This window comes from Humulus lupulus, chromosome 1, assembly GCF_963169125.1.
Source record: "Humulus lupulus chromosome 1, drHumLupu1.1, whole genome shotgun sequence".
Lineage (NCBI taxonomy): Eukaryota > Viridiplantae > Streptophyta > Magnoliopsida > Rosales > Cannabaceae > Humulus > Humulus lupulus.
In genome coordinates, this window is record NC_084793.1 from 69,447,196 (window position 1) to 69,519,284 (window position 72,089).

At 39.5% G+C, this 72,089-nt stretch overlaps 1 protein-coding gene and 1 long non-coding RNA gene across 5 annotated transcripts; one reads left to right on the plus strand and one right to left on the minus strand.

Annotated features, from left to right (window-relative positions):
• Nucleotides 1-23,563: 23,563 nt before the first annotated feature.
• LOC133794134 (tubby-like F-box protein 3) lies at nucleotides 23,564-26,619 on the plus strand. The gene is made up of 5 exons (XM_062231338.1): nucleotides 23,564-24,654; nucleotides 25,115-25,202; nucleotides 25,359-25,488; nucleotides 25,574-25,753; nucleotides 25,869-26,619. The coding sequence occupies exons 1-5, from the start codon at nucleotides 24,316-24,318 to the stop codon at nucleotides 26,338-26,340; spliced, it is 1,209 nt and encodes a 402-aa protein (XP_062087322.1). The 5' UTR covers nucleotides 23,564-24,315; the 3' UTR covers nucleotides 26,341-26,619.
• A 6,223-nt stretch (nucleotides 26,620-32,842) lies between these two features.
• LOC133794146 (uncharacterized) lies at nucleotides 32,843-35,832 on the minus strand. Of its 4 annotated transcripts, none has more exons than XR_009875127.1 (3): nucleotides 33,788-34,198; nucleotides 33,116-33,594; nucleotides 32,843-33,033 (listed from the first exon to the last, which is right to left on the minus strand). It is a non-coding gene; the product is annotated as an uncharacterized LOC133794146 (long non-coding RNA). The 4 variants fall into 4 exon arrangements; XR_009875128.1 differs by lacking the exon at nucleotides 32,843-33,033 and adding an exon at nucleotides 35,743-35,757 and having other exon boundaries at nucleotides 33,335-33,594; nucleotides 33,788-34,263; XR_009875129.1 differs by lacking the exon at nucleotides 32,843-33,033 and adding an exon at nucleotides 35,430-35,444 and having other exon boundaries at nucleotides 33,335-33,594; nucleotides 33,788-34,263.
• Nucleotides 35,833-72,089: the final 36,257 nt, after the last annotated feature.

The following is a 72,089-nucleotide window of genomic DNA, read 5'->3' on the forward strand; positions in this document are numbered from 1 at the left end:
TTTGATTGGGTTGTTTCTCATCAAATCCTTTGGTCAAGAAGCTTCTAATCTTTCCTAGGATCGCTATGCCTCAATTCTCGCTTGATTCCGACTCCTAGAACTCGAGATTTCTTCGAAAATGCTTCGAACGGTAAAATGAACTAACGGGAAAGAACGAGAGGTTTTCTAACGTACGGTTCTATCTCACAAGCTACTTCAAGCTTAAGTAACCTCAAATAAAACCTAGTGCTCAGGGTCCTAAAAACACCCCTGGGGACATTATAGTCAAAACTTCCAGAATTTCCTCCTGATCTCAATAACTCCCAATTTATCATCAAATAACATTCTCATAACTCACTATCCCAATAAAAGACCCCGTTATGACAAAACCACTAATTTATAATATAAGACCGTCTCATGCCGAATAGCTCGAATATATCTCCATAATAATGTGATCTCATTCACAACTCACAATTTGCACCCAAATACACAAATATGCCCTCAACGGGCCAAATTACCAAAACACCCTAATAATCAAATGTGGACCCACATACATGCATATAACATCATATTATAATATAATTCACATAAACATGCATATTATCAGTTAATGGCATAATTAAACAGTTATGGCCCTCCCGGCCTACTAATCCAGCCATTAAACCGCATTAGGGATTTCGGGGCATTACAATAGTAAAGTTCAAGTTGAAAAACACTTTGCTTTATGCACTAATGCAATGACTCCTATAAGAGAGAGTTCTTATTTAATCAAGTCGGGGATATGTTATATTTTAAAATATAATGATTGATTAAATAAGTGTTACAATAGATAACTATTTAATCTAATGGGTGAATGTTATATTATTTTATAATATAATGTAATATTATATTATAATATAATGTTTTAGATTAAATAAATGTGACAAAGAGTATCGCATATTGTAACATATAATAGAGAGTTACAATATTTAGATATATGAGATATATCCAAATAATGTAACATATCTAGTGTTACAAATTTGTAACTTCCAAATATTACCCTTTATTGTGTAAATTTTGTGTTACACAATATTGAGATGAATTTCATAAAGTCATATGTGAAATGGCTGTTAGAGATATGATTTTTACCCCAATAATGTGTTTGGGAGTTACAAAATCATTTGGGAGGGTTTGAAACCGTTTGGAAAAATAGCACATTTTTAAGCCACTGAATGTTGGTGGTTGTGGCCAGTGGGACAGAGAATAGTGGCCGCGGCCACAGGCCAAAACTGACCATTTTTTTCAGTTTTTTCAATCTTTGTTGAACGGCTCAAAAAACACAAATAACTCCCAAATCTCATTTTTAATTCAATATTAATCCAATTAAACATTAGTAACAGCCATGGGGTTGGTGGAATTTGAAATTCAAAGGGTGTCTCTAAACTCTATAAATAGGAGCCTATAGCTCACTTGAAAGACACAATATTTATATCCATTAGAGCACTTGGCTAGAAACACCTTGAGGCTTGATAATTCGAGAAAGCACTTCCAATATCTGAGAGAGATCCCTTAGTGCTTGAGTTAGGGGGAAATAAGCTTTTGGACAAAGGTTTTAAAATTTGTTCAAGTTGGTGATCCCCAACCCTCTTCACTTAGGTAGTGTAAGTGAGAGTTTACTTGTGTTTCTGTTCTTCAAATTATTTTATTGTTTATCTTCTTATTCTCTTGTTCTATTTACTTGTATATTTCGTTTAAGAGGTTTAATCTTTTCTTTTGGTCCAAACACTATATTTCACTTGTAATCTTTTGCTTAGAGTTGTATTCTCACTATTCTCTTCTTCTTCATCATTTTCTTATTTTTCTTTGTTTATTTGTAAATTTTAGTTATAGAGTTGTAACCTTATTTAATCAATCTATATTTATTTGTAATATTATTGCATAGAGTTGTAATATTCTTACCTATTTCCATTGAGGCAAATACATATTTTCCCAACAGTCCTCACTGGTAAGAAGTGAGCTGACTTGGTATAGCAATCCACTATAACCCATACTGAATCATGTTGACCAACAATCCTGGGTAACCCCACCACGAAATCCATCATGATGTCTTCCCATTTCCACTATGGGATGTCTAGAGGCTGCAATAACCCTGCTGGCCTCTGATGCTCAGCCTTGACCTGTTGACATGTCAAGCACTTAGCCACATACTCTACTACATCCCTCTTCATCCCAGGCCACCAATACAATGATCTCACATCCTGGTACATCTTCGTGGTGCCTGGATGCAAAGAGTAAGGTGTAGTATGAGATTCATCCAGAATCTCCCACCTCATAGCAGTGTCTAACGGAACACATATCTGACCCTTGTATCTCAACAAGCCCAAATCAGACACTGTATAATCTCTAGATATTCCAGCCAAACTATCTTCTCTAATCTTGATCAGCTGTGGATCCCCCAACTGACCCTCCTTGATTCTTTCCAACAATGTAGACTGTAGCGTAATATTGGCCAACTGGCCCACCAACAACTCTATACTAGCTCTGGTCATATCCTCTGCTAACTCTCTTGCTATCAGCCTCGCACTATAAATCTGTCCCAGACCCTTCTGGCTTAAAGCATCAGCTACCACATTGGCCTTTCCTTGATGATACAGAATCTCACAATCATAATCTTTTACTAACTCCAGCCAACGCCTTTGTCTCATGTTCAGATCTTTTTGTGTAAAGAAGTATTTCAGGCTCTTGTGGTCAGTATAGATCTCACACTTCTCCCCATAAAGGTAATGCCTCCACACCTTTAAAGTAAAGACCACAGCCGCCACCTCCAAATCATGAGTGGGATATCTCTATTCATACTCCTTCAGCTAACGTGAAGCATAAGCAATCACCTTCCCTGACTGCATTAAAACACAACCCAAACCCTGATGTAAGGCATCACAGTATATCACAAACTTCTCCTGATCTATTGGAAGACTCAGAACTAGAGCTGTAATCAACCTTTGTTTAAGTTCCTGGAAGTTGTTCTCACACCTTTCTGACCACACAAACTTCTTATTCTTGCGTGTCAGCTCAGTCAATGAAGTAGTAATCTTTGAGAACCTTTCCACGAAATGTCTGTAATAACCTGCCAATCCAAGGAAACTTCTCACCTTGGAAGCATTCTTTGGCCTTGGCCAATCTCCGACTGCCTCAATCTTGGTTGGATCTACTTTAATCTCCTCCTTACTGACAATGTGTCCAAGGAAAGATACCTGAGATAACCAGAACTCACATTTCTTGAACTTTGCAAATAATCTGTTCCCCCTCAGTCTCTGTAGAACCAACCTTAGATGTTGCTCATGTTCTGACTCTAACTGAGAATAAACCAAAATATCATCGATGAAGACGATCACAAACTTGTCCAAATAATCCTTGAACACTCTTTCATCAAATCCATAAAAGCAGCTAGGGCATTAGTCAATCCAAAAGACATGACTAAGAACTCATAATGCCCATATCTAGTGCGAAAAGCAGTCTTTGGTATGTCTCCCTCCTTGACCCTCAACTGAGGATAACCAGAACGAAGGTCTATCTTTGAGAATACCCTTTTACCTTGCAACTGATTAAACAGATCATCTATCATTGGCAGGGGATACTTATTCTTAATTGTTAACTTGTTCAGTTCTCTGTAATCAATACACATCCTTAGAGAACCATCTTTCTTCTTCACAAACAGAACTGGCGCACCCCAAGATGAAAAGCTATGTCTGATAAAACCTAAGTCTAACAGCTCTTGCAACTGTACTTTCAATTCTTTTAACTCTGCTGGGGCCATTCTGTAAGGTGCTATAGACACTGGCTCCGTCCCTGGTGCCAGTTCTATCACAAATTCAATCTTTCTATGTGGTGGCAACACTGGTAAATCTTCTGGAAGCACATCCAGAAACTCACAAACTAGTCTGGTCTCTTCTGGTCTCACTGGCATGACCTGAGTGGTGTCAACCACACTGGCTAAGAATCCTATGCAACCTCCTTGCAATGGATCTCTAGCCCTCAAAACAGAAATCATAGGTATGCGGGGTCCATGCACAATACTAACAAACACAAAAGGATCCTCACCTTCAAGCTCAAAGGTGACCATCTTCCTTCTGCAATCTATGGTTGCCCCATACTTCACTAACCAATCCATACCCGGAATCATGTCAAAGTTAGTCATAACTAACTCTATCAAATCCACTGACAACTTTCTCCCTCCACTGTCACTGGCAAAGATCTGACCCATCTCCTGGATACTACTAACTCCCCAGTGGGTAATAAGGCTCCGAACCCCACAACATAATAATCACATGGTCTACACAGTCTATCAATAATTCTACTAGCAGCAAAAGAATGTGTAGCACCAGAATCAATCAAAACAGTATAAGGGGGAGCACTAAGAAGCTGACCTATAACTAATGAGGGTGAAGACTCAGCTTCTGCTTGATTCAATGCGAACACTCGAGATGGGTCCGAGCTATCCGCCTTTCTGGGTTCTTCCTTTCTTGCTTTAAGGCAATCTTTCTTAAAATTTCCCACTGCCCCACATAAAAAGCAGGCCTTTGCCCTACACTCTGCTAAATGGCTTCTCTTGCACCTATGGCACTCATGATAAGTCTTCCAGGCCTCACTGCCACCCTGGCGACCAATTGTAATACCACGTGGTTGCCTATCAGGACCTAGAGCTGGGAAGGTATCAGGAACCTTCCTCTTCTGATCACTGTGGCCTCCACCCCTACCTGAACCCATAAATGGAAGACCTGTCCTTCTCAACTTTCTTCTGGCTACATTGTCCCGCCAGATCTTATTTTCTGTGCTCTCAGCTGTGAGCGCCTTCTCCACCACCTGTGCATAAGTAATAACTCCAGCCACAGTGGTGATACGAACATCCAAGTCTAGTCTAGGTTGTAGCCCCTGGAGAAACCTCTCCCTTCTGGTCCCATCAGTGGGCATCAACTCCATGGAAAACTTTTCCAATCTATCAAACTTCAGAGCATATTCAGTCACTGATAAACTCCCCTGAATTAATCCGATAAACTCTTCAGCTTTTGCAGCCTTGATGGCATCATTATAGTACTTCTCATTAAACAGAGTCTGAAACTCTTCCCAACTCAGGGCATTGACATTTTTTGGTCTGGGATATAACCTCCCACCAAATTTGGGCATCCTCCCGAAACATGTATGTGGCACAAGCCACCCTCTCATTACCAGACACCCTCATGAAGTCAAGGATGGTGGTAATCATGCTCATCCATTGCTCAGCCTTAGCTGGATCTGCACTACCTTCAAAAATTGGAGGTTGATGTTTCCTGAACCTTTCAGAAAGAGGTTCCCATTTGCTTCCAACCTCTGGCAGCTGCTCAATTGTTGGCACCACTACAAGTGGTGTCTCTGGTAAAACGTTCCCTGCAGGAACTTGTTGTTGTCTCAGGAGGCGGATTTCTTCTTCCTGCCTCCTGTAAGTCATTAAACAGCTGCTGCCAGTTTTCAGGAGCTGGCTGTGGAATCTGATTCTGGTCATTCTCTTTACCTTGTCTGTTATTTTGGCCTTGATCATCCTAGCAAGCTAATGAATCTGTCTGTCTTGGAATCATTCAATCAACTTAAACCTTGCTGAAAGAATCAATGCGGCCAGTTAGGCAGTGATAACTAAACCTCTTGCCATCTCACGGTCCAAGATCAACAAATAATCACCCATATTCCACAATTATACAAATATACAAATGGATACATGATCATAGCATTTAACATTTAACATGTATCAATTAATAATTCACAATGAACAATACTAATAAGCATGTTCTAGCAATATCAGTGTTAATAAGCACATTCTTGCTTATGATGCAATAGCCAAGGCCTAGCCTTATTAACGTATCACATGTAGACAGGTAAAGCATTTATATTCTATTTAAGCAGTTAAACATATAATCACATAAAAAGTTACCAAACCATGAGTCGAGCTTGTCTTCAGTGGCGAGTGTACATGCCCAGCCAGTCTACAAAAACCCTAAACCTTAGCGCGCTCTGATACCAATTTGTAATGCCCTGGTTACTCCAAGACCATTATTGTGAACTTTAAACCGTGCTTAACTCGCTAAAAGAGTCATTTGGTTATAAACGTGCATCTAGGTGTTATTAATAGGCTAAGGTGAAAAATCTTGATCAAAAGGAAATTATATATTTTATTGAAAACATAAAACTGTACATGGGCCCATAAAAGCGTTTACAAGTTATTTACAATCCAAAATGGTCATTACAGTGTAAAAATTACAACCCGCCGACCTAAGTAGCAAAATATAGGGTTAGCCCCTAGTTCCTCTGAGAAACACCTTGGACGTGGTGGTCAAGCGACCGCAAATGTATACATCGCCACCTAAGCTCTCCACTCAAGGCTGGGTGAGCTTTTCTTTCCCTTTCCCTGCACCACATAGCACCCATGAGCCAAGGCTCAGCAAGAAAACTCATTACTGCATGTATACAATATCAACGAATGATTATGATAATCATACTGGGCTTGTAGCCCTAATCAGATGATATCGAGATTCTAATAATCATGTTGGGGCGTGTAGCCCTAATTAGATGGTATCGAGATTCTAATAATCATGCTAAGCTTAAAGCCCTAATCAGATAAGTGACTGATGAGTAAGTCATGAACTTAAACCAGATGAGTGACTATGGAGTCACGAACTTGAATCAGATAAGTGACTGATGAGTGAGTCGCAAACTTGGGCTCCGCACCCTTAGCCATGTGACAATGCAGTCACCTGGGCCTTCTGGCCCCGACTCTAAGTAACTAGCCTTTAGACTAGACAAGCGCTTTTTTTTCATCAAACTTAAGGTCGGTCAAGCATTTCATGCTTATAACGATAATGCTTATGTCGATTAGATCTAATCTTTTCAGCTTGAGATAAACACGCTAATACCATTCTTGACTCATAAGCCAATTCCATACGACAGTTCTCAGTACCACTGCCGAACTTGACTAATAAGTCACAGCTTCACAATCAATACTGACACCATTTCCGATCCTGACTCATAGGTCAGTGCCATACACAGATGAGCAAAACTGCTAAGCATTTAATATGCAATCAATGTCCACATATAGAGCACTCAACATGCCTCATTAATAACCATGAATGTCACATACTGGGTGCAGTTTTCTTACCTCTGGTTCGAGCGTGAAATATTAAAAGAACGACCCTTGAGAATGATCGATCCTTTGATCCCTTAGCGGTCACCTAGTCATAACCAAATATGGAACTCCATCAATGAAATCAATGATAAAAGGTTCATGATCTAAACCTCACTCCCGGGACCTCGAATCGTACTCAAACAGTTAGTAGATTCGATCCTGAGCCTTAGGAATTGAAACCCCAAGCCAAAAACCCTCAAAAGTGCCCAAAATAGGACCCTGGAAAAACAGGGTAGCGCTACCCCCTGGCGCCTAGGCACTACAAGAAAAGCTGACTTGCCCTGGACAGCGCTGTAGCGCCCTCCCTTGGGCGATGTAGAGCTAGAACCAGGGTGATTCATCCCTAGTTTGTCCCCTTCGACTTCTCCACTTTTCAAACTTCATGAACTGACTCCAAGCCTCAACCAAACTCACAAATGAACCCGAATACCCATTCTACAAGTCCTAGGCATCAAAACCCAATCAATCTTTGCTAAAATCTTCCTTGAATTCTCAACTATCAAATCCAAGAATCCCAACTGAAAAATCAATGAAAAACAGAGTAAAAACCAGAGTTTTCATGGCTAGAATCTTACCTCAAGCTCAAAATTAAACCCTCTTCAATGGTAGAACACAATCCTAGACCCTCAAGGCTTGATTCCCTAGTTTGAATCCTCAATTGGGGCTTCAAAAATCCAAAGGAAGAAGAAGGAGAAATGATGATTGGGAGAAGAAGGAACAATGCTCTGTTTTTCTTCAGCTTTCTACAACTTTCTTAATTGATATATAACCTTAGGTCAAAAGACAAAAATACCCCTAGGTCATTTAATTCCCTCTTAAGGCTACCAAGGGTAAAATCGTCATTTTCTGCATGTCTCTTTAATCATAATTAACGTCCTCCAATTCCTGTTATTCCCAATATTCTCAAATGCTAATAAATCATATCCCATTGCCCTTTAATTCCCGGTAATGTACTAATTATCAAATTACCCCGAGACTCACCCTGAGCCTCGAAATTAACCCCATTATGACCAAACCGCTAACTAGTATTCAAAGATCGTCTCATGTCGAATAGCTCAAACAAATCCACATGATAATGTGGCCTCATCAATAATCACCAACATGCATGCAAATATACAAATATGCCCTCAACGGGCCAAATTACCAAAATTCCCTTATAATGAAAAGTAGACCTACTTGCATGCATTTATCATCATATAATAATATAATTCACATAATCATGCATATAATCATTTAATGGCATAATAATCAATTATGGCCCTCCTGACCTTCTAATCCGACCATTAAACCTCATTAGGGATTTTTGGGCATTACAATTCCTTTCTTCAACACCCTCTGAGGAGGTCAGAGATTGAAATGGACAAAGAAACGTGAGAAAGCTTTCCAACAGCTCAAGGCGCACATGGAAAATCCTTCGATATTGTCAAAGCTCATAGATGGAGAACCCTTACTCTTCTACATGGCCATCACAGAGAATGCCATCAGTGTAGCCTTAGCATGCGAGGAGGGCCACTCCCAACACCCCATCCACTATGTCCGTAAGAGACTCATCAGAGTGGAGTCCAGGTACCCACTCGTGGAGAAGCTGACTCTTTGCTTGATGATAGCTTCTCGAAAACTCAGGCCCTACTTCCAGGCATTTCCCATCAAAGTGCTCACCAACCAGCCTCTAAGGCAAGTCCTCCCAAAGTTGGAGTCCTCTTGGAAACTCCTTAAATTGGCAGTCGAATTTAGCCAGTTTGATATTACTTACTGTTAGAGAATATATATTATTGCTTCAATGGAAATATGGAAAAACCAAATACAACTCTATGCAAAAATACAATGGACAAGATAATATTGATTAAATAAATATTACAACTCAATTGCTCAAAATACAAGTAAATAGAAAGATGTAGAAGAAGAAGATTACAAACTCAATACAATAATAATACAAGTAAATAAGAAGAACAAAAGAATGAAAACACAAACAAACTCTCACACTCAACCAAAGTGTAGAGTAGTGGGGATCACCAACTTGAACAAGGTTCAAGACCTTTGTCCAAAAGCTTATTTCCCCCTATTCTCTAAGCACTAAGGGATCTCTCAAGGAAATAGCTCTCTGGAATTATCAAGCCTTTTGGTGTATTTTTCAGCCAAGTGCTTTGTGGATGAAAATTGGTGTTGTCTTACAAGTGAGCATTAGGCTCCTATTTATAGAGTTTGAGATACCCCTTTGAATTTCAAATTCCACCAACCCTCATGGCTGTTACCAATGTTTAATTGGATGTTTATGGAATTAAAATGGAGATTTGGGAGTTATTTGGGATGTTAGAACCGTTCAATTTGGAAAAAACTGAAAATTCACATAGGCTGTCAGCCTCACTGGCCGCGGCCACTAGCTTCTGTCCCCCAGGCCGCAGCCACTGAAAGTCAGTGGCCGCGGCCACAGGCCATTTTCAGCACAAAAAAGTCATTTTTCCAAAACGTTCTAAAACGTCCCAAATCCTTTCCCACATGATTTTGTAACCTCCAAACACCTATTGGGAGTTAAAAACATGTCTCCAACAGTCATATATCATCATGACTTTGTGAAATCCAATCTCAAATGTGTAACAAATAATATACACATTATTGGGTAATATTTGGGAGTTACAAATTTGTAACTGATTTTGTAACTCCAAAATATGTCACATTTGGGCACACACATGTGTCTAATTTTGTGACTCTCAATAATATGTTACAAGGTGTGACAAATCACATTTGTGTGACAAATCACATTTTGTCACATTATTTAATATAATATTATATTATATGAAATAATATAACACTTACCACCCGAGGACTGCCATAAAGGGACAAGCACTGGCCGACTTCATTGTAGAGTGCATTGGAATAAATGAAGAGCCTAAGGAGGCCCAACCCATTTGGCCCATATGGAAGCTATACGTGGACGGGTCATCCAACGAGAATGGGGCCAGAGCAGGGCTAATCTTGTTGTCCCCCGAGGGACACAGAGTTCACAATGCCTTGAGATTTGGGTTTGACGTCTCAAACATTGAGGCAGAATATAAGGCCCTCTTATCCATATTACAAGTTTCCCTGGAGCTTAAAGTTGAGGGACTTGAAATCTACAACGATTCTCAGCTGGTTGTGAACCAGGTCATCGGAGAGTATCAAGCTTGAGGAACTAAGATCACTGCCTACCTGGCCAAGACCCAAGAAATGCTACACAACTTCAAGAGATTTACTTTCAGACAAGTTCCACTAGAGCAGAACTCCAACGTTGATGCTCTAGTCAAGCTAGCCACTACCAAGGATGTGGAGATGCTCAATGTGTTACAAATTGACTACTTGGCTCCTCCAAGCATCGTATTTCCATAGGAAGTGGAAACGGTCCAGCTCCAGGATAGTTGGATGACACCTATAACGAAGTACCTTGTCTCTAGAGAACTACCACAGGACAAGAAAGTGGCTCAAAAGCTATTTTATCAAGCTCCTCATTACATGATCATGGACAGTAAATTATATAGGCGAGGATATTCACTGTCGCTACTCCAATGTGTGTCCGAGCAGGAAGTCAAACTCATCCTCCGAGAATTGCATGAAGGTGTCTGCGATGACCATGCTGGGGGGCAAAGCCTCGCCAAAAGGAGTTTGAGACAAAGGTATTTCTGACCCACGATGAATAGAGATTCAATGGATTATGCCAAGAGATGCAAAAAATGCCAGCGATACGCTAACATCCCCCAAGAAATGAGCTCACTCAAATGACAAGCCCTTGGCCCTTTGCAGTCTAGGGCATTGACCTAATAGGTTCCTTGCCCATGAGAAATTTATGAGTAAAGTACGCGATTCTGGCAGTTTACTACTTCATGAAGTGGGTTGAGGCCAAACCTCTCGATACAATCACATCCAAGAAGGCACTGGACTTCTTCGTCAAGAACATCGTTTGCCGCTATAGGCTTCCGAGGAAGATAGTCTCCAACAATGGCCTACAAAAAACATGGAGTCATCAAGAACTTCTCCTCCGTAGTTCATCCTCAGGCAAATGGAAAAGTGGAAGTTGTCAACAAGATGCTTAAGGCCACTTTAAAGAAACGGCTGGAGCAGGAAAAATGTGATTGGCCCAAGGAACTGCCTAGAGTACTATGGAGCTACCGTACCACTGCTATTACGTCCACCAACCATTCACCATTCTCCATGACCTATGGGTATGAAGCTATTCTCCAAGGGTGCTTCAACTTGCTGGGGATCTACTCTACCTCAAATCCTGAGGCCTCGTATCGTACTGTAGGGTGGGGGATGGGAGCAACATTTACCTCATCCTCCATCATAAAGTGGTCGCTTGCCACAGGCCTCTTCGCCACCGGAACGACCTCCCTCACTACCAATGTCCTTGCCTCCTCCGGTTGTCGTCCAACTTCTCAGGCCATCATTGTCAATTCTCTGTCAAAGGCATAGAAACCGTGCTGGTGTAGTTCACGAAGCTCCTCGAACATCTGAAACAAAATCAAACAGTTAGCGCTTTAACCTAAGGAAAATGGCCAAAACACAAGAGTACCCTAAGACAACTACTCGGGAACAAGGGAATGAAGAATTTTCTAAATAATGAGTGTCCCCGAAGCCCCAAAATGGCCCCTCAGAGACACCAGGGAAAGCTCAAGAACATGACCAGAATTGGGGAATTTCCCAAAAACTGATTTGGTATAAAAAAAAAACTCAAAAAAAATGCAAAAAGGCCACTTACAGTTGATTTTGACACCAACAAAGGCCCAAAACAAGGCTAAAAAAAAGGTAAAACAACCTCTAATCCTAACCAATCCAATAGCCTAAATAGAAACCCAGAAATTCACAAGAACAAGCCAAAACAAAAACCAGTGGAGAGAACTTACTCGATATGTAGCGCCTGTAGGTGCTAAGATGGGTGCGAATATGAAAATATCATGTCTGATCACCCAAAAAATACTAGGATCTCCTCCAACCTTCCAAAGTTGACGATGAGAGATTTCTAGTATTGATAAGCAAGTTCTTGACTAAATGGGAGTTTCTTGAGCCCTGGGAATGAGAAATTTCGAATGCAAAAAGTGAAGTGTGTGTGAGGAATTTTTTTTGAATATATATCCCCAGACGTGGGCAAAAAGTAATTCACTCTCAGTCGTTGATCACATAGGGAGTAGGTACTCGAGGTTGATCCAACCGTAACATAAATCAAGGCAAGGATCGTACTCGAAAAGTTGAAAGGACGTCTCGGGTACGAAAAAGACCCTTCATTAAATGACATTGGTTGATGGGCCTGACAATAGGGAGCCGACATGTGGCAACCTCATTTTTGGAAATGTCAGGTTTCGATGACATCCAACAGTCTTGGCCCGAGTATAATCCCCCGATGATACTCTTCTCAATTAAAGTCTCCACTGCTCGAGGATGAGTGAAGACTTGGGGGCAAATGTTGTCTGTGCTTTCTCCGAGTGGCACGTGGCACACTTTAAAATTCCACGTAAGCTTATTAAGTCTCCCAGAGCCTACTTTGGGCTCCACGAGAGATAAGCTCATCCTTCAACCACAGTTCACCACCACCGAATGAGTACATCCTTCTAAAAGAGTCACTTCCCAAGGACCATGTTCTCAGATGGTGCTCCAAGTCTTACTACAAGACCGTCTCCTCCATTCACTTCCTCCAAGTCAGCGAGGACCTTTTTCCAGACCAGGAGGACGATAGCCAAGTGTCAAGCACAATGACCCTGGACCACAGACAACTTTCTGACACCGACTGTCACACAGATTGTGGTGTCGACTCTGTACAAGCGGCAAAATGGCTATCCCACAATGCTGCTTGACATGGGAAAACGTGCAACTACCACTCTGACAATGTCAGAGATGTTTCGCCCAACAAAGTAGTGGGTTGACATTCCTCACATTGAGCTCACCAAGATACCCTGGAGCCCACAAGTTTATTTACTACGAGAATATTCATTTATCTTGTAGTAAATCCCCATTAAGAGAAAATAATTATTATCAACTCTCATTAATGAGCTTAATTGCCCCAACTGTCTATAAATAGGGCTAGGGCACACATTGCAAATTATCCCAATTTTATTTCAGAGTGAGCTTATACGCTGCCTGAAACCCAAGATAACTTGAGCATTGAAAGTTCTTAGCATCTTAATACAAGTGACTCCTGGACTAGGGTTGATTCACAACCTGAACCACGTAAAAAATTCGTGTTTCAATCTTCATTTTTTTAAGTTTTAGTTTAATTAGTTGTTAGAGAAAAAGCTACTCAACATAGTCCAATTCAATGCAAAGAAGAAAAAAAAATGGTTGGGACCAAGAGCAACATACCTTTGTACTCCATATCCCATCTAAGTTTTATGTCAATAGTTTTCAGTAAGATTATTCAAGAAAATATTTTGGTTATCATGTATGGTATGAAAAAATAAATCAATAATCATTGTGATAATATCTTAAGGCATTTTTTTCAAACAAGTCATGGGCACATATCATTCTTCTTCCTATTTTTGTAAACTTTACAAATATGAACAACTCCAAATGTACAATATGGACAGAAGTTGATGGAAAATAATAAAAAACCAGAACAATTTCATAGTGAATCAGGATAGTATTGAAACAATATGTTACATCATAGATGAAGGATTCTACCGTGTCTGTCATTGCAGATCACTATGACTTCCGTGCTTGTCATTGCAAATCTAAGAATCCGTTTTGCAAGTCTTGCTACCCATGACAAACAATTAGAACTCTGAGAGCAATTTCAATGCATTCCAGAGACTTTCTTGGTTCCGAACAAGCTCACATGCTCGAACTCTTTGCGACAACACTGAAAGAACCATATATTTAAAATTACTTTTGTTCACCATGTATATCAAAGAAAATTTTAAATTATCGTGATTTATGAAATTTTTTTGAAGAAGATTATCACAGCCTACACCCGCGTTTGGGGTTGAATTTGATCCAAGTTCAAAATCACTACCAGCCTCAAAAACACCCATTTTATTTCCCGGGAGTGCTAAAAAACCGGGGGTTGCTTTTTTTACATCAAGGTTGCACCCAAGAAACTGCTCAAAGATTTCAAACAAGGCAACATTCCTAATTGACACCATTCTAATGAGTCTTGTCCCATCATATTCATTCCTTTCCTCCTCATCAGAAGATTAATTGACGAAGTAGACATCGGTTACTCCCTAATGATTACTCCGACTATTCTTGCTTGGGACGATCATATATCAATCAATCCATCTATAAATTCTTAATTGCTTATTCCTTTGGTAATGGCAGATTTTGGCTATGGATATTAGCATAGAGAACTACAAATTGAATTTATCTTTGGTCATAAGATCAATTTTAGAGAAGGTCATGCTCCCCTTGTTGTTGTTGATCAAATGATTGAAATTGTAAATTGTATAAATCGCTATTATTGATATTTTCTTTTCATTTTGACATAGAATTAAAATAAATCTTTTCTTGATATATCTCTCTCTGTAATCATGAGGAGTGGATTATTTTTTTTGATCTGATTGAGGAGTGAATTATTGATTGATGGATTAGGTGGTTAACCACAATAAAGTATCTTGGGAACTTTGACTTTATCTTTGATAGGTAGTTTATCTTTCATTATTATTGTTGTTGAATGTATAATTGAAACTATTACTCTTTAGGTGATTGAGGTTATTGAATTTTTTGTTTTTTACTGGTTTTGAAATTGGTTCAGGCTCCAAAGACGCCATGGCTACATGATTTATAATTTTGTTCAGCCGAACACCATGTGTGTTGTGAAAATGGTCATGAGAATAGTGGCAATACAAATAGTAATTATTTAAAAGGAAGATAATACTTGCTAGAAAGTTTTTGTAGATTGGATACGAACAAGAACTTTGAATTTAGAATAGAATGCTAAATTATGAAAAATACAATATAGTAACTACTTACTGATTTCTACAATTTTCATAATATAACTAATTGCTGGTCTGTCAAAATTTGGAAACTTACATAGTAATATATTACTAGTTTTTTTTTTGTCAATATATATATAAATATATATATATATTTCTGGTTTTTTTATTTTTAAGAGTGATAATAACAACTATTAGTCATTAATATATATTCCTCTTAAGTGGTAATAACAACTATTATGCATTAACTTATATTACTATTAGTCAAAATTGGTTATATTTTTTGTTTTCAATTTCAAAGTGAAAACTTAATACTAGTTTGAGTTTCAGAATGGTAACCGGGTATTAACTTGTAACTAAAGCATCAAAAAAATGCATGAACAACAATTACTCAAAAAATCACATAATTACACCAACACCTTCCATCATTGGCCCAATAAAAGAAAATATAATGGAAGAGCAACAATGATGGACAAAAAAAAAACTATCATATAAAAAAGTGATATTTGCAGCAAACTACTTAAGTTCTACAAAATATTGTGCTTAAGTACCCAAGTTATTTTAAACACGACAAAAGTATATAAGTTCAACTTTTACTTACATCGTTAATACTGGCAGTTACTATCAAACAACAAAATTAATGATGAGCACTAACGGTGCAAGTAAAAGTTGAACTTGAGTATTTATGCTGTAAAAAAAATAACTTTGATACTTAAATGCAATATTTTGTATTACTTAGGGACTTTAGCCGCAAATATCATTTTTTTATTAACTTTTATTATAAACTTATAAATTTACAATCTTAAATGAAATAACAAACTATTAAAATCAAAAGAAAGATGTCCAAAATATTTTTTATTTATTTAAAAACAAAGTTAAATTTTAATTTTATTTAAAAATATTGATTCATTTTTACCAATTTTTAAAAACAAAGTTAAAATGTTCATATTGATTTTTATCTTTAAATATTAATTTAATACAATTAAAATAAAATAATTATTTGTATCATATCTTTTAAAATAAAAAATAAAAAATTGGATTTATTTTTTTGGGTAGTTCTCCAGTGTACGCCTTCTAGTTTTGGCTTGGGAAGTATTTTCGGTTCAATTTTTGTTATTACAGTGTATATTATAGTTATTTAGACTATTCTGCAAATTTTCGGGAAATTCCAAAATAATTTATAGTGTAGAAAACAAAGTTCAAATAGTTTTTTGCACGCGTGACTGCTTTTTTTTTTTTTTTTGTGCGCGTGGAAGGTAACATGTTTGAACCTTATTTTTTATACTGTAAATTATTCGAAATTTTCTAAAACTTTGCATGATGATCTAAATAACTATAATGTACACGGTCATAAAAAAAATCGCTGAAAAATACATCCTGAGCCACAAACACTAAGGGGGTGCACCTATTTTTTTAATGATTTGTTATTCTATTTGAGATTATGAATTTATAAATAAAAAAATGATATTTGCGGCTAAAGTACCTAAGTTGTATGAATTTGCATTTAAGTGCCCAAGTATATATTTTTTGTGGCAAAAATACTCAAATTTATCTTTTACTTGCACCGTTAGCACCCCCATTAACTTTGTTGTTGTATGATAACGGCGTATACTAACGGTGAAAGTAAAAATTGAATTTGGATACTTTCGCTACAAATATTAATAGTAAAAAATGAGAGAGAAAAAAAACTATTATTGAGATGATATTTAATTTGGGGTAATGGAATGAAAACTATTTATTTTTTCATTTATTTGTTTGGTTGTTTTATAAAGTATTGGAATATCATTTTAATAGAATGACTTTTTCATCATTTTGGTGATCAACTATTTCATCAAAATTTTACGAAAAAACATTCCAACATATAAATAAAAAAATATATATTTATTTTTTATTCATATAAAATTCTATTCCATTTCTATTTTTATTCTAATGTTTTCATTATACTCAACCACACGTATCCTTAGTTCTTAGTAAAAATGGGAAAGTGAGAAAAAAATGTGAGGTAAAACGGTTAATAACTTAAGAAAAAACATCACACACAAATGAAAAAAAAAATGATAGCTCTGTTGGTGATAAGAAAAAAATAATAATGAAGAAAAAAAATAGAAATAAGATATAACTTATTATGTTATAGAGTATATAGCATTCATTATGTCTAAACGAATCAAACCTATGATATGTGAGTAAAAAATTAGTGCATACTCATTACTATTATTATTTTTTTAAATTCAGTTTAATTCATTTATTTATCACACGTCATTTTTGGTGTTTTGTAAGGGATAAATGATTTCTTTTGTGTGGTTAGTACTTAGTTATATAACAAATAATGTAATTCTAGAATTTTATTAATAACAAAAAAAAATCTTTAAAAATGAGAAAACCAACAATTTTTTTATTAAAAAATTGCAATGTTAAAGAAAATTATGTGTGTCTTAATTCTTACAGTTCACTTAATCGAATTATTATTTAATTTAAAAGCATGAAACGTAAATTTTGACAAACATATTAGTGTTTTATTCTACTTTAAATTTAAATAAAAACTATGTCACATAATTCTTAAAAAAAAAGATAAATTTAAATGGTTCACCGTAAAAACAAAAAATATTTCATTTATACGGTCTAATGGGAATTTTTTTCATTTATACTGCTCAAACCTTTCATTTTCGTTTTTATCGTACGATGGCTGGAGTTAGGCTTGATGATGCCCGTGGATGACAACGATCAACTTTCCATGCCCTGGGTAGAACTTAAGCAGAGCTCCGTCTAACAATTTCGTCGCCACCTACCACACTAATCCTACTCTCGCTTAAATCATAATCTTCTTGTTGGGATTTGTGGTTGTCATCATCACGTCGAAAGTCGCTGAAAGGCTCTAATCGTTGCTCATGTTGAACTGCGTTATCTGAAGCTTGTCCACTGTGTACTTGGGCAGCTGCAGTCGAAAAACCAGGTACATGACTCATTTGGCTATGGCGATGAGTATTATTAAAAAAATGATGAGGAGTATCCAACAGAGGAACCTGCATAAGCAGCTTCTTCCCTTCTTTGGTGGCTTCGAGTTTGCTATTGGAATGGTTCAACGAAATGGATTAGAGTATGGGTGAGCAGCCATGGCTGAGTCATTGTTGTCGAACTTTTATGGCTCCATGTGTGTCGATGCTTCTACATATAACATCCACACAACTATCAAATAATAATAACTAAAAAAATTAGGCTATACCCCAAATCGATATTGGAGACAAATTGAAGCTTCTTCCATATATAACTTGCTACTTTAGAGCATACGAAGGATAAGATTCATAATGGAATTTGCTACTAAAGTTGATAAATAACCCTTTAAAGAGGAATCAAAAATTCAAGTGTACAGTGAGGAGTCATGCATGTGACCATGTGTGTGATATTGGTAAGAGTCGGTGAGCTCCTTCATGTGTATTTAATCAAGATTAGAATTTGGTCCAAGGACATCAAGGATCTCACCGACTTTGGTTAGTAGCTAGTTCTTTTCCATAAAATATATTATTGTTATTTTTCTTACCCAAAAAAAATAGTCAAAGGATTAAAATAAGATTGAAACTTTTGGGGGTAGAATATGTTACTTAACTAACTTTGTTTATCCAAACATTCAATGCAAATAACAAATTAATATTTTTGGTATTATGTAGTAAAATAAAATTTGGTTGATTTTTATTTGTTGTTTAATTTTAATTTTTTTTTGTTTGGTATATTTGTGTTATTTGTCATGCTTTTTTTATATAGTTTAATATAGGTATATTTTTGTTATACTCTTAGTATATATTGGATATATACTATGCATATTTTTAGCTTAAGTATGTGTTGGGTTGATTTTTAGATTTTAGTATATTGTATACTAATTTAATTTAAGTTTTTTAAGTATACATATAATTTTAGTTTATATTTAATATATATTTGGTTGTTTTTTTTAGTTAATTTTTTAGTTGTTTAGATTTATGTATAATTGTTTTCACGTTATTTTTTAGTTGTTTAGTGTTGTTCCCTAAAGAGGGTGTTTTAATAATTAAACTCGCAAGTGCACGAATCGTTTCGGAATATAATATTCATGTAAGTACGAGGTCGAACCCATGGGAGTTGACTAACATCAAAAGAAACTATTTCAAACAAAGCAATAATATTCTAACCTAGTTCCAAATATTTGATGAGATTTTGTTTTAGAAAAATAAAAAACAAGTAATAAAAAGATTTAAGATTAAATAGAAAAATGGTTTTCAAATGATATATGTAAAATAAGATTATTAAGATATTAGAATCCACAAAATGCAAGTTCAATAGTATTTATAAGTATATTGATTCCCAAGTTTAGATATAGTTGAAATAAATCACACTATATTTTTTTCAAAATACATATTCTATTCAAGCACAAGTTACTTTAAAAAATGTAGGATTTTTCTTCACTTATATAAGATATAATTTCTAAGCATTAGTTGTGTTACAACCTAATGAAACTACAAAAAATCAAAGAGATTATGTTTAGGCAAAATATAATACTTATGCTCTAAGAATTAGATGTGAACAATTTAATGAAAAACATTTAATAAAAGAATATCATATTTTTGCATAATGAAGAACTAAGTGTAATATGATTTAACAATCAACACTAGATGAAAAATGCATATCTTTGATAGAAAAATCCATAAACAATGTTGTACAAATGGGAAATCAACATACAACAAAAAATACTATCTAGTTACATTTTGCTTCATCATCATCTTAATAACCTTTGAAAAAAATTAGAAGCTCATAACTAGATTGAAATAAAAATTACAAAATAACATACTTGACATGCTCTTCAAAATATGAAAATGATAGAGAAAATAGTGAAAAGAAGAGAGAAAAATATGTGTAGAAGATGTTGAAAAGATGAAGAAGAAGAGCTCATCAAATGGTCTTACAAAACTCTATTTATAGGCAAAATATAGAGATTAAATTAATCAAATTAAAATAAATAAATTGATTAATCTAATTGTGTTGGGAAGTGGTAGGATAAATAGAGTAAGTGTAAGAGTATTGGAAAGATGAAATGTTTGGTTGGGTAAAAGATTAGTGAAAAGCTAGGGTAAAAAATAAATTAGGAATGTTTATTTAGGTAAGAAAAATAGGGAAGAGTGAATTGGTATTTGAGTGAAAAATATTGGGAATAAAAATGTAGTTTTTGGCCTTTTGGTGGCTATTGGCAGCTGGTTTAGGCAAAAGATTGTGGCTGTTTTGTGTGGCTATTTTGGGCCGTGTGGAATTGGGCTCGGGCCTATGAGGAGATTGGCTGAAGAACTCGGGCCCGTGTGGCTGGAAATGGGCAGGGAGCTTTGTTGCTGGCAGGCGAGCTGGGAGGCCCACTGTGGGCTTGGAGCAATAAATCAAATGGCTGCTGAAGTTTTAGATTGATGCAAATGGGACAGCTGGCGCAGGGTGCAACTTCGGGTGGAGGATGCATATGAAGAGCTGAGTGATGTTTTTGTTGCTGCTGGAGACAACGTGGGAGACAGGTGGAACACGCTGGGAATGAAGCTGCTGGCAGGGGACTTCGTGAGGCCCAATGGGATCGGTAGGCCCAATGGCATTTCAGGAGCTGCAGGACTGTAACGGGCCTGGCTGGAGGTTGGGCTCGGGCCCAGGTGCTTGGTTGGCTTCATTCTTTCAAAAATAACATTTTTTTTCTCCTTATTCCTTTTTCTTTTCTTCACTCTTTCTTGGCTCTTCAAGAACCAAAAATAGAACCATTTCCTACAAAATAAATATAAATTAAGTCATGATAAAATATTTTCAATTATAAATAATTCATATAAATTATTTGAAAATATTCATTATAACTTAATTTAACATTTAAGTTCAACAATACTCATTTATTTATTTATATAAAATTTTACAACAAAATAATTATAAAAATACATAAAAATCTATAAAAATTAAAATGAAACTAATAAATTCAAAAAGTAATTAAAACTTAATAATTTAATTAAAAACTTAAGAACTAAATCATTTTTAGCTTAAAAAATGTGGTAAAATAACTCTAATTTCTAGAGTTATCATTTAGATTTATGTATAGTTGTTGTCACATTATTTTTTAGTTGTTTTTAAGTTTATATATAGTTGTTGTGTTGATGTCTAATTGTTGCTTAGTTGTTTCAGATATGTTTTGATTTTATGTTAAAAAAATATGTTTGGTATGCAATGAATTGACTTCTAGTTGTTGTCCAATTATTGTTTTAAAGTTGTTTTTAAATGTGTTAGTATGTTTAATGTTTAATTGTTGTCCAATTATTGTTTTTTAGTTGTTTCATTAATCTTGTATTTTTGTAAATATAAAACTTTGAAAGTAATATTTTTTGAAAACTTAAGTTAGTATTTTTGAAAAAAAAAATAAGAGAGAAAAAAAAAGAAGTAAAAAGAAAATATAGAAGGTGTTTGACTCCTTAACTAAAAAACTATTTTTTGTTTTTAAAAGCTAAAAACTGTATTTTGAAAACAAATTAGAGTGTTTGGCGTTGTTTTCAGAAAACAATTTTTAAAAACAAAATTACAAAAAATAGAAAATTTTGAGAACAACAAAAAGTTGTTTTATGTTTCTATCTTTTTTTTTTTTTCTCAATTCACTTTTTTAATTATTATAATTTAACATCATTTATTGCCACATCATTTTCTCTCATTAGTTTCTCTCTCTTCACTCTCTCACATCATTTTCTCTCTCATCACTTTCTATCTCCTTATTTTCTCTCCCATCACTTTCTCTCTCCTTACATTTTATCTCTTCACTTTCTCTCTCGCTATTTTCTCTCTTCTCACTTTCTATCTTTTCATTTTCTCTTTCACAATTTTCTATCTTCTTATTTTCTCTTGCATCACTTATTATGTAATTATTTTATCTTTCATCAGTTACTATATCTTTATTTTATCTCTGATCACTTAATATATCATCATTTTTTTTCTCTTGTCATTTTCTCTCTCATCACTTTCTCTCTACTCACTTGTCTCTCTTCACTTTCTTTCTCATCACCTTCTCTCTCATTTTTTCTTGCATCAATTTCTCTCTTCTCAATTTCTATTTCTTCAAATTTTCTCTCATTACTTTCTCACTCCTTATTTTTCATCATTTTTCTTTCAAATTATTTTATCTCATTATTTATTACAAACTTTTAAAAGTTGTTTCTCTTTGTAAATATATTTGTTAATTTTTTATTTAATATTTTAAAAAATAAACTGAAAAATTGCTTTTAGAAAACATTAACTAAACACCTCTTGTTTTTTGAAAATTACAAAAACTGTTTTCTATTCTCATTTCTGATAACAAAACTTTGAAAACAAAAAATAGAAAATAATGTGAAACAGACACTAGGGCATGTTTGGCATTGTTTTCTGTTTTTTGTTTTCAAAGTTGTGTTCTCAGAAATGAGAATAGAAAACAGTTTTTGTAGTTTTCAAAAAACAAGTGTTGTTTGGTTAATGTTTTCTAAAAATATTTTTTTAGTTTTATTTTTTTTAAATCTTAAATAAAAAATTAATAAATATATTTACAAAGAGAAAAATCTTTTTAAAATTTGTAATAAATAATGAGATAAAATAATTTGAAAGAAAAAATGATGAAAAATAAGGAGTGAGAAAGTAAGGAGAGAAAATTTGAAGAAATAAAAATTGAGAAGAGATAAATTGATCCAAGAAAAAATGAGAGAGAAGATGATAAGAAAGAAAGTGAAGAGAAAGAAGTGAGTAGAGAAAAAATGATAACAGAGGAAATGGTGAGAGAGAAAAAATGAAGAGAGATAAAATGATGATATATTAAGTTATGAGAGAGAAAGTGAGGATATAGTAAGTGATGAAAGAGAAAATGATGACATAATAAATGATGCAAGAGAAAATAAGAAGATAGAAAATGATGAAAGAAAAAATGAAAAAATAGAAAGTGAGAAGAGAAAAAATAGCGAGAGAGAAAAAGTAAGGAGAGAGAAAGTGATGAGAGATAAACTAATGATAGAGAAAATGATGTGACAATAAATCATATTAGATAATAATAATTAAAAAAGTGATATGAGAAAAAAAATAGACAAAAAATTTTGAGAACAACAGAAAACAACTTTTAGTTGTTCTCAAAATTTTCTGTTTTTTGTAACTTTATTTTTAAAATTTGTTTTTTGAAAACAACGGCAAAAACCACATCTTGTTAACAAAATAAAATAGATTTTAACTTTTAAAAACAAAAAATAGTTTTGTAGTTAAGGAGCCAAACACCCTTTAAAAACTCATTTTTAAGAAAATTATGTGGCATAAAAAAATTAAATAAAAACTAATCTAAATTAAAATCTAATAGGAAATAATTTATAATTTAAAACAAAAATCATAAAATTGTTATTTAACAAAAAGAAAAAGAAAAAGAAAAAGAAAAAGAAAAATAAAAGATTTTGGTTTTATCTATTTGGAAGTATATTTTAGGCGAAAAACAGGTATAAAGAGGATTTTTAAGTAGCGAAAAGGCAGTATCCAATCCAATAGATAACGAGTCCTAAATCCCGGACGGAAAATAGAGAGAGTAAAGTCTTCAGACAGGAAAGGAAAAAGAAGGAATGACTTATTATTAATAAAATAAAGGAGAGGACCCAGCACTGCCTTACTGGTCTGCTCTGCTCTGGCCAAACCCCTCTCCCCTATTCCACACATCATATAGATCACGCCGCACTGAGTCCCCATGGCACCACCAACCAAATCCTAATGCCGGCCACTCTTAGGAACCATCGAAACCCCTTTTGCTCGCTTTCTATCGAAGGTTTTCTCTCTTTCCATGATTCTTGAGGTTTGTTCACTCCTCAAAGCGCACTTTTTATCGTGTAACTAAGGGAAATATTGCATTTTTATGCGATTGGGAGTGAGATCTATGCTAAATTATGGAGCTTTTGTCTGTACATAGCGGTTTTTTTAATAGTTGATCTGTGGTGGGTATTTTGGGATTTTGTGGTTTGGTTTAGATCTGGAGTGGTGGGCATTAATGGCTGGCCACCACTTTGTGTACATACATCTCTGAAGGGAAGGAGAGTTTTTTTATTTTTATTTTTGTTAATATTTTGTTAGTTTGGGTTTTGGTATTTGGATTTATGTTAGCTCATATATGTATATGGGCAAGAGAAAAGTTGGATTTTTTGTGTGATTAATGTGAGTGATTTTGGGGAGAGTGGTTGGTTAAGGACGGATTCGTTGTTGTATTTGAAGGTGAGGACTGCGGAGGGAAGGGAAGCACCTATGTCTTTCAAAAGTGTGCTCCAAGGTATGAAAGGTGAGCTTGGGAGTATCTCAAGGAAAGGGTTTGATGTTAAGTTTGGGAGGTCAAGATCACAAAGGGTGGTTCAAGATAGCTTGGTTAAAGTTGATGCTATGAAGCAGAGTTGCTGGGCTAATATGCCGCCGGAGCTTTTGAGGGATGTGCTGATGAGGATAGAAGCATCTGAAGACGCATGGCCTCCTCGGAAAAATGTGGTTGCTTGTGCTGGTGTTTGCCGGAATTGGAGGGAAATAGTCAAAGAAATAGTGAAATCACCTGAATTTTCTGGCAAGTTGACGTTTCCCATCTCCTTGAAGCAGGTCTGGAGTTTATGGCTCCCCATTTCCTTCAAAGTTTTTCTATTGATAATTTCTTAACTGTTATTAGCATACAATCATAGCTTTCTTTCTATCCTTTGCTGAAGATTTAAGACAGTTTATATGTTTTGTGGATTTCTTTAAAGAGAAAACGCAGGCAGTCCTGCCAATTTCTACAATGAAGAGGTATAGACATGCTATTAGCTAATCTGGCTTCTTCTTTGTGAAAATCTGAATAGGTGTTAAAGATCATTTATATATTTTGGACAATATCAAATGTGCTGGTCCTGGTTTTAGTAGTTGTGAATTGTAATATTAGGTTTTTTTGTTTAAGTTCCAGATGGTTCTTAGTTTTTAAACTTGTTACTTTTTTCACTGTGAAGTTACAGAGTTGCAATTTTACAATTTGTTGACACTTTTCTCTCGCTGGCTAATATTTGAATCTATTGGTTTTCTATTGCAGCCTGGTCCAAGGGATTTTGTTCTTCAATGCTTTATAAAGCGCAATCGAAGCAACCAAACTTACTATCTTTACCTCGGCTTAAATCAAGGTAACTCTCATTATGTATTTATCATTTTAACACATTTTGGTTTACTGTGATTTCATGATGTCCAGGTACATTGAAGAACATCTCTTTCTTTCTTTTTTTCTTTTCCCTCTAAATGTACCTGTCTGAGCTGTTATGGTTTCACCTGTATAATTCCAGCTTCCACAGACGATGGAAAATTTCTTCTTGCAGCACGCAAATGTAGACGTCCAACTTGCACAGATTACATCATCTCTCTAAATTCCGAAGACGTGTCTAAAGGAAGCAGTACCTATCTTGGGAAGTTAAGGTATATTTACACCATATTTTACATCACAACCTCAGTTTCTTGATCACTCTAGGCCAGCAGTCATTTTATTTTCCCTTCATCGCAGATCAAACTTTCTAGGGACCAAGTTTACAATCTATGATGCCCAACCTCCAAATTCTGGAGCTAAAGTTACTAAATGTCGTTCTACCAGGCTTGTAAATATGAAGCAAGTTTCCCCAAGAGTTCCTGCTGGCAATTATCCCGTAGCACATATTTCTTATGAGTTAAACGTGTTGGGCTCTAGGTATGAAAAATGTTTATGATACTTCCTTAGGGGCCTTTGGCAAGAAAGAAGAATAATTGATTTGATCGAATCTTTTTCACTTGCTGTATAACATTTGACACATTTTGTAAAGCAGGGGACCAAGGAGGATGCAGTGTGTCATGGATGCCATTCCTGCTCGTTCTATTGAGCCAGGAGGTGCAGCACCAACCCCGACTGAATTTCTGCATAGCAGTGTGGATACTTTTCCATCCCTTCCTTTCTTCAGATCAAAATCAACCCGCATTGAGAGTTTTCAACCAGAATTTCCATCTGGTCAAAATGAAGGATTGCTTGTGCTGAGGAACAAAGCTCCTAGGTGGCATGAACAACTGCAATGCTGGTGTCTGAATTTCAATGGACGGGTAACAGTTGCTTCGGTGAAGAATTTTCAGCTTGTCGCTTCTCTGGAGAATGGAGCAGCTGGGCAGGAGCATGAGAATGTCATTCTCCAGTTCGGAAAAGTTGGAAAGGATGTTTTTACCATGGATTATCAGTATCCCATCTCAGCTTTTCAGGCGTTTGCCATATGTCTCAGCAGCTTTGACACAAAGATCGCATGTGAATGAATAGCAGAGGCATCTTTGACCTAGCAATTCTTACCTGTAGTTTGTATTCATATGAAAGTATCTTTCGGGTGTACTATTTTTTTTCTTTTTTAACCAAGTTTGGAATTTGAGAAAATACTAAAATTTTCCATCTACCTAGAATATCCTTTAAAGCTATGTAGCCCAATTCCAACAAAAGAAAAAAAAATCCATCAGAATTGTTTGTCTCCTTTTGTGGTTTAGCGATCAAACTCGGCTGTTTTCAGCATGTTGAATTAATGCATTTGGTTGTTTAGTATAGTAGACTGAAAAAGTAAATATAATATAAGGAAAATTCTCATATAGAGGGGTAAGGAAAATTCTCTTACAGAGGGATGTTACTTTGCTCCTATCGATAGTCATGTTTCTATTTTCGGCAGACGAGATATTATAACTAAGATTTTTTATATGGGTTGTAATTCTAGTAGATATCATCAGTTTTTCAGACAATTTTAAGAGTTTATGAACATAATTTAAATAATCAGTTGTCACGTGTATTTTTTTTTTATACACGTGTAAAATACTCATTGAATCTTGATTTCGACATTAGTTATAATGTACATCGTTATATATATTTATTAAATATAAGCAACGTGCAAATATGCGTGTTTTCTTAGTTTTATTTATATAATTTATTAATTATTTTTATTAAATTTATATTAATATCATAAATTTTAAATAAGTATCCTATTTTAATTAAATAATTTATTTATTTATTTTTGTTTAAGTTTATGTTTGTTTTAACTTTTGAATTTGGGAGTGACAACATCAGATTATATATTATATATTTAATATAATATTTATATTATAGGTGAATTTTAAATTTAAGTTTCTTGCTAGTTTAAAAAAAAACAATTTGTTGCTAATTTAGAGTAGATTATATTATATGTTTAATATGATTATTATTCTAATAAGTGAGTTTAAGTTTAATTAAATTTTATTTAAGTTATAAAACATATGATTTTATTATTTTTAAATAATTATCATGGTAAAATATCTCAAACAAATCTTATTTTAATTTTTTTAATTATTTATTTTATTTAAGTTTTAATGTTAACAAACTACCGTTAAATATAAGAATATTCCATTAAAGTTAATATTAAAAAAATAAAAAACCGTTAAAACCAAGAATTTCTGTTATCTACTAACTTATTATATTGAAGAGATATATAAAAATTGAGTTATAATTTCTTCACTTGTCAAAAACGAAAAAGCTTCTATTGGTAGATGCAAAAGTGATATCCCTGCCTAAGAAACTCCCTATAATTTACAAAGCAACAAACTCATATCTAAATAAACATCACAGACAAGCAATCTCAAACGGTTAAAATGGTAGAACCGAACAAGAAAGAGAAGAACTGTTGAAGCTTGTCATCAACCAGATCTAGCCCCACGATCGTCGAGGAAGCCATCCCCAACCTCGTTTGTGCAGCCCTCGCCCATCGTTCTCGAAGCTCAGCCCTCATGAGTCGTTCCCAGAGTTGCTCGCTTTCGTGATTAACCCTCGACGCCACCATTCCTGAAGCTGCCCAGTTGAGATGCAGAAGAAGAAAACGAGAAAGAAAGAGAGTGGGAGAGATTTTAGGGGTTAGGGTTTTATTTAATTTTGATGATATTTGTTTCTAATATTTAAGTTTAGTTTAAAGAGTTTAAGATTTTATTTAAGATTGTTTATTTTATTATTAATAAAATTTAGATTAATTTTAAATGTAATTTAAATTTATTTGTCTATTTTAAAATCATTTTTTTAAATAATTAAAAATCTAGACCAATACTAATGCAACACATGTTTGTTGAATTAACACTTAATAGAGATAACAAAGGTGGATAATTAGCACGACTTTGTGACACTAGGTATTTCTTCCACTATAAAATAGTTTAGGTAGCAAATTATAACAACCCTAAAATGTCGGGTATTAATGCCACTTTTTTCCCAAAATAATTTTTTAAGCCTCAAAACAAACATAACTGACTTGATGATCATATAATCTAGAGATAATGAATCGGCTGTTTTCAGCACTGTTGATATCATATAATCTATGTTGAGTGAGTTTGTTAAATTTGTTAGGATTCTGTTTAGAGGTTGTTAGTGTATACTCGAGATTTACGGAGTTTTTTGTTAGAACTCAACTATACTCAGCCCCTGTATTACATGGTGTATAAACAATACTCAGCTCACCTCTTTGACAGAGTTTTTTGTGAGCTTTCACTCAATTCAAAAGATTCAGTATTCGTATTTGGTACCAGAGCCCCAGGCGATCAACAATGGCTTCTCCTACTTCATCTTCCACAACTTCGACCACTGACGCCGGTGGTTCTTTCGCTGCTACACGCCTGGTGAATTCATCCTTTGCTTCCTCTCTGAGCTCTGTGATCTCCGTCAAACTTGATCGAACCAACTACATTATGTGGCGCTCCCAAGTTGTTCCGGCAATCCGTGGATACGATCTAGAAGGATACGTCTTCGGAACCAAGCCACCACCAGTCGAGACTGTCAAGATCACAGATGAGAATGGCCAAATGCAGACAATCAAGAATCCGGAGTATTCATTGTGGATCCGAGAAGACCAATTTCTTTTGAGCTGGCTCCGTTCATCTCTGTCTCCTCCGATCTTTTCACAAGTGGTGCGATGTCAGTCGACCAATGCGATCTGGTTGGCACTGGAATGATTGTTCTCCTCTCAATCCAAGATGCGCATAATGCAGCTGAAAACTCATCTTCAAACATTGAAGAAAGGTGCGATGAAAATACCGGAGTATGTTGTTCAAATGGAAAGTGTCTCCGATACTCTTGCTCTTGCTGGCCACAACGTCTCTGAAGACGATCTCATTATGCATCTTCTCCAAGGCTTACCTGTAGAGTATGATGCTACTATATCCAGCATACTCACCCAAACAACTGGAGCATTTAACCTCCAAGAGGTTTAGTCTTTTCTGCTAAGTCAGGAAACCCGACTGGAAATGTGGTTTGCTGCTCAAACTTTGCAGATCACCAATCACACCGCCAATCTTGCTCAGATGAATCGATGATCCGGAGGAGGCTTCAACAACAACAAAGGTCGTGGTTCTGGACGAGGCTATGGCGATTGTTTTCCCAACTGTGGTTGAGGATCTACTTCCTGCAACTCGAAGCCGATCTGTCAAATATGCTCCAAGGCAGGTCACACTGCTGTGGTTTGCTAGTATCGCCATGAAGATGACAATCAGGAGGAGGCATTTGTGCAAATTCAAGCACCACAGACCAAGGCTGCTTTCTTGGCTACTCCAGAGGTTGAGGCAGATCCAGCCTGGTATGCCAATAGCGGAGCCACAGATCATATAACAGCTGATATCCAAAATTTGAAGCTTACTAATGACTACCATGGACCTAACAAGCTAATGATTGGAAACGGTAAGCTCCTATCTATAGCACATACTGGTTCTACTACCTTTGATTCTAAACTTAGTAGTCAGCCTTTACATTTAAAGAAAGTTTTATGTGTTCCTAATATCAAGAAAAGCTTGATAAGTATTTCCAAACTCACTTCTGACAATAATGTCTTTGTGGAATTTCACTCCACAAACTGTTATGTGAAGGACCGAACAACAGGTGCACTACTTCTAGAAGGAAAGCTTGAAGATGGATTATACAAACTCCACCAACCAGTAAAGTCCCAAACCAAGTCTTTGTATCACAGTCCTTTGTATTCAGCTTGTTCACATGTTTCCAACCCAGCAAAAAACAATTGTAATAAACACAATTCAATATGTTTTACATCTGTCAAAACCAACTCTACTACTTGGCATAGACGCCTAGGCCATCCTTGTGCTAAGGTTCTGAGTCTATTATCTTCTCTGTTGAGTGGATGTATCACTAATAAAGTCAATAAAAGTGAATTCTATTCCTCTTGTCAATTAGGCAAAAGTCATGTATTGTCATTTTCTTTATCCCAAAATGACAACACCCAGCCTTTACAGTTGGTATATTCTGACTTGTGGGGACCATCCCCCACTCCTTCCAATGAGGGTTTTAAATATTATGTGCAGTTTTTAGATGACTATTCAAGATATACATGGGTTTATCCCCTTACAACCAAGTCTGAAGCTTTATCCATGTTTAAAGTCTTTAAGCTGCATGCGGAAAAACAATTTGGTGTCCCCATTAGAGCATTCCAAAGTGACTGGGGGGTGAGTTTTGACCTTTTACATTTTTCTTAGCTGACCATGGTATTCATTTTAGAAAATTGTGCCCTCTTATACATTAACAAAATGGTAGAGTGGAGAGAAATCATAGACATATTGTGGAGGCAAGCCTAACTTTACTGGCCCAAGCTTCTATGCCATTAAATTTTTGGTGGGAAGCTTTCCAAGCAACAGTCTATGTTATCAATAGACTACCTACACCGGTTCTCAAGGGTCATTGTCCCTTTTCTAAACTGTTCAAGAGACAACCTAACTATAGGTTTCTTAAAGTGTTTGGCACAGCCTGTTATCCACACCTTAGACCGTATAATAGACAGAAGTTAGAGTTTCGGTCTTCCCTTTGCTTGTTTATTGGTTATAGTAATGATCATGAGGGGTATAAGTGCTTACATCCATCTGGTCGTGTCTATATCACAAGAAATTGTGTTTTTGATGAAAACACCTCCACTCACACTTAAGCTAAACCAGATAATACACCTACCAATCCTACCATAAAATTTACCCTTCCTACCACTCAACAAAAATGGCCAGCTACCAAATCACCAACTAGTGTACAATCTATCTCAGCTAGACTAGAAGTAACTCCACCACAACAAAGGATAGCCTCTACTTCTTCCATTCGTGATGCTGCTGAATCTTTATCAACTTCTACAAGCTCTATTCATGTTGACACAGCAGCTTCTGAACAACATCTAGAGGTCCAACAAGAGACTAACAGTAGTGAAAATGTGGTGATGCCTACTGCCTCTATTCCTACAGCTTGTCCTCAACATTATCGACTTGTTGCAACCTGTACTCACCAAATGCAAACCAGAGTTCGAACTGGCATTGCCAAACCAAAGACCTTTATGACTACTAAGCACCCGCTTAGTGTGGAAGTTGGTTCAACTGAGCCACACTGGGTCCAAGAAGCTATTCAGAGTCCCATTTGGATGCAAGCTATGCAAACTGAGTATGATGCTCTCATGACGAATCAAGCATGGTGTTTAGTGCCTCTGCCGATGAATCAAGTGCTTGTTGGTAAAAAATGGGTTTTCAAAACCAAATTCAATTCGGATGGCACTATTCAAAAGCACAAGGCTCGTTTAGTTGCCAAAGGGTTTCATCAAACTCCAAGGGTGGACTTCTATGAGACGTATAGTCCGGTAATCAAACCAGCCACTATCCGAATTGTTCTTATCGCTGCGGTTCACTTTGGCTGGGATATCAAGCAACTTGGTGTTAATAACGCATTTCTCAATGGTTTTTTAAAGAAAACAATCTACATGGATCAACCTCAAGGTTTCATTAGTGCTACACATCCTCACTATGTTTGCAAATTGAACAAAGCACTTTATGGGCTTAAACAAGCGTCGCGGGCTTGGTTTGATAGGTTGCGGTCATCATTGTTAGCATGGGGTTTCACAAATTCAAAGTCTGATGTCCCCCTCTTCATTTATCACCATCAATCTCAGCTCTTGTACTTGTTAGTTTATGTTGATGATCTCCTAATTACAGGAATGAGCTCTACTTTGATCCAGAAGCTAGTGGATGACTAAAATGGCACATTTGCATTGAAGCAACTCAGCTCTCTTCATTATTTCTTGGGGATTGAAGCATACTGTGACTCTACTGGGCTGTATTTGTCTCAGTCGAAGTACGTTTCTGATCTTCTCCACCGAGTCAAAATCACTGGTGCCAAAGGGTGCTCTACTCTGGCGGCTCCAAGACAGACCCTGTCTCGAAGTGAGGGGGAATTATTGAAGGAACCAACAGTGTATCGGAGTACCATTGGAGCCTTGCAGTACTTGACTATTACTCGTCCAGATATAGCTTACATTGTATCTAAGCTGAGTCAATTTTTGCAAGCACCTACTGTGACTCATTGGCAGGTTTGTAAAAGGGTCCTAAGATATCTCAAACATACCATAACTTCAGACCTGGTTCTACTAAGACACTCATGCTACAGGGCTTTACAGATGTCGATTGGGCAAGTTGTCCAGACGACCGCAAGTCAACAGGAGCTTACTGCATGTTTCTGGGTTCTTGTTTAGTGCCTTGGAGCTCAAAGAAGCAGCATGTTATTGCACGATCAAGCACCGAGTTTGAGTATCGAGCTTTGGAAAATGCAGCAGCTGAAATGTCCTGGCTTAGAGCCTTGTTGAGAGAAATGCACATATCATTACAGCAACCTCCTGTGATTTGGTGTGACAACATTGGGGCTGCCTCGTTAGCTGCCAATCCTGTTAATCATGCTCGAACTAAGCACATTGACTAAGCACATTGAAATAGATGTGCATTTCGTGAGAGATATGGTGCTGCAAAAAGAAGTGGATATTCGTTATGTACCAACACAAGAGCAAATTGAGCTGATGTGCTTACAAAGGGACCAAGTGTGGACAGATTCCTTAAATTTAGAGACAAGCTCAAGGTTGTAAACTCTCCTTTTCGCTTAAGGGGGAATGTTGAGTGAGTTTGCCATTAGGATTCTGTTTAGAGGTTGTTAGTGTATACCTGAGATTTACAGAGTTTTTTGTTAGAACTCAACTGTACTCAGCCCCTGTATTACATGGTGTATAAATAATACTCAGCTCACCTCTTTGATAGAGTTTTTTGTGAGCTTTCAATCAATTCAAAAGATTCAGTATTCGTATTATCTAAAGTCCAAAGTGTATTAAATGAAGATTGCGGATTGGTGCGACCAAACTCCAAAGACACGTAAACTTGTCATAATATATAAGAGATACATACGAAACTTGGCCAAGGCAGAATGCAACTTTGATATCGATTTTTTGGAGACTTATTCTTCAACATATAACTGTTTAAATGATCTTTATTTAACACAAACTGATTCAATAACAAACAAGTCCGGTACTTCCTAAAAACAAAAAACACGACCAGTACAACTTGCGTCCAAAGAGATTGAGATAAATCAACAGCAAGTTTCAGTCTCAGAGCAGTAAAAGAAAAATGACTTAGAAAGGAGGTGGTCCACCAGGACCAGGGGGGCCATACCGGCCACCAGGTCCACCAAAGCAGTCCTGCAGCAACCAGCAACAGCACAAGCAGTAGAAGCTGCAAATAAATAAATAAAAAACAACAAAGACAATATTTTTAATCTCAGAGACAGATACATTGTAGGCATCTAAAGGAACATAACAACAAAGATTCGTATTAGAAAGAAAATTTGCAAGAAAGACACAATTTATGGTTTAACAAATCATCATCAACGATTATGACACAGCAAAGTTCTCAATAGAATATATACCAAGATGATATCATACTGCATAAACCATCAGCAAAGCCACCGAAGAAGCCACCAGGGCCAGGCCAAAATCCAGGACCTCCAGGTCCAGGACCCCAACCAGGGCCACCTGGACCAGGACCCCCCCAGCCAGGGCCGCCTGGACCAGGACCTCCCCAGCCAGGGCCGCCAGGACCTCCACCCGGACCTCCAGGGCCACCAGGTCCCATACTCAAGTGTTTATCAGACTAACACTACTGTATCCTGCCGCTATCCCTGGAAAGATTCACCTGTATTTCTAGCAAATATATATTTTCAAGTTTGTAGTTTAGTTTAAGAAATAGAGAACTTATATAGAGCTTACAAATTTACTTATCCTCGAAGCAATAGATGTGAGTCAGGATATGCTTTCTCAACATGACTATGCAGCAACAAGTCAAACATATTCACGGATAAACCTGTTGGTCAAACCAAAGGGCCATCCTCTGGAACGGTGCAACCTACCATTCAACAGCCATACGACCCATATCATATGTATATATATGCTCGAATATGATTAAGCGAGTCAGTAAAATTATGCAGCAAGTGTAAGATTCTTAACTACTAACGTCCAGCATAATGATCGAAACCAATCATTCAGGTGGCAACAGAAATTTGAAGGGGATTGAAGTAATACTAATGGCCAGAGGTAAGTTAGTTACGAGATATGCTCAGAAACTATTACTTAAATTACATATGAAGTAACTCAACTGGACAAAGTCACAGGGAGATAACTTGAGAGCTCTTCACCCAATGACTAATAAAAATAAAACCAATGCCTTGACTATATATAGTATGATCAAAACAAAACCCTATATCATGCAAGCCTTCTCCAAAATGACCTTAAGAAAAACTTATATTAGCGCCGGAACAAAGTCCCAAAAACATTTACTATTGACTCTTATTGTCGCTTTTAGCGATCATATTACTGGGTGACCCTCAATGAAATAACAAATAGTTATTTTGCTTAATTTACTTTCTTACATTAATATTCACCAACCAGCTCTAAGAATAAAGAAAGAAAAAAAAACTTTCGCAAAAATCACATTTTGTTGAAAAAAAAAGCCAAATTATTTACAGCACTAAATATTTTTTGTAAAATGGCATATATGCATCTTACACAAGTAAGATCACTTATGGTCTCTTCTACTTTGGGAGACCCCCAACTTTAAAAATAGAGAAGTTACTTTGTCAATTGTAGTTTCTTAGATTGTGATTGGCAAATTTCTCATACTGATTTTGTCAAATATATTCACTGCCAAAAATAAAGGATGAAGATATTTAAAAAAAAAAAAAAAAACCGAAAATTTATTCAAACAAACCCCATTTCAGGACATATAAGATAACAATTAGACAGAGCAAATCAACAAGTCTTTGGTTCATTCATAAATAGCAAATAAAGATGAAGAAAAGTAGCAGAAGATTGCCTCAGATTAGCATATTGGCACATTCTTCCTTGAGGCAAACAACCCATGTAGAAAAAATCTACAATGGCGCACAAAAATGTTGTTGCCGATCCAAAGTCCCAAATATGTGTCGTCACAGGCAGCTTCCTATTACCATTAACATCTTTAACTTGAAACAGACAGTCAAATCTATAAAGGGTACTATTGCCTTTCTGGGTTACCTCACTAGTCACTAGTTTAACTTTCCTTCAGTTTCCCAGCAACCAGACACAGCATTCGCTCCAAACCAAAAGAAAACAAATAGAGGGATAGAGAGAAACACCTCATCATTATCGTACATATTTGGCACCGTTTCTCATCACCGGCTAGCATTCTAGCATTGCCGGAATTTAATTTCACAGTATAAAAAAATTAAAATAAAACTATTTAGAAAATTTGGAAAACCCTAATCCCAATCTGATCGTAACGCTAACCTTGACGTACTTAATTGAGATCTCCTTAGAGGTAAATAAAGAAATAATAAGGACGGCTTACTCGTTTACTGCTAGTAGGGTTCCAAATGTTCAGAAGAGCAAGCTATTTTTTTTAACATCCAAGATAAGAGCACTCGAATGACTCATCTATTCTATCCTTAAAATAAAGATAAAAGCTTAAAAATTTGGAAATTTGACTTTTAATGAGGGATTGTATTTAAAAAATACCCTATCATTATACTAGTCTCATTTTGGTCCTATTATTTACCTTACTTCCCAAAATACCCTTGCCATTTGTTCCGACTCTCTCTCTCTTCTCTCTCGGTCTCTCTATATTCCCTCTCACTCTCGGTCCCGAACTAAAAAAACTCTCAAAACCCATATTTGAATTCGTCGCAACCCAATGAAATTGGAGAAGAGAAGTATTGTCGGAGAAGGTCTTTGGAACCAACACTTGAACATCGGACCGGAAGCACCCAGAGGCAACCAAACAACTCCGAAGTAGGTGAAACAATTCCCAAGTACGCGAAGGTGAGGGTTTTCTTTTTAATCTGCAATGTCTGGTTTTTTGTTGATGTTTTGTTCATAGGATAGATCGGGGCTGGGTAACTGAGAAATCAGGGTTTTTTTTTCAAAAATGTTGACCCACCTCGATAGGTCTCGATACACCTTGATAGAACTCGATAATATATGTTAGATTTTGTTTTTGAATGTGCCTCGATTGACCTGGATAGGACTTAATAGGCCTTGATGATATTAGAAAAATGGCTGATTTAGCCCCTACCTCGATAGGCCTCGATGATAATAGACATATGGCTGATTTTAGCATCTGCCTTGATAGGCCTCGATAGAATAAGACTTATGGTTGTTTTAACACCTACCTCGATAGGCCTTGATAGGACTCGATAGACCTCGATAGAAATATATATATATATTATGATTTTGCATTGCCTCGATAGGCCTCGATAAAACTGTGCATTTTCCGATTTTACATCGGCCTCGATAGTTACCAAATTGTTTAAAATTGTATTTTTAACATTTTTTTTTGTTTTTTGTTTATCAAATGCCTGAAATGATTGTGCCATTGGAGAAGCACTTTCCTGGTCGTGTCACCTATAGGGGTAGTGCTTACTTGGAAACCCTTATAGAGTAGTTTAAGAGGCACGAGATAATTGAACGGGCAGAGGCATGCCCGTTGGGACAGATTTTCAAGGCTAAGCCGTTTAGTTTTTCTGGGGTTCTGCTACATCAACTTATGTTAAGGAAGGTGGAAAGCAAGAAGGCTAAAGAGGGCCAATTCTACTTGGGCAACATTCTTTGCAAATTTGGGATTGCAGAGTTTGCCCTAGTCACCAGGCTGAATTTTGGGAACACCCCGTCCCCAGATGAGTCGAGAGAGCATCTTTCAAGTGATCGGATCATCCAAGAATACTTTAATGGTGATTCGAAGGTTAGTTTCAGCCAGTTGGAAGATGCTTTGAAGGCCTCGACAGACCTAGAAGATGCATTTAAGTTGGGTTTGTGCTATTTGATAGAGGGGGTACTGAATGCCCCAGAAAAGACAACGACAATATGGGGTGATTCCCTGAAGATGGTTGAGGATCTTGACTACTTTTTCAAGTATCTTTGGGGGAAGCTGTCCTTCTAGAAGGTTATTAGAGGAGTTCACAAGGACATGCAGAGGCAATTGAAGCATTACGAGGAGAAGAAGAAAGAGGATTCGAGCAAAAAACAGAAGGAGTCGAAGTATAGTTTCTATGGCTATGCCCCGGCACTTCTGTACTGGGCTTTTGAGGCCATGCCATCTATCGGGAGTAAGTTCCATGAGAACAGTGGGAACTAGATTCCCAAGATGCTTAGCTGGGCTACGAAGACTGATATCACTATTTCGACAGCTTAGTTGGTTCCTATATTCGCCAACCGTTGAGTAAGTTCCACTTTATCTTGTTAAATGTCACAAATTAATTAATTAACGATTTATTTTATTAACGTTTTTCTGACACATGTTATTCAACCATGCAGTTAGTGGTATTTTCCATGCTGAAGCCACGTCCCGGTGAGGTAGTCTACTACAATAGCCTCCCAGATGTTGATTCCAGGTTATTCCTTGAGTTGGAATCAACTGTCGGGGAGGCTGGGACTGCAGCGGAGGAAGTAGTGCTTGAGAAGGAGGCAGAGAAGCTAGCAGAGGTTGCAAAGGAAGCTTCAATTTTTTACGAGGATCTCCCAAGGGTTGAGGAGGGCACTTCATAGGCTTGTGCACCTTCCTCTTGTTAGGTTGCCCAGCCTGATTATGAGCAGTTGATGTAGAGGCTCAAGAGGGTTGAGGAGGGCCAGGCAACCTTACTGAAGAACCAAACTACGATCATGGCTCAGTTGGCGCATTTGCTTTCAGTGGTCTCAGGTCGATCCACCCATTTAAAATAAGATACAGAGTTTGATATCTTGCCTGAGGACTACGAGCCCGGTGATCCACCCTCCACTTCACAGGCCCAGACATCTGTAGTTGCCAGTGACGCTGATAGTCCCAGTGTATGAGTACTACAGCCTAAGGAGGCAGCTGGCCTTGAAGTTGTTAGGAAGCAACACATGCCCAAGCGTTTTGATGACTTCACCGATCCAACGAAGAGGATGAGAGTAGATAAATAGGGGCTAGTTACTGAACCTTTGAGGAAGTGTGATCCACAGCAGGAGAAAAGCTTCCATAAGTGGATCATCGGGAGAATCGACAACAAGAGAGATCAAGACGTCCATTGTAACTACCCGAATTCCCTAATAAGGCTTAGGGCCTTGATTAGCGTGCTTGGAGGGCAATAAGTGAATTATTGTTTAATATGTGAATTTGTGTGAATATGTGATTAGTGATGCATGTTTAGGTGAATTAAATATGCATGTGGGCCCCGTCTAGTTATTAGGGGCATGATTGTAATTTTAGCCTGTTGAGGGCATAAATGTGATAATTGTGATATACTTGTGATATATCTGTGTTGCACGATCCGAGACAATTCTAGGGAGCAATTAGCTAGAAAGTCACAACGGGGTTGAAAATCCGACTCGGGGCGAGTCGAGGGGTATTTTGGGTATTAGACATTTTGTGGGGTTATCAGGTTATGGAAATAAATATTCTGAGATATATTTGATTTTAGAATGCCTAGGAGGGAATATTGGGGAAATTTACCATTTTGCCCTCAGTGACGTTTTTGGTACCCCGAGCCTTGAGGTAACCTCTTAGACTTAAGTTAAATAAAACAAAACATAGGAAACCCCCAGATTTCTCTAAAATGGCCCTATCTCTTCCTTCACCTTTCTTTTGATGATTTTCTCTCCATTGGAAGCTTGGGAGAACTCTTGGAGGAAACCAGTCAAAACTAAGGAATTTGAGCTGGGATTTTGGGAGCTTGAGGCTTGGAGCTTGGAAGAGGTGAGCTTTGGAGGTTGAGGTGCTAGTGGAAGCTTGAATTCATCAGCTGAGGTAAGGGGTCTAACTCTAAAATTCCTTGAGTTTCAGTAGAATTATAGCTAGAGTTGTAAGTTGCATGTGAATCAGAATCATGAGTTAAATTTTGCTGTGGGTTGAGTTTATAAGACTATGTTGGATTTGTTGTGGAGCTTAGATGATGTGGTAGGGAGGCTCAAGCTTAATTTTGGGTTTGGGTATTGAGTTGGGATGATTTTAGAAGGATTGGCTCGAAGGAAATGCAAGGAAAATGGTGGTTTTCTGGGTTTGGAGGTGAGGGCCGCGGCCCTAGGAGGGGCATGCCGCGGCCCGTGTGCACCCAAGGCCTAGGGAGGCCACTGACCATGGGGCGCGCTGCGGTGCTTGGCCAAGCATGTCGCGGCCTGTGTGTGTTTCCAGGGAGGAGTTTAGCCTATGTTTTGAGGCAAGCCACGACCCTTAAGGGGTTGGGTCGTAGCCTTAGTTCAAGATGCAGGGCGTTTAGTGGGATTTGACTTGGGAACCTAACAGTTAAGGCTTAGGACGGATTTTATCACCTGGATTGATAGAATTCAATGTTACAGAGATTAGAATTATGACCCAAAGCTATTTAATGGATAAGAACTTGATCGGCGGATATTGTTAATGCGTTGTGACTAGGGCTTCGGTGAGGCTCAGACTAGGGAACTGTGCTCGGGACATCGGTGCCTGGAAAGCTTGGGACGCAGGTAAGAAAACTACTGTTCCCATAGAGCTTGTGTTGCAGGGCTCGACCCTATATGATTGAGTTGTAGGGCTCGGCCCTATATGATTGTGTTGCAAGGCGTGGCCCTTTGATTGAATTTATATGCGCTTAAATATCTGTTTAGTTATATTATGTGTGTATATAAATGATGGAACAACGATGGTCGAGAACGGCAAGGGGCCGGGAGTAGCATTTAGCATGCAGAGTGCGAGTTGCCGGGGAAAGACCCCAAGGGATACCTGGGATATCCTTACGGTATAGACCGCGAACCCAGGGCCTGGTAAAGCGCCTGGGACGACATAGCCGTACGTGTATAGCCTGATGATGGCTTAATTTTATGTTAAGTGTTTTATATGCATATATTATCTGCTTCTTGCTGGGCTTCGGCTCACGGGTGCTCTATAGTGCAGGTAAAGGCAATGGGAAGTTGATCAACCTTGAGTATGGTGAGTGTGACGAGCGGCGCGTACATGTCTGGTCTGCCTGGCTGCCACGGCCAGGGGTGTTTTTGGGAGATGATTGTACCAAACTTGATTTTGTTTTTTAGTCGACTTTGGATTATATTTTGAGTTGTAAATATTTCTAAACAATATTTTGGGATCCCAAATATTAAACGCTTTATAATTTTTCAATGAAAGGTTTATTTTCAAATTTATAACTCTGATTATGGTTTAATTACACCTTTTGTTCTAAAATCTCGATTAGAGAGTTACTTTTATGTTTTAAACTCACTTAGTAACGGCTCTAAGGCAGTAGGGCGTTACAACTTGGTATTAGAGCGAGCCAAGGTTTATGGTTTCTGGAGAATGACCGAACATGTACGCTCGCTGTCAGTGGCAAGCTCGACTCAGGGTTGGTTGGTAATAACTGAATTGTATGTCTGATTATGTGCTTAAATGCCCTGTTTGCCTGCTTTTTCCTTATAGAGCATGATGAATGATTTAATGTATGCATGATGTCAGGGCATGGCCCATTGTGTGTTATATGCTATCTGTGCGTTATGTGGATTGTTGCTTATGGATGACTGGTGTGATTGGGAGGTGGTTTTGGATGTTGTTATCATGCCTGATGAGCGGCGTCATTGATTGCAGGCATATTTGTTGAGATGCCTCGGCAATCATTTAGACTCTGCGGCAGTCGGGCCGAAGATGATAACCAGGGTCAGGACCCTCCACCTGCCCCACAGAATTGGCAGGAGATGTTTGCCAAAATGGAAGAAAGACTGCAATGCACAGAAGAAGAACTTCAACAGTTGAGGCAACAAGCTCCTCCACAGGTCACAGGGTTACCAATTTAGCAGGTTATGGTGCTAGCGCCAGTCCAACCTCTTATGGAGAACAAGTGGGAACCTCTGTATGAGAGGTTCAGAAAGCAGCATCCTCCCACCTTTGAGGGTGGACTAGACCCACTACGGGCAGAGTAGTGAATGAATATGATTTCCTCTATTCTCGACTTTATGAGGGTTGAGGGGAACAAGAGGGTAGCTTGTGCAAGCTACATGTTCAGAGGATGCCTGTATCTGGTGGGATATAGTAGTTCAGAGGAGGAATGTGATAGTTATGACCTGGGAGGAGTTCAGGAACATTTTCAACGAGAAGTATTATAGCGTTGCAGTCCAAGCTGCGAAGGTTGATGAGTTTATCAACCTGACTCAGAACCGGATGACCGTGACAGAGTATGCTCTGAAATTTGACCGATTGGCGAAATTTGCGCCAGATTTAGTGCCGACAGATGCGGCAAGAAGAGACAGATTCGTACGGGGATTGAATGTTATGATCGCCCATGATGTGAAGATCACCTTGGATCTAGAGACTACTACCTACGCTCAGGTTGTAGACAAGGCCCTTACAGCTAAGGTGGCTGAGGACATTTGGAGAGAGAGTGCTGTCAGGCACGATGCCAAGAGGGAAGTGCCTCCTTTTATTGGATCCAGTCGGGGTAGTGGCTCCAGTGAGCAGAAGAGGAAGGCCCCAGATTCCTTTTTCCTCCCAGTTCAGATAGGAGGGCACGGGGTGGTTTTAGTGGCCGTCAAGGCATAAGTGACAGCTTGAGGAGTTTCCCAGTGTGTCCTCGGTGTAGACGAAGACATCAGGGTGAGTGCAGGATTAGGGCCTGCTTTATCTGTGGGAGTGCCAATCATCTGAAGAAGGACTGCCCACAAGCCAGGAAGGAGGAGCCAAAGCAGGGCGACAATCTCGCTCCTGCCAGGGTGTTTACTTTGACTCAGATTGAGGCGGAGACTAGCCCCTCGGTTGTGACAGGTCAGATCTCTAGTGCTGGTTCTTCTTATACTGCATTGTTTGATTCGGGAGTTACTCATTCGTTTGTGTCTGCTAGAGTGATAGATCAGCTGTGTAGACCTAGTGTTCTATATGCTAGAGGTTTTCAGACTATGTTGCCGACTGGGGAACTGGTAGTCTCTAGGAGGTGGATTAGAGCTTTACCAGTAGAGGTAGATGGTAGGGAATTGTTTACTGATCTGATTGAACTTGTGATGGATGACTTTGATGTAATCCTAGGGATGGATTGGCTATCAAAGTATGGGGCGACGATCGACTGCAAGCACAGGATGGTGACTTTTGAACCAGAAGGGGAGGTACCCTTTGTGTTTGTGGGAACAGCTAGTGGACTGCGGGTACCTATAATTTCAGCATTGAAGGCTAGAGACCTGATGCAGGAAGTTTGCATAGGATTCCTAGCGAGTGTTGTGGATATCTCTAAGGTTGTGTCGGTTGGACCGAGGGAGACCAGGCTGGTATGTGAGTTTCCAGATTTATTTCCAGCAGATCTGCCAAGGCTGCCGCGGCGGCGGGAGATTGATTTTGTTATAGAGTTGGTACCAGGAGCGGAGCCAATATCTAGGACACCTTATCGAATGGCTCCGGCAGAGTTGAAGGAGTTGAAGATTCAGTTGCAGGAGATACTGGATTTGGGGTTCATCAGACCGAGTTTCTCCCCATGGGGTGCTCCAGTGTTGTTCGTCAAGAAGAATGATGGATCTCTTAGGATGTGTATTGACTACAGGGAACTGAATAAGTTGACCATTAAGAATAAGTATCCACTGCCTAGGATTGATGATTTGTTTGACCAGCTGCAGGGAAAGACGGTGTTTTCTAAGATAGATCTCTAGTCAGGTTACCATCAGTTAAGGATCAAAGAGGAGACATACCAAAGACCGCTTTTCGCACGAGGTATGGACACTATGAATTCCTGGTTATGTCGTTTGGATTAACCAATGCCCCAGCAAATTTTATGGACATGATGAACAGGGTCTTCAAGGATTATTTAGATAAGTTCGTAATTGTGTTCATCGACGAAATTCTAGTGTACTCTCAGTCGAAGACAGAGCATGAGCAGCATCTATGTTTGGTATTGCAGCGATTAAGAGAGCGTAAGTTATATGCTAAGTTCAGCAAGTGCGAAATCTGGTTACCACAAGTTACATTTATGGGCCATATTGTCAGTAAGGAGGGGATTCTGGTCGACCCAAATAAGATTGAGGCAGTGAGAGACTGGCCTAAACCGAGCAGTGTTCCTGAGGTGAGGAGTTTTCTGGGATAGGCAGGGTATTATCGGCGGTTTGTTGAGGGGTTCTCCAGGATAGCTACACCATTGGTAGAGTTGACAAAGAAGAAAGTGAAGTATGTTTGGACATACATATGTGAGAACAGTTTCAAAGAGTTGAAGGGGCAACTGATCACCACGCCAGTGTTGAGTCTGTCTACAGATAATGAAAAGTTTGTGGTTTATTGTGATGCTTCTAGACAGGGTTTGAGGTGTGTGATGATGCAAGCTGGTAAGGTGATGGCCTATGGATCGAGACAGTTAAAGGAGTATGAGCAGAGATATCCCACACATGATCTAGAATTGGCAGTGGTGGTATTCGCACTTAAGATTTGGAGACATTGTCTATATGGTGAGAAGTGCAAGATATACACCGACCATAAGAGTTTAAAGCACTTCTTTACCCAGAAGGATCTTAATATGCTCCACAGACGGTGGTTGGAGTTGGTCAAGGATTACGATTGTGATATCCTATACCATCCTGGGAAGGCTAATGTAGCTGCTGATGCATTGATCCGGAAGGGCCCAGGACAGCTATTTAGTTTGAGACAGATATCCGATAAGCTAGCGGAGGAGATGACTAGAGCGGGTATAGAGTTGGTGGATGGTTGGTTAGCCAACATCACTCTTCAGTCTACGCTTCTTGAGATGATCAAGGAGGCACAGGGGAATGATTCCCAGTTGAGGGGTTACATGGAGAACGTCTTAGTCAGAGCGGCTAAGGACTTCTATATCTCAGAGATGGGGTTACTGAAGTACAAGGGTCGGATCTGTGTTCCGATGGATTTAGATATTCGGCGAGCGATTTTAGATGAACTGCATACCACTCCCTATTCCTTACATCCGGGTACAACGAAGATGTACTAGGATTTGAGAGCTTTGTATTGGTGGTCAGGCATGAAGAGGGATGTGGTGGATTATGTGGCCAAGTGCTTAAATTGTCAGCAGGTCAAGGCTGAACATCAGAGGCCAGCAGGGTTGCTGCAGCCTCTAGGGATTTCAAAGTGGAAATGGGAAGATGTCGCCATCGACTTCATGGTTGGGTTGCCGAAGACCGTGGGACAACATGATTCGGTGTGGGTGATTGTGGATAGGTACACCAAGTCTGCCCACTTTTTACCAGTAAGGATGACTTATACTATGGAGCAGTATGCTGAGCTTTATGTGAAGGAGATTGTTTGACTGCATGGGGCTCCGAGGTCGATAGTATCCGACAGGGACCCCACCTTCACCTCCAAGTTCTAGGAAAGCCTGCAGAAGGCTATGGGCACACAGTTATGATTTAGTACCACTTATCATCCTCAGACAGATGGTCAGACTGAGAGGACGATTCAGATATTGGAGGACATGCTACGAGCCTGTGTGCTAGATTTTGGGGGATCTTGGAGTAAGTATCTTCCCTTAATTGAGTTCTCGTACAACAACAATTATCAGGCGACTATCGGAGTGGCTCTATATGAGATGCTTTACGAGAGGAAGTGCATATCACCTATCCATTGGGATGAGACAGGTGAGAGGAGGTATTTAGGTCCTAAAATGGTTCAGAGGACCAATGAGGTAGTTGAAAAGATTAGAGCTCAAATGCTCGCCTCCCAGAGTCGCCAGAAGAGTTATTCAGATCTGAAACGCAGGAGCGTGGAGTTTTAGGTTGGTGACCATGTGTTTCTTAGGGTTTCGCCTTTGAAGGGAGTGAGATGGTTTGGTGTTCGGGGCAAGCTGAGCCCTAGATTTTTTGGCCCCTTTGAGATTCTGGAATGGGTTGGAGAGGTAGCTTACAGATTGGCGATGCCTCTAGCCTTATCAGGGGTTCATGTTGTGTTTCACGTATCCATGCTTTGGAAGTATGTGTCTGATTCGACGCATGTTCTGAGTTATGAGAATTTGAAGCTGGATCAAGATTTGTCTTATGAGGAGAAACCAGTTCAGATTCTTGACCGGAAGGACAAAGTCTTGTGGAGCAAGACCATCGCCTTGGTAAAAGTGTTGTGGAGGAACAACAAGGTTGAGGAGGCGACTTGGGAACTAGAATCAGAGATGCGGGAGCGGTATCCTGAGATATTCAGGTAATTTCGAGGACGGAATTTTTGTAAGAAGGGGATAGTTGTAACTACCCGAATTCCCTAATAAGGCTTAGGGCCTTGATTAACGTGCCTGGAGGGCAATAAGTGAATTATTGTTTAATATGTGATTAGTGATGCATGTTTAGGTGAATTAAATATGCATGTGGGCCTCGTCTGGTTATTAGGGGAATGATTGTAATTTTAGCCCGTTGATGGCATAAATGTGATAATTGTGATATATCTGTGTTGCACGATCCGAGACAGTTCTAGGGAGCGATTAGCTAGAAAGTCACAACGGGGTCGAAAATTCGACTCGGGGCGAGTCGAGGGGTATTTTGGGTATTAAACATTTTGTGGGGTTATTGGGTTATGGAAATAAATATTCGGAGATATATTTGAGGTTAGAATGCCTAGGAGGGAATATTTGGGAAATTTACCATTTTGCCCTCGGGGACGTTTTTGGTACCCCGAGCCTTGAGGTAACCTCTTAGACTTAAGTTAAATAAAACAAAACATAGGAAACCCCCAGATTTCTCTAAACCGACCCTATCTCCTCCTTCACCTTTCTTTTGAAGATTTTGTCTCCATTGGAAGCTTGGGAGAACTCTTGGAGGAAACCAGTCAAAACTAAGGAATTGGAGCTGGGATTTTGGGAGCTTGAGGCTTGGAGCTTGGAAGAGGTGAACTTTGGAGGTTGAGGTGCTAGTGGAAGCTTGAATTCATCAGTTGAGTTTCAGTAGAATTATAGCTAGAGTTGTAAGTTGCATGTGAATCAGAATCATGAGTTAAATTTTGTTGTGAGTTGAGTTTATAAGACTGTGTTGTATTTGTTGTGGAGCTTAGATGATGTGGTAGGGAGGCTCAAGCTTAATTTTGGGTTTGGTTATTGAGTTGGGATGATTTTAGAAGGATTGGCTCGAAGGAAATGCAGGGAAAATGGTGGTTTTCTGGGTTTGGAGGTGAGGGCCGCGGCCCTAGGAGGGGCATGCCACGGCCCGTGTGCACGCAAGGCCTGGGGAGGCCACTGACCATGGGGCGCGTCCCGGCGCTTGGCCAAGCATGCTGCGACCCGAGTGTGTTTCCAAGGAGGAGTTTAGCCTCTGTTTTGAGGCAAGCCATGACCCTTAAGGGGTTGGGCCGCAGCCCTAGTTCAAGATGCAGGGCGTGTAGTGGGATTTGACTTGGGAACCTAACAGTTAAGGCTCAGGACGGATTTTATCACCCGGATTGATAGAATTCAACGTTCCGGAGATTAGAATTATGACCCAAAGCTATATAATGGATAAGAACTTGATGTATGGATATTGTTAATGTGTTATGACTAGGGCTTCGGCGAGGCTCAGACTAGGGAACTGCGCTCGGGACATCAGTGCCTGGAAAGATCGGGATGCAGGTAAGAAAACTACTGTTCCCATAAAGCTTGTGTTGCAGGGCTCAACCCTATATGATTGAGTTGTAGGGCTCGGCCCTATATGACTGTGTTTCAGGGCGTGGTCCTTTGATTGAATTTATATGCGCTTAAATATCTGTTTAGTTATATTATGTGTGTATATAAATGATGGAACTACGATGGCCGGGAATCGCAAGGGGCTAGGAGCAGCGTTTAGCACACAGAGTGCGAGTTGCCAGGGCAAGACCCCAAGGGATACCTGGGATATCCTTATGGTATAGACCGCGAACCCAGGGCCTGGTAAAGCGCCTGGGACGACACGACCGTACGTGTATAGCCTGATGATGGCTTGATTTTATGTTAAGTATTTGATATGTATATATTATCTGCTTGTGAGGGTTTTCTTGCTGGGCTTCGGCTCACGGGGGCTCTATGGTGCAGGTAAAGGCAAGGGGAAAGTTGATTAAACTTGAGTATGGTGAGCGTGACGAGCGGTGCGTATGTGTCTGGTCTGCCTGGTTGCCACAACCAGGGATGTTTTTGGGAGATGATTGTACCAAACTTGATTTTGTCGTTTAGTCGACTTTGGATTATATTTTTAGTTGTAAATATTTCTAAACAATGTTTTGGGTTCCCAAATGTTAAACGCTTTATAATTTTTCAATGAAAGGTTTATTTTCAAATTTATAACTCTGATTATGGTTTAATTACACCTTTTGTTCTAAAACCTTGATTAGCGAGTTAGTTTCACGTTTTAAACTCACTTAGTAACGGCTCTAAGGCAGTAGGACGTTACACCCATATTGGGACGCACGGTGTGGCATGGTTCTTGTAGTTGCACACAATCCAAACTTGGCTTTGGGATTCGGTATGTAAATTACATTTTTATTTTCAATTCAATCTTAAAATATATTGATGGTACTAACGAATTTTCATGTTTTTTCAGCATATTGATGCTGCTTTGCACATGCTACGCCGCCGATGCCACTTTTATCATGCTGCATTTCGACAGGATGCTGTGATCATGAACACCTCCTTCCCCCAAGTGTGCCTAGGTAATTGGAATCATTTCAGAGAGACCGACACTAAGTATACATGGGACGACGATGCGCTGAAAATGCTGAAGGGCGATGATAATCAATTCCTTGTATCCTAGCAAAATATGAGTGAAGTATATTTTGTCTTGCACGTCGAGAAAGCCGCACATTGGATACCATTGAAGTCTCCATTCCAACGTGGTGCATCAACATTTATGATTCCAACCATAGCATGCTCAGTCTGACTCTGTTGGAGGAAGTGATCAAGCCTTGGTGCTTATTGTTTCCTTCGTTGTTGTGGTGTTCTGGCATGTTTGACGACCATGACAACCTCCAGACATATCCTGAGCAGAACACAAAGCCTTTTTTGTATTGTCGTATTTCTCCTGAGGAGTGTCCTCAGACTAAGACAAGGTATTCCCCTATTTAATTAGTGTATTTTGAAATCTGAATATTAAATTTATTTTTATCTTGTATTGTCAAAAAATCGATTATATGCAGTGGGGATTGTGGTCTGTTTGCCATCAAATATATCGAACATTTGGTTTCCAGGCTACCACTCGATACCGTTATCAATGAGAACATCCAACATTTCAGGACCAAGTAATGTGTGGACCTATTCTATCAGAATTTGTCCCCGTGATGCTCTTTACATTTTCTTGATACACCTCTTGTATAGTATAACATATAGTTAGTTTTGTATATTGTTTTTTCTATCAAACATTATTTTTTGAAAAAGTTATTAAATAAAAAACTACTAAATTCACATAATGTGTCTGCCTCGACAAAACTCGATGGGTCAAACGAACTGCCTCGATAGCTAAAAAATAATACTAACCAAATCTGCCTCGATATGCCTCGATAGAATTCGATTGACCTCGATAGAGTCATAATAATACATAATCCTGTCTGCCTCGATAGGCCTCAATAAACCTCGATAGGGTCATAATAATACATATATCTGCCTCGATAGGACTCGATAGACCTTGATGGGTCCAGATGAAGGCCTATCGAGGCAGACAGGAAATTTTTTGTGAAGAGCTATTTATTTAGATCAAAACCAAAAAAGTATTAGAAGAAGTATTGAATATAATAAATGCAACAAAAATAATTGAATAATTACAGAACACAAATTTTTAAAGCCTAGCCTTACATGACTCCCTATTGTGCCCACTACCACCACATCTGCTACACTTACGTGGCTTGACAATCTTTTCCCCGCGTGAAGCATAGCGGTTTGTCTTTCGCCTACCCATTTTTTGCTTCCTGGGCCTTCCTACATGGGTTTTCTCAACGGGGACGTCGACAACCATATCTCTGATGTGATCAGGGATTACCCATTCACCCTCGTTCCCAATAGGGTAAATAGTTTCTTTATAAGTGTCCCTCAATGCCTCGATTCTATAGTAAGGGGAACACAATGAGTAAATGTTTATGCTTCTTTTTCTGGCTGCAGCAAAAGCATGTACACAGGGTATCCCAATGGTTTGGAACATGCAACAAGAGCATGATTTTGTGGACAAGTTCACCTCACCATCACCATTACCATCGATCACAAGACATTCATGATGACCAAGGACTTGGACATCCAGGAAAATTGCTTTATCACCTATTTGCTTCAAATCCTTGTCCATCTCAGGTGATAACACAGTTGTTGCTTTTGCAGCTCTTTCACGTCTATCTGCAAACCAAGACTGAAGAGTGAATCTTATGAATTCAAGAAAAGTGGCGACTGGAAAGCTCCTTGCCTCCTTGGTTTTATTGTTAAAGCTTTCTGCGTAGTTACTCGTCATGATATTGTATCAGTTACCAGGAAAATAAGCGCTCCTCCACCTTTCAACACCAATTCCCTCAAGATATTGAGCAATGGGCGGATCAATTACCTTAATCTTGTCAAAGAACTTGTGAAATTCCATTATTCGAAACACGTACGCTGCACACCCCATGATGTCTTGACAGTGGTCAATTTTGAATTTTGCCACCACATTCATACAGATGTGATGGTAACATGCACCATGATAGGCATCTGGGAACACAAGCTCCAAAGCATGATTAATGCTTTATGCTTGTCCGATACAAAAGCTAGGTTCTCAATGTCCCCTATGACTTCCTTCAATTTTCTCATGAAATAAGTCCAAGAGTTATGGTTCTCACTGTCCACCAATGCAAACACATGTGGAAACAATTGGTTGTTTGCATCCAACGCAACAACACATAACATGTGGCCACCATACTTATTCTTCAAGAATGTGCCGTCCACACAAATTATAGGACGACAGTACTAGAAGCCATGCCTAGAAACACCGAGGGAAAAGAAACAATACAAGAAACGACCATCTTCTGCTACAAAATCAGTAATTGTACCTGGGTTCTTATGCTCCAACTGACACAGGTATCCAGGTAACTTAGAGTATGATTCCTCAGGTGTCCCTCTGACATACATAAGAGCCTTTTCTCTGCATCTCCACGCCTTCTCATAGCTCATTTCGACCCCAAAATGGTGCTTCATGTCCTCCCTTATGTTGTTTCCCATGTACCGAGTACCATCGGTAGGAAATTTCCTCTTGATTAGGTGCCCAACAACCCACGGTGATGCTTGACGGTGGTCCTTATCTCGAATTTCTTGTGAGCAAGTGTGTACTTTGTTGTATATAGTAATCTCGAAAATTTCATATCGCATTTTTTTCTTACCTCTCAATCTCCAACCACAATCAGGATCCTTGCAGGTAATGTACCACACATCAGTCCTAGATTTCTTCACCATAAACTCAAAATTATTCTTCATCGCAAATATGGATGCTTTGGTTTTCAATTCAAGCTTGTTCTTAAAGAACTTGCCAAGGTGCAATTCTCCTGAAGCTTTGCTGGTTGAGGAATGATGTTGATGTGAGGCTTCTATATCCTCTTTGGTGAACATGGGAGCACTCCATGTTCTACGATCTTCACCTAAGTCCAATGGAGAAATCCATCTAAAACTATCATCGGTTCTACTTGGACCAGGACGACTACTGCTGGTCCCAAGAGTTTGCCGATCTTCTATTTTGCGCTCCTCAGCTACCATAACATCTGAACTCTGTATTGGCAAATCTGCCCTAATATCTAGCCCACCAAGATCTGTTGCATCAGCAACAGGATCGTTGTTGACATAAGGATCGTAGCCATAGGGATCGTACTCCGCTGTGTCATGAAAATATGGCAGATCTCTAACAGGGATATCATCATGGACTATAACATCTGGATTTGTCTTGGGAACAAATGTTCCAACCTCACTTTGAGTTCCTTTGAAACCATTCCATGGGAGAGAAATGTTCTCTTCAAATTGAACTTCTTTATTAACGCTGGGAGAGGCCAATGCATTTCTTATACCTCCCTTCTTAACCAATGCCACACATAGAGAAATCAGCTTCTCTACAGATTTCGATGCTAACCCAATGAGTGCACGCACATGCCTATCAGTTTTTATAATGATAGGTTTGACGGATTGTGATAGGCATGTGTACGAGACCTCAATTTTCAAGTCATGCACACATTTATCCACTTCAAGCTCATCGTACAGAGTGTCAAGCAGTTGCTTATTCGTCACACCCTTCTCCAAAGGAAGAACTTGATTTTCAGCATCCCTGAAAATCCAATCCTTATTTTCCAATTCCCAAACACCATTGAATGCAACAAATATGGAATCAGACGAATTTGTATCAAGAAAACAAAAAAATAGGTCAAAAATTAAAACTATAACATCAAACAGCAAAAAATAGATTCATATCGAGGTCAACCTATCAAACTATCGAGGTCAACCCATCGAGGCCCATCGAGTCCCATCGAGGCATACACTACATAAATTAAGTTCTCTGCCTTTATTGAGGTCCATCGAGTCTCATTGAGGTACCCATTGTTCCTAAAAGTCTGAGGTTTTTATCGAGGTCCATCGAGGACCATCGAGTCTCATCGAGGTAGCCATTTTCCCCCCTGATGTGAGGGTTTTATCGAGGTTCGAGGACCATCGAGTCTTATCGAGGTAGTCATTTTCCCTAATGTGTGAGGTTTTTATCGAGGTCCATCAAGGACCATCGAGTCTCATCGAGGCATATCGAGGTAGACAAATAATATAAGCATATGAGGGTTTTATCGAGGTCCATCGAGGACCATCGAGTCCTATAGAGGCAGCCAAAAAACCCAGAAAAAAAAACCAAGAAAGGAATGAAAATTCATTCCGACAGTGAAAAATTACAATAAAACATGAAGGCATACACATATCTGTTCGAAATAGCAAAAGAAATGTTGATAAACAAGTTTCCTCACTACATATAACAAATCTATACTTACCCATACGATTTTTATCTGAAATCCAAAATGAAGTTCTTCCCTTGAAAGGATTCACAACTTGCCCCTGAAATCCAAGCTCGAAAATTTGTATAGATTAAGCTGCCTTATTTTTTTGTGTACAAGAGCTTGAGAGACAAAGAGGGAAAACATGGGAGATAGAGAGGGAGAAGAAAATGAGAGAAAAAGAGAGAGAAATTTATGATAGAGGAATTTTTGGGAATCCAAAGAATACTAGAATAAAAATGTGATGTTTTTTTTTAGCTTGGTATCATTTTGTTATACAGTACCACTATATGCATTAAAAGTCAAATTTCCCTAAAATTTACCCCAACAACTATTCGGTCGACCTTTGTTAAGTTTTATCTTATGTGCTAACTGATTGCTGAGTTATTACAATATAAGCGTCATGTGTATAATTTAAAATAAAAAATAAATATTTTTTTATAAAATATTAAAATTAAAAAAATATTTTTTCTTTTTAATTCTTAAAAGATTAATTTTTTTTATTAAATAACATTTTCAAATATAAAAAAACTAAAACTCATCTAATTTATTTTGTTTGATAAAATTAAATTATTTATTTTAATAATGATGGAGTTAATAAAGTTTAAATTAGATGAGTTAAAGTTTTGTAAAAACAAATAGACAAGTTTCAATTTTTTTAGTATTTGAAAATTTTATTTAATTAATATTTTAAGAATTTATTAAAAAAAATTAACTTTTAAGAATTAAAAAGGAAAATATATATTTTTTGAATTATTTTGAATTTTAATTTTTTTTATAAGAAATATATATTTTATTTTAAATTATACACATGACCGTGACGTGACAATGACAAGTTAATGACCAAATAGCCACGTTAGCAATCCGTTAGCCATATATGATAAAACTTAACAAAATTCACATTTTCCAACACTGTGAATAGTTCGAGAGTAATTTTTAATGGCTTGAAAAAATCAAGGGACATAATAATGTATATGTCTTAGTTTGGGTGGTAAAAATCCTAAATAGCCTAAAATAAAAAATACTTCACCATTTTTTTAGTAAACTTTATATATTATATTTATAATTCTCTTAAAAAATATTATATTTTTAATTCATTTTTTTATTAAGTAGAAGATACGAACGAATGAGAGATAGATACGAGAGAAAAGAGATTGGAGATATTATTATAGGGAAAATACTATTTTGGTCATGTGTTTTTTCTTAATACAATTCAAATTTTGTGTTTTATAAAATAAATCAAAATAGTACCCTAGACTCAATTTTAGTCAAAGCATTTTCAATCATAAGATTAATTCTTAGGTCATTGACAATGTGATAAGTTCAGAAAAGTGGAGAAGGCAGTCGAATAGCTAAGAAGGAAATATTATATTTGAAAATATTTTGACAAAAATCGAGTTTAAGGTACTATTTTGATCCATTTTGTAATACACAAGGTCTGAATTATCATTTAACAAAATACAAGGGTCGATTGCATATTCGAAAAAAAACACGGGAGACAAACTAGCATTTTTACTTCTAAATATAGTGAAATATGAATAGTAAACTCTAAATACATAAAAGAAACTATAATAATATTGTAAGAAAGTATAAATTAAGTAATCATAAATATAACCTAATGATATTATACTTCTTCTTACAAAGAAGAGGTCCAAGTTCAAATCTCCCTCCTCCAATATATATATATATATATAGATAGAGAGATAACTTTTTAGATAGATGCATTACTTTAGCACTTATCATATGGGTGTTTTCTGTCTTCGGTAATTGAAGAAATTATAACTCAATTTTTTGTATTATAGCGTACATGATAGTTATAGTGGACACCCCGCCAATTTTCAGGAAATTCTGATGAATTTACAGTGCCGAAATTAGTTCAAATAATCAATTTTCCACGCGTATAAAAAAAATTAGGCACGCATGTAACTGACTATTTGAACACTGATTTTGACACTGTAAATTATTCAAAATTTCTCAAAAAATTTGAGGATGTTTGTTATAACTATAATGTATGCCATCATGCAAAAAAAATGGGTTATAATTTCTACAAGTGCCGAGAATATAAAACGCTCTCACGGTAGGGGAAAAAGTGATGCCTCTACCTAAGAAAAATCCTATATATATAAATAGGGAGTTTCTTAGGCAGGGGAATTACTTTTGCCCCTACCATAGGGGTGTTTTCTATTTTCGGTACTTGGAGATATTATAACCTAATATTTTTTGTGTGACTGCATAGATGATAGTTATAGTAGACATCCCTCCAATTTTTGGAAAATTTCGAATAGTTTACAGTGCTGAAATGAGAGTTCAAATAGTCTGTTTTACACGCGTATAAAAAAATTAGGCGCGCATGCAACTGACTGTTTCAACTTTGATTTCGACATCGTAAATTATTCGGAAATTCTAAAAAATTGGCAGGATGCTTGTTATAACTATAATGCACACCATCATGCAAAAAAAATTAGGTTATAATTTTTCTGAGTACCGAAAATAGAAATTGCCCCTACAGTAGGGGCAAAAGTGATGCATTTACCTAAGAAAAATATTATAAATATATACTAGGTGAAAGCAATGTGCAATGCATGTTTTCTTAGTTTTATTTAAAAAATTTATTATTTTATTTTTATTATGTTTTTTTAATCGTCATATAAATTTTAAATAAATAAATAAATAATGTCAAATATTGTTTTCCCTGTTTTCTCCTTGAACACGTGGCATGACGTAATGGACCTATGGGTTCCTTTAAAGAGATCCGGACCTATCCTGAGTCCGATGAACAAGGAAGTAGAAAGTTCTAAAGGCCCAATCATATGTAAGCCCAACAACGTCTGATAGGTGCGACCATGACAAGGGAACCGGGACCAAGATGTAGGCCCAACTCATCTTCTCGATCCCAACCTATCCATACCCTCTGGGATATCAATGGGGATGGCAGGCTCATGAGTCTGGGAATACAACCTTGTCAAGAATGAACCCGAGCCCTGGTGAACGAACTAGGACCCTGGTAAATGAACCAGGACATTAGTAAAGGAATTTGGACTAGACGTCCTGATGGGGCAAGATTGATCTTCCCTACGCTGACACATTGCCAAGAAACACGGAAGTTGGTCTCCTCAACTAACCTGCAGAAGAGGCTACATGCGGAATGTACGCTGCTACTAGGAAACAATACTACCACTACTCTGACAATTCTTGTCCCTAGGATCCCCTTAGAAGCCCACGCGGACTAGTCTGAGGTTATGTACTATTAACAGTTGTACGGCTTGGCCATGCCCAATTCGGCCCAATGGGCCCTGATTAATATATAATATTTAGCAACAATCTTTGTATAAAGCCTCCATTAGCGAGCAAACCATGATTACATCCCTACTGGACCCAAATTAGTCCGGCCCAAGCCCATCGCACCTAACTGCCTATAAATAGGACTAGTTGTGCACTGTAGCAGGTGTAACGCGCTACTTCCTTAGAGCCGTTACTAAGTGAGTTTAAAATGTGCTAATCACTCGCTACTCGAGGTTTTAGGTTAAAAGTGTAGCTAAGTTGAGATAAAACCCATTCCAGTCATTAAATACAAAATATTTGGATACTCATTGAAATCTCAGAAGGTTTTACAGTTGGGATCCCAAAATACTGTTTAGAAAATATTTAAAACTCAAAATACATTTAAGGTCGAATAGACGACAAAATGCAGGTTAATACATATCATTTCCCAAAAATACCCTTGGCCATTGCAGCCAGGCAGGCCGAACATGTACACGTCGCTTCACGCTCTCCGTATTCGTGGTTGGTTAACCTTTCCCTTGCCCTTACATGCACCATAGAGCACCCGTGAGTCGAAGCCCAGTAAGAAAATTCAACACAAATAATCAACATATGCATATCTATCAATCAACATATAACAGAGCAGCCAACAGGCTAAACATATAGCGGCCATGCCGTCCCAGGCGCTTTACTAGACCCTGGGTTCGCGGTCTACACCTTGAGGATGACTCAAGCATCCGAGAAGGGTCTCACCTTAACGGCTTTCACTCTGCGTGATCAACGCCGCTCCCGACCCTTTTCCGTACTCGGCCTTGCACTCCACATGCTTAACGCCATTCTCGGCCCCTTGCCGTACTCGGCTTCCTGCCATTCTCGGCCTTCGCCGTTCATTCACAAATATGCAATACATAGCATATAATCAATAAATACTTAAACAAATACAGAATAAAAAATAGGGCTATGCCCTACAATTCAATCACATAGGGTCGTGCCCTGCAATACAAACTATAGGGCCACGCCCTGCTCTACAGGTACAACAGTTTTCTTACCTGTGTCCCAAGCTTCCTGAGCATCGCTATCCCGAGCACAATCCTCTAGTCCGAGCCTTGCTCAAAACCTAGTCACAACGCATTGACAAAAGCTATCCATCAAGCACTAATTCATTAAATAACTTTGGGTTACATTTCTAGTCTCTGAGACCTTGGATTTTATCAATCCGGGTGATAAAATCCATCCCGAGCCTTAACTTTTGGGTTCCCGAGCCAAAGGCCTTCTCGGGGTCCAAAAACCCCCTAAGAGCCGTGGCCCCATGCCCTTGTGCCGTGGCTCGCCTCAACAAGGGGCTCAGCCTCCCCAAGCCTCAGACACGCACCGCGACCCAGCTATAGTGGCGCCGTGACCCACCCATGCAGCAGAGTCCACCTTGGCTCCCATTTTTTCTAGAGGGCTGCGACACACCAAGAACAGAGCCGCGGCCCGCCCCCTTCGAACTAAGAAAATCTCCATTTTTAGTAGCCAAATCCTATCCCATTTAACCCAAAATCATCCCAATAACATAATTCAATCAGCACAACAACTCTATTATGTCCCCAACAACAAAACCCAATAGAAAACTAATCCCAAAACTCACCCAAATAACCAAGAGTAATTCACAATTCAGCTCACATGCATAAACTTATAATTCCAATCAAAACTCAGCAGAAACTCAAATAATTTAATGCTAGGCTCCTTACCTCAAGGATGAATTCAAGCCACACTTGCTCTTCAACTTCCCATGCTTCTCCTCCCAAGTTCAAAGCCTTAGATTTCAGGTCTAAAATCTTTTAAAACCAAGCACCAAGGGGAGAAGTGTTGAACCGACTGAGAGAAAAGATGCTGAGAATTTTGTTCCCTTTACTTAATTCCAGTAGTTTCTCAAATAATCTAAGTTAAGTAATACCCCTGCCAAATGACCAAACTGCCCCTTAAGCTTAACCTCAACCCTTAAGTGACCCAAGGGAAATTCTGTCATTTGTCGTGTCTCGCTAATCCCTCGAGTGTTCCTATAAATCCCCGTTTAACTCCGACATGTCCAAATGATTACTAAATTACAACCCATTACTCCATAAATTCCAAACACATATTATATACCCAAAATACCCCCAGGCTCCTCCCGAGCCGGGCATTGACTCTGCTGTGACTTTCTAGCTAAACTGCTCCCTAGGACTGTCTCAGATCGTGCATCACAAATATATCACCACTCACACGTGGTAAAGATCACAATATACACAAATATTGCATTTATGGCCCTCAGCGGGCTAAAATTACAAACATGCCCCTAACAACCAAATGGGGCCCACATGCATATTTAATTCACCTAAACATGCATTTCTAATCACATACTCATCAAATTCAAAAATTAATACAATAAATCAATTATTGCCCTCCAGGCACGGTAATCAAGGTCCTAAGCCTTATTAGCAAATTTGGGACGCTACAAGTATCCCCTCCTTACAGAAATTTCATCCTCAAAATTACCTGAATAACTCGGGATATCGCTCCTGCAAATCTAACTCAGGTTCCACATCGCCTCCTCAACCTTGATGTTCCTCCACAACACTTTCACCAAGGCAATGGTCCTGCTCCGCAAGACTTTATCCTTTTGGTCAAGAATATGAACCGGATTCTCCTCATATGACAAATCCTGGTCCAGCTCCAAGTTCTCACAAATCAGTACATGCGTAGAATCTGATATGTACTTTCGGAGCATGGACACGTGAAATACATCATGAACCCCTAATAGAGCTGGAGGCATCGCCAATCTGTAAGCTACCTCTCCAACCCATTCTAGAATCGCAAAGGGGCCAACAAACCTAGGGCTCAGCTTGCCCCGAACACCAAACCGTTTCACTCCTCTCCAGGGAGAAACCCTGAGAAACATATGATCACCGACTTGAAACTCTATACTTCTGCGTTTCAAGTCCGAGTAACTCTTCTAGCGACTCTGGGAGGTGAGCATTCGAGCTCTAATCTTTTAAATCGCCTCATTGGTCCTCTGAATCATCTCAGGACCCAAGTATTCCTCTCACCCGTCTCATCCCAATGGATAGGTGATATGCACTTCCTCCCACATAACATTTCATATGGAGCCACTTCGATAGTCACCTGATAACTATTGTTGTAGGAAAACTCAATCAAAGGGTGATACTTACTCCAAGATCCCCCAAAATCCAGTACACAGGCTCATACTATATCCTCCAGTACCTGAATCATCCTCTCAGACTGTCCATCCATCTGAGGATGATAAGCGGTACTAAACCACAACTGCGTGCCCATAGCCTTCTGCAAGCTCTCCCAAAACTTGGAGGTAAAGGTGGGGTCCCTGTCGGATACTATCGACCTCAGAGCCCCATGAAGTCGAATAATTTCCTTCACATACAGTTCAGCATACTTCTCCACAGTATAAGTCGTCCTAACAAGCAAAAAGTGGGAGGACTTGGTTTACCTATCCACAATCACCCATAATGAATCATGTTGTCCCACGGTCTTCGGCAAAGCTACCACGAAGTCCATGGTGATATCCTCCCACTTCCACTCTGGAATCCCTAGAGGCTGCAATAACCCTGCTAGCCTCTGATGTTCAGCCTTTATTCGCTGACAAGTTAAGCACTTGGCCACATAGTCCACCACGTCCCTCTTCATTCCCAACCACCAATACAAGGTTCTCAAATCTTGGTACATCTTCTTTGTACCTGGATGTAAATAATAAGGAGTGGTATGAGATTCATCTAAGATCTCTCGCCAGATATCAAAATCCATCGGAACACAGATTCGACCCTTGTACTTCAGTAGTCCCATCTCCGAAATAGAGAAGTCCCTAGCCGCTCAGACTAAGACACTCTCTCTATGCCCTCTCAACAGGGGATCCTCCCCTTACACTTCCTTGATCCTCTCAAGGAGTGTAGACTGAAGAGTGATGTTGGCTAACTAACCAACCACCAACTCTATACCCGCTCTAGTCATCTCCTCAGCTAACTTACCAGATATCTACCTCGAACGGAAAAATTTTCCTGGGCCCTTCCGACTTAATGCATCTATAACACCCTGGTTACCCCTAAGACCGTTGCTGTGAGCTTTGAACCATGCTTAACTTGCTAATTGAGTTCTTTGGTTATAAACGTGCATCTAGGTGTTATTAATAGGTTAATGTGGAAAACCAATCAAAAGGAAATGATATATTTTATTTAAAACATAAAACTGTTCATGGGCCCATAAAACCATTTACAAGTTATTTACAATACAAAATGGTCGTTACAGTGTAAAAGTTACAACCCGCCGACCTAAGCGGCAAAAATAGGGTTGCTTACCCAAAAAACGGCTGCTGATTACGTGGCAGGGATTTCTCCCACGTGCGGAAGTGCTGTTCGACTATCGACCAGAAGCACATCACTTCGTCAGGCTTAATTATTAGATATGACCAGTTTGGTCGTATAGTTTGTTTTATTCACTTCTAAAGTTGTAATCTTATAATAATTGCACTGAATATTTCCTCATTATGACCTTGATACGCAGTTATTAAGGTAAGTAAAGGCCCATTGGCCCATGTAACCCTCCTTGAGCCTATAAATATGCATGAAATAACTCAAGGAAGAGACTTTTTCTGATCCTTGAATCTTTTTGCGAAGATAGAGAGAGAAAGAAAGCTATAGTGCAATTATCCATCGTTTCATTGTATTTCTTCCAAGGTTTGTGAAACTCAAGAACCCTAGTTCTTTGATCACGACTTTGAGATTCAATATTAATAATAGCACTAAGTGGACGTAGGTCATTACCATTCTTTGGGGCCAAACCACTATAAATCCTTGGTGTTCTCTTCTTTTCCATTAGATTAAATTCTTAATTGTTGTTTTATCTTTTGTCGTACATTTGACTCCGTGTCATTGGCCAAATCGCGGGCCAACATTCTGGTGCTTTCATTGAGAGTTTGAAAAAAAACTGTGAGAAAATCTAATGGTGAAAACATCCAAGAAGACTGGACAGGCTGCTGGCGCTACACCATCCCAACCTCCTCCCCCAAATGTGGCTGAGAATGAACCACATTTGGAGTTTGACGAGGAGGAGTTAGATTCCGAAACACTGAGGGAAATGCTAGGATTGCTGCAAGATGAGTTGGCTAATATGATGGCCAATCAGGAGAGTGTTGTGGAGATGATGGCGCTACAGCAAAGAGAAATAGAACGCCAGCGCTAGGAGTTGAGTGAGCGGCAGGCAAAAATGGATCATCGGCAGAGGGATGACATGGCCGCCCTTGAAGCAGCCATCCAACTGGCTAGGAGTCAGGCTGTGCCAACCTCCCAGCCAGATCAGCTATTGAATGCGCCACCTCAAAGAGGTCCCAATCCAAGCCCTCCGCTCCAGCCGGCAAGCCCTCAAAGGCCGGAGCAGCCGCTTGTGGCTCAGGATGATGTCTCACCTATGGATCCTGAGCAGTAGCCTCCATCTCAGGCTGGTCGAGGCAATCCCCAGTGCCTGAGGCAGAATAGGGCAGGACAGCCACTTCGTAGCCCTAGATGCCCAGGAAATGAAGAGCCGAACCTACCGAGCAGGGGACAACGCCCTTCTGCCAACAGGAGGAACAACGAGTCAGGCTCTGCGGTCAGGGCCCCCCCACAGCATAACAATGCACAGGGACCCAACGACCAGCGCAGGCCTCCCCCTGATGCTCGGGAAATGCTAGCCCGAGGAGGAAATAGCGTGAACAGCCGGTCATACCGTAGTCAGCCACAATTCAAAGATGGCCATGAATATAATGAAGTTGATTCCGGCAGAAGAAATGCTGGTCGGAGAAATGAGGAAAGAGGTGGAGGCAGAAGCCCCCCACCTAAAGAAAATAGGCCAGCTAGCCACAATGCTGGGGGGCAACCCAGGCAGCAGAACGTCTTTAGTCGACTAGGAGTTAGCGAGCAGATATGTAGAGATGATGATTTAAGGGACGTACTTAACGACCACTGTGAGAGGCACGACGAGTACGCTCCCCCGACACCGACGGCCCCAGTAGTCCCAAAAGCTGTTCAGGCTCAGATTGATGCTCTGAACCAGGCGGTACAACAACTGGTCGAGGGACGAACGTCCCATATCGAGTACGATAGGAGGAGGGACACTCCCTTTGTACAAAGGATTGCTACGGATGAAACCCCCAGTAAGTTCAAGATGCCAACATTTCCGAACTTTGACGGGTACGGAGACCCAGTATCTCACATTAATAAGTTTAAGATAGAAATGGATATACAGAAAGTGTTGGAAGATGCCCGCTGCCGGATCTTTCTAGCGACACTGTCTGACACAACCAAGGAGTGGTTCTTTGAGTTCCCTCCTGCTAGTATAGTATCTTGGGAGATGTTCGTAAAGGAATTTTACGGACAATTCTACGCGGGCCGTGTACACCCCACTGAGGCCAACCAGTTGGTCGAGATATGCTAGAAAGAGGGAGAGCCCTTAAAAGAATATGTCCAACGCTTAATGCGAGCAGCATCTGGAGCCAAGACAGTGGATGATGAAGGTAAGATGATGGCTCTAACTGCTGGGGTTAGGCGCCATTCACCCCTCTGGAGTAGCCTAAGAAAGAATGGGGTAAGAAGTACCCAGGAGTTTTTAGATCGGGCTGATCGATATATCAAGCTCGAAGACGCGATTGCCAATGAAGGAAAATCGCCAAAAAAAGACAAGGGGCCCAAGGAAGAACTCGCCAAAGCCGCCAACGGGTCGGAAAAGTCCAATGGCAACAACAAGGGCAACGGGAATGGATATGGTAGGAATGGTGGAAAACGGACGAACAATGAACCCTCAGCTTCTGAGAGTAAATGCCCCAAAGGCAATCGATACGAGTCGCGATTCACCAACTACACGACCCTTGTTGAAAGCCGAGCTAAAGTCTACCAGGCGACCAACTCAAGCATGCCTTACAAATGCCCCGCAGCTATAAGGAAAGATATCTCCAAGAGAGATATGACAAATTTCTGTCATTTTCACAATGACTACGGACACGACACCAATGAATGTAACCAGTTGAAAGACGAGATTGAGTTCCTGATCAGGCAGGGACATTTAAGAAGATATGTGCGAGCCGCAGGAGGGTCTCAGTGAGAGGCTCAAGGTGGCAACGAGCAGGCGCCTGTACGCCAACGCTCTCCACCTTTACAGCCAGCTCCTGTGGCAGGCACTTTACTCACCATCTGCAGAGGCCCAATTCTTGCTGGAGACAGTGGGAAGGCAAGGGAACGATATGCTCGAACCCTACGCCACGACCAGGACATCGAGATGATGAGTGTGGAGGGTCGTGCACCAAAAAATGCTCGAACAGAGGAGGAATTGATAACCTTCTCTGAAGATGATGCCCAACACGTGAGATTCCCACACTCCGATCTGCTGGTCGTAGACGTACAAATTGCCAACATGATGGTGAAGAGGTTGTTGGTCGACATAGGAAGTTCGATCAACATCCTGTACAAGTCTTCGCTGGAAAGAATGAAGCTGTCCGTCAAAGACCTAGAGCCATGCAACCAAACTATTTATGGTTTTTCCGGTGAAGGGCTCGCCCCAACAGGGCCGATTAGGCTTCCAGTTACAGCAGGTATTGCACCTGCTAATAGGACATTACTCACTACTTTCATAGTAATTGATTGTCCTTCAGCATACAATGCTGTAATTGGGAGACCAATTCTAGTCGACCTACGGGCTGTCACTTCAATATGGCACCTTGCCATGAAATTCCCGACAGATGCAGGGGTAGGATGCATATTGGGAAATCAGCGGGAAGCAAGGGAGTGCTACAACGCCTCGATCACCAAAGCAAAGAAGGGTGTAACGAGAGATTTTCTCAGAAAAGAGTTGCAAGTGGCAATTGATGCTCAGGCCCACTCAGGTGATAATGTCACCAAATAGGGCGTTGCCCAAAGTGAGGATAAAGACTTGGATCCTCACTTTGGGGATTTTGAGGAAGAAATAGGACCCATCGAGGACCTTGAAGAGGTCCAACTCGATGAAGAAAATCTGACCAGGGTTGTGAAAGTCGGTAAAAACTTAGAGACAACGACAAAACAAGCACTGGTGGAGTTTTTAAGGAGGAACCAGGAAGTCTTTGCCTAGTCGCACAAAGACATGGTCGGAATAGACTCTGCAGTCATCAGCCATGTCCTGAACATCGACAAGATTTTTCCACCGATGCAACAAAAAAGAAGGTTGCTCGACAAAGATAGATCAAAGGCCTTAAATGAAGAAGTTGAAAAGCTGAAGGAGAATGGGTTCATCAGGGTGGCGTTTTATCCATCGTGGGTCTCTAATCCCGTGCTAGTTCCCAAGCCAAATGGCAAGTGGCGCACGTGCATGGATTTCACAGACCTTAATAAAGCCTGCCCCAAAGATTGTTTCCCACTCCCAAGAATCGACCATCTGGTCGATGCCACTGCAGGGCATGAGATTCTCTAATTCATGGATGCATACTCTGGGTATAATCAGATTAGTATGCATACACCTGATGAGGATCACACTAGCTTTCGGACTGATACAGGGATTTACTGTTACAAAGTAATGCCTTTCGGTTTGAAAAATGCTGGTGCGACTTACTAGCGACTAGTCAACCACATGCTTAAAGAATTGATCGGCACAAACATGGAGGTCTATGTCGATGACATGCTGGTCAAGTAGAAGAAGGCAGAAGGGCATATAAAGGATTTGTAGGAGTGTTTCAACATCTTGAACAAATATCAAATGAAGTTAAATCCCCTTAAATGCTCCTTCGGAGTAGGATCAGGGAAGTTCTTGGGATTTATAGTTAACTCGAGAGGAATTGAAGCCAATCTCGAGAAAATTAAAGCCCTGATCAATATGAAATTGCCAGCAAAGATTAAGGACGTTCAAAGTTTAACCAGAAGAATTGCTGCTCTCAGTAGATTCATTTCGAAGTCAACAGGTAAGTGCGTTCCATTTTTTAATCTACTTAGAGGCAAAAAAAAGTTTGAATGGATGGAGGAGTGCGAGCAGGCTTTTCAAGCATTGAAAACTCATATGGCGCAACCCCCGGTCCTATCGAAACCTGTTGATAAGGAAATTTTGTTCATCTACCTGGCGATCACGGAATATGCTACTAGTACCGTTTTAGTAAGGGAGGAAGAAGGCGTACAGAAGGCTGTTTATTATGTAAGTAAGAGGCTAATTGGAGCGGAGCTGCGATACCCACCTATTGAAAAGTTAGCCTATTGATTAATTTTTGCCTCCAGGTAGCTGCGGCCTTACTTTCAAGCTCACCCAATCGCGATTTTGACCGACCAGCCTCTACGGTAAGTCCTGCAAAAACTAGAGGCTGCGGGTAGATTGTTATAATGGGCAGTCGAACTTGGGCAGTTCGATATATCTTACTTGCAGTGAGCAGCGATAAAAGGGCAAGCCCTGGCTGACTTCATTGCAGAGTTCACTGAACTTACAGATAACGAGCAAACTGAAGAGCGTAATGAGCCCGAGTCTTAAAACCAAGCTCCCTCGTGGAAATTATTTACAAATGGTTCTTCTAACGAGTGCCACGCCGGAGCAGGAGTGATATTGATAATGCCGGAAGGGCATCGATTTCACTGCGCAATCAGGTTTGACTTCACTGCTTCTAACAACGAAGCCGAGTACGAAGCATTACTCGCTGGGTTGCGGTTAGCTAGGGACATGAATATAAAGGTGCTCGACATCTACAGTGATTCTCAGCTGGTGGTGAATCAAGTCATGGGAGAATACTAGGCGCGAGGTTTAAAGATGGTTGCCTATTTAAACAAAACAAAATATCTTTTGGCTCAGTTCGACAAATACACCCTCCAGCAAGTATCTCGCGACCAAAATTCCAATGCTGATGCATTGGCCAAGTTAGCAAGTGTGAAGGATGCTGATACTCTGAATATAGTTCTGGTCGAGCGGTTGTCTATGCCAAGCATTCGAGCAGAGGAGACCACTATGGTGATCCAGATGGCGGATACATGGATGGCACCATATATAGAGTATCTGACGCAAGGCGTGTTACCAATGGACAGAAACAAAGCTAGGACCCTTCAACGGCAAGCTGCTAGGTATATCCTGGTCGATGGAATCTTGTACCGAAGGGGATACTCAATGCCACTCCTCAGATGTATTTCAAAAGAGAAGGCCAAAGAATCGATGAAAGAGGTACACGGAGGCTTTTGTGGAGATCATGCTGAGGGGCAAAGCTTGTCAAAAAAGATCCTGAGGCAAGGATACTTCTGGCTCACGATGAATGAAGACTTGATGGAGTTTGTACGGAGGTTCGACAAGTGCCAGAGGTTCTCCAAAATCCCACGAGCAGCCCCTAATGAGCTTAAACAGATGCAAAGTCCGTGGTCGTTTGCACTTTGGGGCATAGATCTAATCGGATCTTTGCCCATAGGAAAGGGCAGTGTCAAGTATGCTGTGGTTGCCGTCGGCTACTTCACTAAATGGGCCGAAGTCGAGCCGCTCGCAACCATAACGACCAAGAAGGTGCTGGATTTCGTGATAAAAAACATCGTTTGTTGCTATGGATTGCCAAGGAAAATCGTCTTGGATAACGACACCCAGTTTGATAGTGATTTATTCACGAACTTTTGCAAACGGCATGGTATTATCAAGAGCTTTTCTTCAGTCGCTCATCCCCAAGAAAATGGACAAGTCAAAGTAGTCAACAAAACGCTAAAGGATACTCTGAAGAAAAGACTGGAAGAAGCTAAGGGGGCATGGCCAGAGCAATTGCCTAAAGTCCTTTGGTCGTACAGAACTTCCCACCGAACAACAACAAGCCATACTCCATTCTCTTTAGCTTATGGGTATGAGGTTATGTTGCCTGTTGAGTTAGATCCACCTTCGCATCGCAGAATAACGTATGATCAAGGTTCAAACAGCCAGCTATTGATGGAATCCTTGGACTCGATCAATGAGAAACGTGAACAAGCCCAACTTCGAGTAGCTACGTACCAGCAAAAAGTCGCCCGGTATTTCAATTCTAAAGTGTGAGAAAGGAAATTCAACGTAGGAGATCTAGTACTTTGAAGAGTTTTCCTAAACACCCGCGACCAAGCTGCTGGAGTACTCGGACCTAATTGGGAAGGGCCTTACCAAATTGAAGGAGTCCTCCATCCAGGCACCTACAAACTTGCTTGCCTAAATGGAGATCTCATTCCTCGCTATTGGAATGGGAACACCTGCGCAAGTACTATCAATGAACAATCCTTCTTAAAGGATTGGCTTGTATTAATTTTACTTTTTACAAGTTATGAAAAAGGGTTGGTCATTTTATGTGACTAATCGCTTATAAGTGTAAGATCTTTTTTATCACTCGTACAGACACGTTTTGTCCATTTATTACGAGAAATATAAGGGACTGTGCGCAACTAGTCATTCTTGCCAATTATTTTATTTTATACAAGTATTTGCTCATTACGTGTGTTGTTTTGCTGTATTACAATTTTAATTATTTTGCTCCGAGCAGTATTGTTCGAACAGGTTTTGGTCAAGGCAAGTGACCAAGGACCTAAAGCTCCTCTATCACTTGGGGGGCACATAAATTATCTAGTAAGAAAAGCATATCAAAAGGTATGTAAACACATGAGAAAAATAAGTGAAATCATGCTAGGGTTCTTAGAGTATTTTTCAAAATTTTGTATTTTGTTAAATCAAACCAAAGTACTATGCTAAGTTCGGTCATGCGAACAGATGTTATAATAAGATGCAAATATATTATAATATCAAAATGGATCCTTTTACACCGCGAGCAGTCGCTGCTCGGATGTAATTGTTCAATTAAAAGTAAAAGCTGCCCGTGCAGCAATAAGTATTCAACTAGAAAATAAAAGTGTCTTTACATCACGACCCGTAGGCCGTGTACTTAAAAGATTAAAGAGAAAGAAAAATAGCAGACTACGATGCTGGAGGATCTTGAGGGGTGCCCTAGTCGATGACAGTTGTAGCTTCATTGTCCGCCCTGTCCACGCTAGTGGACAAGGAGATTTTGGGCGAGGCAGGTACCCTTGCTCTTTCTTCTTCCGCAAATCGAGCAACGCAGCGGGCTATCTCAGCATGCCTTGTGCACTCGGGAAGATAGCTGAAATCAACCTCTTGGTTGTGTTTCCAGAAGTCATAGAAACACTTAACCGTGGCGTTCTTGTACCTTGTAACCGTGGCATTCTTGCTGGCATTAGCTTTTTCAAGCTTCTCGATCTGGCCATCCAATGTTGTAGTATCCTGTCTGCTCGCGGTCAAGTCCTCCTCGAGCTTTTTAGCCTCGAGGTAGTTGACGCGGTTAGACTCCTTGAACTTGTCTCTTTGCTCGATGGCCTTATCCAGAGTAGCCTGCTTCTCCCTTAACTCCTCAGCCAGTTTGTTCTTCTCCTCAAGCACTGCCTCAAGCTGTTTAGTGTATTTCACTTCGGCAGCTTTGAGTTCTTCAGCATGCCGTTGCTTTGAAGCCCTAGACTGCTCGGTGATAGCACCCAAGCGGAGCCGGCCGGCAGTAAGGGTTAGCATTGCCTGCGATCAGAGCGAAAGTTAAACTGACTGTAGAGTATAAAAGGGCTGTCTACACAGAAAAAGATAACTTACATTGGCAAACTCATTTAATGCGCGGGTTGAGATATGGTCGACGTCCATTGTCTCCGTTACAGCCATCGCCTCTCGGCAACGATCGTGCTTCAAAATTTTGGCCACACTATCTTTGACCGATCTTAAGGCATGAATCGATATGTCGCCCCCTGTGGAAGCAGGAGCAGCCTGTTGAGTCTGGTCGGTTGGGGCCAGTGGAGAAGGTGTCGACCCGACAGGAGGAGGAGGAGTTTGCTGCTCGAGAGGAGAAGGAGGTGGTGTTACATTTGTTGAAGGTCCGTCTGCCGGAGGGTCTGCAGTACGGGTTTTCTTGGCCGGAGGTGCTTTACTGCTTTCCCCGGGATGCCACTTGCTCATTTTCTTCTTGCTCAAGGGAGCTTCAAGAGCCTCGTGGGCATTGTATATGTCGAACACATTCTCGGAGTCCATGTCTGTAAGAAAAGAAAATACACGAATAGTGAGATTGTATAAATGATTGAGTATGTTATGTCAGGAAAAGAAACAAAGAAATTTGTAAGTGAAATACCCGAGCTATCATTACTGGTCGCTACATTATATACTCTACTAGTGTTACACTCACTCTCTAGCATGAAGAAGTCTGAATCTAAATTGGGAGCGTACTTAAAATTGCCGTCCTCGTCAAATAAGTGACAGGGAATTGGCAAACTATCTAAGAGCGAGAGATCAGTACCGTTCTCATCTGAAGATTCATCAAGGGGCTCGAGAGGTTCAATGGCTTTCTTTTTTCCCTTTCTCGTTGGGGTGGGGGGAGTAGCAGCCCGCAGGGTGCTAGAGGGTTCCCTGATTGTCACTCCAGTTGCCCTCCTCGGAGGGAGTTGTGACATGTCTGGGTGCTGCTCGGGAACCTCTCCGCCAGTGGCACTCCCCGCTGTTGACTCCCTCACATCCTGGTGAGGGGCCAAAAGGCCGACCAGTCTCAGATTGGCCTCTGTGACCAACTATTTGACACTTTTCTCTATGTCGGTCATGCTGGCTAGGAGGGCTAATTGGATCTCCATGTCCGGAGTAGGCTCTGGTCGCAACCATGGGCCTGAAACGCATTAAATTTCTAAGGGAAATGCAACAAAAAATTGAAGAAAGATAAACGACCAATGGTACAAAGACTTTACCTCCTTGTGTTAAGGCCAAGTTGTTCGCGACCATGTCAGTGGTCAGAAAGTACTCTAGATGGTACTTCCCCACGTTTGAGATATAAGTGGTGTCATTCAGGAAAGTGCGACTTGTTTCCTGGTGATAGAAGTGGAAAAACCCCGTGTTTTCCTGGTTAGGGTTGGATTTAAGGTCGAACAGGTAGTTGACCTCATGTGGCGTGGGGACAGGCCATTTTTTATGGCTATAGAGGATATAGGGTGCAGAGAGCATTCTATATCCATTGGGAGTTATTTGAAAAGAGGCGACCTCGAAGTAATTGGCCACCCCCTAGAAAAAAGGATGAAGAGGCAGGATCGCTCCTGCCTCGATGTGGTACCTTGACCAGGCGTTGAAAGTGCCTCCAGGAAAGTTCGCCCATTGGTCTTGAGTGGATTGGACTAGTGTCACCCCAGGAAGTCCATATTTTTTTAATATAATTAGCGATCATCCTAATCGTTACCCAGCTAGGATGGGCGACGTACCATTCAACATCTGGTTGAATGGCGTTTCGAAGCTGAGCACGAGTTTGAATGTTTGGAAGGTTTCTTTTTCTAGTCAGTGGATTTTACTCTATCCATGGCTGGAAGGTTTGACTGAGGTCTATTTGGTGGGGCTCGAGAAAAAGGAATTTTTGGTTTCAACAGTGACAGTTGCTCCTCATCTTCAAGTAATTGGGCAAGCAAGTCATCGTCGATAGGCCTTTCACCTCCCCACGGATGTTGCATGAAAAGCTGCGAACAGAGAAAGGTGGAGGTGAGAACATAAAGCCTAAAAGCTGTGTCGAGAGTTAGAATAACGTTGCTGACGTATAAAAGTTAAGCTTTTATATGGCCAGCAACATTCTAGCAAAAACACTAAGTTTTATACGAGCAGTTTGAAAAACAGATTGAAAAGCGGTAGTAAAAAGTTTTTCGGGAAAAAAGCTTTTTCGACTCCGAAGGGGCGGGAAAAGCCCAGTTTTTCAACTAGCCTAAAAATCAATTTTTTACTTCGATTTTACGCCCTTAAATCTAAAATCTTGACTACCAAACTGGCTCCTAACTCCTACGAAACGTTACTTCACTACCTTATCAAGCATCTATTGATATACACACAATCCCCATAACAGTTTTAGCCAAGAGCATGCAAAGGTTCAGAGATAAAAATAAGTATGAAACAATTTTGCATGGCAACTCAAATGTCTAAGAAGTTCGTGAAACTTACTTAGATGAAGAAAAAAGTCTGAACATGAAAGCTTTCGAGTGTCCGGATGTGAGTTCCTGGGAATTTCTGGGCTCTGAAGACGGAAGTTCTTCGAGAGGAGATGGCAAGTGAAAAGTAAAAAGTAAAAATGTGGATTTGGGGTATTACTTATAGTGACTGTGACACGATAGAAGAAGTAATCACGAATTACCTTTTTCAAAGCATGGGGAAGTGTAATGGCCGTCAGACAAGTTATTGGGAAACCGAAAAGACTTGATTGGACATGATTGATCACTTTTTTCAAGAAAGCACGGGCTGTTTTGATAGATTTTGCGGGGTATTCGAAGGGTCCGTTTTCCAAGTTTACTTATTGCTGGTCGCAATAAATAAACTTGGGGGGCAAATGTTTACCCAAAAAATGGCTGCTGGTGACGTGGCAAGGATTTCTCCCACGTGGTTGACACGTGACGGAAGTGCTGTTCGACTATCGACCAGAAGCATATCACTTCGTCAGGCTTAATTATTAGATACGACTAGTCTGGTCGTATAGTTTGTTTTATTCACTTCTGAAGTTGTAATCTTATAATAATTGCACTGAATATTTCCTCATTATGACCTTGATACGCAGTTATTAAGGTACGTAAAGGCCCATTGGCCCATGCAACCCTCCTTGAGCCTATAAATATGCATGAAATAGCTCAAGGAGGGGACTTTTTTTATCCCTGAATCTTTTTGCGAAGATAGAGAGAGAAAGAAAGTTATAGTGCAATTATCCATCGTTTCATTGTATTTCTTCCAAGGTTTGTGAAACTCAAGAACCCTATTTCTTTGATCACGACTTTGAGATTCAATATTAATAATAGCACTAGGTGGACGTAGGTCATTACCATTCTTTGGGGCCGAACCACTATAAATCCTTGGTGTTCTCTTCTTTTCCATTGGATTAAATTCTTAATTGTTGTTTTATCTTTTGTCCTACATTTGACTCCGTGTCGTTGGCCAAATTGCGGGTCAAAAAGGGTTAACCCCCTAGTTCCTCTGAGAATCAAGTGGCTGCATATGTACACATCACCACCTAAGCTCTCCATTAAAGGCTGGGTGAGCTTTTCTTTCCCTTTACCTGCACCACATAACACCCATGAGCCAAAGCCCAGCAAGAAAACTCATTACTGCATGTATGTAATATCAAATGATAATCATGAAAATGGGCTTATAGCCCCAAACAAATGAGTAACAGATGTGTAAGTTACTGATGTGGGTTCTGAACCCTTCACAAATGAGTGACTGAGTCACTAGCTTAACCATATGAGTGACTGATGAGCGAGTCACTAATGTAAACCAAATGAGTGACCATAGAGTCACTAGTGTGGGTTCCGTACCCTTAGCCATGTGATGATGCAGTCACCTGAGCCTTCTGGCCATGGCTCTGAGTGACTAGTCATGGAACTAGACAAACGCTTCTAGTTTTCATCGAACTTGGGGTTGGTACGACATTAATGCTCATAGTGAGTCATTCAATGCAGATTAGATCTAATCTTTTTGGCTCTGTGTTCATGATGCTTATGCCGCTCCTAACTCATAGGTCAATAACATACGACCAATGCTCAGTACTACTGTCAAACTTGACTAGTAAGTCATAGCTTCACAGTCAG

Excerpts from the sequence above, each read along its gene's own strand:
- LOC133794134 (XM_062231338.1), top strand. The coding sequence starts at position 24,316 with ATGTCTTTCAAAAGTGTGCTCCAAGGTATGAAAGGTGAGCTTGGGAGT. Across the intron at positions 24,655-25,114 it reads TTCCCATCTCCTTGAAGCAG|CCTGGTCCAAGGGATTTTGT; the intron begins GTCTGGAGTTTA and ends TTTCTATTGCAG. Across the intron at positions 25,489-25,573 it reads ACCTATCTTGGGAAGTTAAG|ATCAAACTTTCTAGGGACCA; the intron begins GTATATTTACAC and ends CCTTCATCGCAG.